The sequence below is a fragment of the Ictalurus punctatus genome, chromosome 18 (assembly GCF_001660625.3).
Source record: "Ictalurus punctatus breed USDA103 chromosome 18, Coco_2.0, whole genome shotgun sequence".
NCBI classification, from domain to species: Eukaryota; Metazoa; Chordata; class Actinopteri; order Siluriformes; family Ictaluridae; genus Ictalurus; species Ictalurus punctatus.
The window spans coordinates 15,389,559-15,461,647 of NC_030433.2; the positions used below are offsets into that span (position 1 = coordinate 15,389,559).

The 72,089-nt window shown below is 38.0% G+C and overlaps 7 protein-coding genes across 14 annotated transcripts in view; 2 read left to right on the top strand and 5 right to left on the bottom strand.

Annotated features, from left to right (window-relative positions):
- Positions 1–12,852: 12,852 nt before the first annotated feature.
- On the bottom strand, positions 12,853–30,657 carry nf2b (NF2, moesin-ezrin-radixin like (MERLIN) tumor suppressor b). Of its 5 annotated transcripts, none has more exons than XM_017493015.3 (17): positions 30,519–30,657; positions 28,576–28,682; positions 24,065–24,190; positions 22,565–22,687; positions 22,377–22,460; positions 21,757–21,825; positions 20,868–20,950; positions 20,245–20,320; positions 20,016–20,153; positions 19,564–19,638; positions 19,211–19,324; positions 18,924–19,046; positions 18,470–18,687; positions 18,278–18,380; positions 17,651–17,790; positions 17,318–17,471; positions 12,853–16,042 (listed from the first exon to the last, which is right to left on the bottom strand). In XM_017493015.3, the coding sequence occupies exons 2-17, from the start codon at positions 28,663–28,665 to the stop codon at positions 15,995–15,997; spliced, it is 1,764 nt and encodes a 587-aa protein (XP_017348504.2). In that variant the 5' UTR covers positions 28,666–28,682; positions 30,519–30,657; the 3' UTR covers positions 12,853–15,994. The 5 variants fall into 5 exon arrangements, with proteins under 5 accessions (XP_017348504.2, XP_053543780.1, XP_017348503.2 ...); XM_053687805.1 differs by having other exon boundaries at positions 12,853–13,045; positions 18,912–19,046; XM_017493014.3 differs by having other exon boundaries at positions 18,912–19,046.
- mettl27 (methyltransferase like 27) lies at positions 28,997–34,986 on the top strand. Of its 3 annotated transcripts, none has more exons than XM_017493016.3 (6): positions 28,997–29,982; positions 32,049–32,167; positions 32,274–32,402; positions 32,520–32,655; positions 34,113–34,205; positions 34,352–34,986. In XM_017493016.3, exons 1-6 carry the CDS (start codon positions 29,964–29,966, stop codon positions 34,555–34,557), a joined length of 702 nt encoding a protein of 233 aa, XP_017348505.1. In that variant the 5' UTR covers positions 28,997–29,963; the 3' UTR covers positions 34,558–34,986. The 3 variants fall into 3 exon arrangements, with proteins under 3 accessions (XP_017348505.1, XP_017348507.1, XP_047017634.1); XM_017493018.3 differs by having other exon boundaries at positions 28,999–29,961; XM_047161678.2 differs by lacking the exon at positions 28,997–29,982 and adding an exon at positions 30,603–30,743.
- A 6,357-nt stretch (positions 34,987–41,343) lies between these two features.
- Positions 41,344–42,681, bottom strand: cldn30 (claudin 30). The gene is given in 1 exon segment (NM_001329291.1): positions 41,344–42,681. A coding segment is annotated over 1 exon segment (930 nt). The 5' UTR covers positions 42,477–42,681; the 3' UTR covers positions 41,344–41,546.
- Positions 42,682–51,407: 8,726 nt separating this feature from the next.
- LOC108279214 (claudin-4) lies at positions 51,408–60,579 on the bottom strand. Its single transcript, XM_047161692.2, has 3 exons — positions 59,973–60,579; positions 56,021–56,044; positions 51,408–53,575 (listed from the first exon to the last, which is right to left on the bottom strand). Exons 1-3 carry the CDS (start codon positions 60,440–60,442, stop codon positions 52,936–52,938), a joined length of 1,134 nt encoding a protein of 377 aa, XP_047017648.1. The 5' UTR covers positions 60,443–60,579; the 3' UTR covers positions 51,408–52,935.
- Positions 60,580–63,074: 2,495 nt separating this feature from the next.
- On the top strand, positions 63,075–64,466 carry LOC108278486 (claudin-like protein ZF-A89). Its single transcript, NM_001329290.1, is given in 1 exon segment — positions 63,075–64,466. A coding segment is annotated over 1 exon segment (636 nt). The 5' UTR covers positions 63,075–63,117; the 3' UTR covers positions 63,754–64,466.
- A 3,638-nt stretch (positions 64,467–68,104) lies between these two features.
- Positions 68,105–69,046, bottom strand: cld4 (claudin-4). The gene is given in 1 exon segment (NM_001200921.1): positions 68,105–69,046. A coding segment is annotated over 1 exon segment (636 nt). The 5' UTR covers positions 68,997–69,046; the 3' UTR covers positions 68,105–68,360.
- A 2,129-nt stretch (positions 69,047–71,175) lies between these two features.
- Positions 71,176–72,089, bottom strand: part of cldy (claudin-like protein zf-a89) — a 12,370-nt gene continuing 11,456 nt past the window's right edge. Inside the window, exon 3 of one of the 2 annotated variants that reach the window (XM_053687617.1) lies at positions 71,176–72,089. This exon is cut by the window's right edge and continues 91 nt beyond it. In XM_053687617.1, coding sequence (XP_053543592.1) covers positions 71,530–72,089 — 560 coding nt within the window. In that variant the 3' untranslated portion in view covers positions 71,176–71,529. 2 annotated transcript variants of the gene reach the window in all.

The following is a 72,089-nucleotide window of genomic DNA, read 5'->3' on the forward strand; positions in this document are numbered from 1 at the left end:
CCCAGACAGGACTGGCTTTAAGACAAATGTTTTCTTCGTTCAAAAACATTTATCAGCTCTCAACTAAGAGCTAAGAATATTTACCACTGGATGGTTGTTATAATAATACATTTCTATGGAAAGGGACCAAAACTGCAATTGGTCAAGCCAAAAATATTTCTTATTTACTTTTTTTCTATTATCCAAATGGAGCTACAGTTCGGCACATAGACAGACTGATGTCCATATGTATCTCACAAGCACGGAGAAATAAGAAAACCTTTTTAAATTTGAGAGTGAGGCAGTCACCCAAGGGTACCATCATAAACCTGACGTTGACACTGATGGAACAGGATTTGTCCTGTTCTGGCATAACATTGATAAAAAAAAAAATTGTAAAAATAAACCTGTGATGGCTTCTGGTTAGAAAAACAGATGTCTCTGACTATTTCTGTGTGTGTTTGGGGGGGGGGGGGGGGGGGGGGGTGTTTCTGTTTCTGTCATTAGCTGTTTTCCTTGGCCGATCCATTCAGTGCCTGTTACTCGGTACACCAGTGGTTTCTTTCTTTTTCAGGACATTCCACATTGTTATATTAATACTTTGAAAGTCCTCATTCACAATTTTAAATTCTGTTGAAATACTAATGCCCTCTTTTGAGTGACAAATCTTTTTTTTTTATCTTGCTATTTTGCAGATATAAACTAATGTTGCACAGATTTGGTCACCTTTCTGGTTGATGTGCAATCATCAGGTAATGTGCTCACTGTCCCATTTAGCTCCATAGACTTATTATTGGATCTAGTGGTCAAAATGAAAATGAGCTCTAATATAGGACCGTTAGGGAAGGAACCATGCTGCCCCATGCTCATGCTCTATGAACATTTTCAGTGAAGTAGGAGTTACTGGGGACTTTTTTTATATTCTGTGGCTGCTAAGATCTATCCATCCATCCATCCATCTTCTATACCGCTTTATCCTTTTCAGGGTCACGGAAACCTGGAGCCTATCCCAGGGAGCATCGGGCACAAGGCGGGGTACACCATGGACAAGGTGCAAATCCATCGCAGGGCTGCTAAGATCTAGTTTTATAGTAAATAATCGGAATTAAATGTAATAAATTAAGGCAAAGTGGCAGTACAGATAGCATGTCTATGATGTACAGAACCTTTTCTATTATAAAATACAGCATGTTGTAAAGACAGGGAGAGGGAAAGGGGGATTATGGATTGGTTAATGTGTGTACATCATAAATACATGTGCACCATGGTGACAAAGGCTGCAAATAAGAGGGAAAAAAACCACCTCTCCCTGTTCCAATGTCCAAATGTTTTGGCTATTTTCAGGTCTTTTGTGTGGCTTTTAGATGTAGTTGTGCTGGAAATTTATCTGAAACCTGTAAACCTTTCAATGATACTAGCTCTTCTGTGTTCATCTCAAACACTGTGATGGGAAACAAGCTGCTAGACTGTACGCCAGATGTCATCGACTCTCAACTGCCTATTACATGGTTACTCAAAACATTCAATAGATAGTATCCTATAGCATCAATCAAATGTTATAGGCTCGCAACTTAATTTGTTTGAGGCTATGACATTATTATTGTCATCCTGCTCAAACCAAAATCTACAAAATCTAAAGTACAACAGATGTACTTTATTCCACAGGACAAATGCTTTCTCCAGTCACACTGTCCTCCTATCTGCCTCGGGACACATTTGGAAGCAAGGTAGGGGAAAAAAATGACTGGTAATTAACAGAAACATTCAGCTCTGACAGATGTTATGCTAATCATGAGAGATAACTAAGCCATAGCTGAACTGATTACAAGCTCCAATTATATTTCAAATGGTTGCATACGTGCTTGTAGAACAAGTCCTTGTTTTAATTCAGTATTCATGCTAGTGGTGTATTATAACAGCTGGGAACGTGTTATGATTGTGTTAGGCGAAACCTGGAGAAAACTCAACAACTTACTTTATACTGAGAAGTCAACATGAATTTAACTTTTGCTTAAAATGAGATGAATTGACTGTATGTGCACACTTTATTGCTCTCCTAATTTGTTTTTAATGGCATTGAAATTTGGCAGAACATCTTGTTTCCCAGCACTGTCACCCTTTGAAGGACTGCAGCTTACAAAGGCTGTATCAGTAAAAGCATTTATTTTTCTTCTGTATCTCCTGAGAAGGGTTTATTTTAAAGACAAAGGTGTCTAGCAGAAAGAACAGTGCGATAAAATTAACCTAGATGATATGTTTACAACATTAAGTCCAGCATACTGTTTTCTTCCTTAAATTTCTTTTTATTTTAATTAAATTCATGATACTTTACAGACTCTGTGTCTCTGGTGACTATGATAGAAACATAGAAAGAAGAGGAGGCATTTTAATTGAAAATGATTATCAATGAAGCAGAACCAGAGCTAATGAGGATTTCAGGATGGTGTTTATTAATGGCTCATCGAGTTTGTAAGAGCAAAAGGGCGTACGTTTACAAGTTAGTAAGAAACTCCATCAATCCATCTAATAGCTTTCGGAAGACAGCGTATTGAAGATGATTCATTTCTTGAGTGGCCTTTTCTACACAAAAGAACAGGTTGTACAAATAACCGGCCCCAGAAAAGGCAAAAACATCTAATCACGCAGAGCAAGTGTACATCACAGGTTACTGTATAGAAAAGTTAATTACAAAATGATATTCATGATAACTCACGTAATCATTCTTTATGACCATGGTGAGCAGAAAAGCATCTCAGCATGCAAACAGCACAGAACCTTGCAGTGGATGGGTTACAACAGCAGAAGGTCAGGTCATAGGTGTACAGGTGTTCCTATTAAGGTGGACGGTGAATGTATATTTTTAAAAAGTACACTGTGCTTTCTCTGTTTCCCTTTTGCATGTACTGTATATCAATACAAGTAAACATTTAAAGTCTGGTTATCTACCGCCAAAAGCGAAAAAAGAGAAAACTGTTTAAAGATTCCATTGTTTAAATTCTTTTGGACATTTTGACAGATTACAATCTGAATTGGTTATGATTATGTCAATTGTACTATGGTATGTATATCTATCAAAAAACTTGATTAAAGTGTGACATTCACTGTGTGAGGAAATCACACTTAGCTAGCAAGGGCTTTGAGATCTTTAGGTATACTGACTGTTTAAAAATAATAATAATAATTCACTCCCCAAATCGGTTAGATGCTTCTTTCCACCCACCATACATATTCATCATAACAATGAATATGAAGTGATGTGACCTCTGATATGGACAAAAAAGTGTTAATTGATGCCTGTGATTTCTTCAGTTAATGATTGATAAAAGTAATGAAATAGATGGCTTGTAGTAGAAATGAGATCATTAATGATGGACTGTTGGTTTCTCTCTCAAGGTGAACCCAGTCAATCCATAGGACATTACTTAAGATGTTTATCCATTTTTTATACGCTTGGTGTGAGGTATTATTTACTGGAATGCTAAACATCTTGCTCTACTTGATTACTTGATGCTAATTGAGTTGATAATTACTATGTCATTAAGGTCCACAAACATCTGCAGATATTCTCATCTGAGAAGCAACACATCACTGTGTCTAGTCACTAATGCAACTCCACTGCTTTATTAAACACCACACAATCCATGTACATTCAACAGGGAAAAAGAAACAACCATGTGTCTCACAATCCCAGCATGCTCCTTATGGACCTGCTATCTCCAGCTGCTGCCAGAGAAGACTTGTGAGCACTTCACAGTCTCTGGTTTAGACGGGTTGATCTGAGGCTGTAAGATTGCAGCAGGGAAAGACAAAATCAACAGATGTGACATGGGACCTCAGGACACGTCAGCTCAGAAACTAGGACAGAAAAATCCATACACAATTTAGCCTGGTAAGCCATGAGGAAGAAGGAGACACTTGCCTATTGTCTGAATAAAAGAAGCAAAGAAAAGGCATGACTCATTCAAAGGTGACTCATTCCTTTGCATTAATAATTAATGAGAAAATGTTCATGTCAGCAGGTGTTGTTTCATTAGTTTAAGAAACTGGTCTAGATGAAAAAAGAAAAAAATATAAAACTCTAACTTAGTATTAAACACATCACAGGCACGAATCACTGCATAAAATATATATCCAGTTGTTAAATTCACATCATTCAGCTTTTCTGTAATTCGGCTCCAGATTTGTAAAAAAAATTTTTAGATGCAATGTTACGCATACACGCTAGCATGAAGAAAATCAGTTTGGCTTACGTAAACTTCTACACACTGCTTTAATAAAAGATTGATAAATGAGGCCCAATGGCAGTTCAGTTTTAAGTTGTTGTAACACACAATGGGCATGATAGTTCATAATTAACTACTGTATTGGCGGGATTGTTTCATGCAACATAATTGAGGAATAAACAGATAATACAGAAATAAACATACAATTTAGGCTGTTAACGCAATCAAATTTAAACAGACTAACTGGAATCTGAACAATTTATGGAAGGATAACAACAGAGATTAAAAATTAACAATTGTAGTACACATTTGGCACTGTGATGACACATTCGTGCAATGTGTACCTCACTAAAATCTTGATCCTGGTTATGGCCATGGATGAGGGTAAAAAGTGGGTAATACTTTACAATAACAGTACATGAATAATCATGCACTAATACCTGAATTAACACTTACTTAAATATGAACTAATGATGAGTTAAGGCATGTACTAATCACACCCTAATGAAGAGCTAACCTTAAGTACGACATGAGTCTTATGAATTCATGACCACCTGAAGTACATGTTAGTACATGTTTGTTAGTTAAAGGATTAAATTAAATCAGTAATGCTTTATAAGAAATAATATGAATTGTATATGCATAATTTCAAAAGATTTAGATGCACTAACAATACAAAACACCAATCATTTCATCTCAAACCCGTTTTGTGCCATTCTCCATCCAATTCTCTTCAAATCCCACTGTAGTACTAGTACATACTCTGGGTGGCTCGGGCACTGCTCCTTTGCCCACAAAGGTGGAATTAATAAAGTCACATTTATTCATATAGCAGAAACGATTATCTATTAACATTTAAAACCAGTGTTCTCCAGTGTTTTAGTCTTAGATGTCACTTGGGATCAATGTAAATTGTACATTGTACTTACAAAAATTAAGGCACAAGATAGGATTAGAATCCAAACAAAGGCATAAAGCATATGTGAGACAAAGAACAGGCACAAGCAGTGAAGAGAGGGAGACTTTATAATATTTATATTATAATAATAATAATAATAATAATAATAATAATAATAATAATAAAGATATTCTGGTCAGGATTAGATGCAGCGCCTAACCCAGGAACACTCGGTGCAAGACAGAAATATACACTGGATCGGGACCCATAATTTAGTAATTCAGAGTCATCAATCCAGCATATGAGGCAGCAGCAATACTCACTGCCACCAGAATTAAATTTGTGTAATTATATAAGCATATAATAAAAATCAAACATTATGATTTATCAGATGGTTGCAATATTGCACCAGATTGCTATAAAAACAGTAAAAGTTGTACTCACTGAGCAGTTGTATGGGCCTTAAATAATTACAGTAGATAGATTATAGTTGTTTTTGCATATTTATTTAAAAGAATGCAAGGAATAAAATGTCTAGTGCATTTACATATTATAATAGTATCTGATTTCCACAAGCATGTATAACTGCCGAAATTTGTGCTGATAGGAAACAAAAAGGGCTTTGAAATTCAAATTTACATGCAAGAGTATATAAAAAGATCCAATATAAACTCCAATTGACTAAATCTTCAGAAATGGGAAATATTTATGAGCTTAATTTCTGAGCTTGTTTTATGCTTCAGAAAGAAAGTGCAGGTAAACAGATAAGATAACATAATAAAACAGGACCTTTGTTGATGACGCAGGCAGACAATTCCACAACATAATGCAGGTGCATAGTCAATATAACAGGCAGAGGTCCAGCGAATAGAAAAGAACCTGAACTAGGCATGACTAAGGCAAAACGTGAAACACAAACAAGATCAGTAATTATGGAGATTGCGTAGTACTCTGGGTCGTGTAGTTGAAGGTTTCTGGCATTGGCATGACAAAAAAACCACTGAATCTGGAGGCTTGAGTTTCTCAGGTACAATAGTTTCAAAGATTAAAAGGCATCAATATGAGTTTTTTTTTTTTTTTTTTTTTTTTGCATCTGTATCAGATTGTTTTAATAAAGCGGTTTATTTTGGACTTTCAGGGAACCAAATGCAACAACATCACCAACAATCACCACAAGAAATACACAAAATGAAGAAGTCAGGTTGGGGCTGATTTAATTCTAGCCCAGACTGTAGATTCATGCAGTGACAGTTGTGTCTGGTGATTACACAGAGCAAAACACCCCTGGGATTTACATTTAGGCTGATATTTACATTTAGGTGGATATCTTTCAGCCTAGTTCACTGACACATTTGTAACATGTTATCAACAGTGATTAGTGTCATGAAATGGACGTAATGGAGGTTAGGATGTATGCAAGTGCAGATGAGAGCTTTTAATAAAGAGAGGCAGGCAGACAAATCCAAATCATGAGACAATAGCATGGTCAAAAACAGGTAATGGGTCAGGTAATCTGCAAACAGGCATAAACTAGGCAAGGCAAGAATCGAGAACAAGAAACAAGATCAAGGAACATGAAACAAATCAAGCAACAGGGTATAAACGCTTGGTATGGTGATAACACTCATTACATTGCAAAGTCATTGTGTTCAAACAGTCTCTTTATACTGTGGTTGTGAGTGCTGTGAATTTGATGCAGGTGTACGTGATTGGAATGAATGTAAGTGTTCTGGAAATTGCAGTCCACGGCGACCATGTTTGTAGGCTGCAGTGCAGGATGGGAAATGTAGTCACTGGTTTTCTGTGATATGACAGAACCCCCCCCAAGGACACTTCCCCTCAAGCGCCAAAATACACTCCCTCCCCCGGCGGTCCTGGCCTTCTGGGCAAAATGTCTTCACAGCCCCTCAGGTTCCAATGCAGGCATTGTCCGACAAGTAGCAGGTTCCTCGAGGAGCTGAGGAGCAGACATGAGGCTGGGGCTGGTTTTCCGGAGTCATTTGGCAAGACCCAAGCTTGGGAAGTTGTGTCTTCGGCTTCAGGCGTTAGCAGAACCTGGTTAGTTGTGACGTCGGCTTCAGGCATGAGGAGAACTTGGTTGGTCATGTCTACAGACTCAGGCATGAGCATAACTTGGTCGATCATGATGTCGGTTTCAGGCATGAGGAGAACTTGGTTGGTCGTGTCAGCAGACTCAGGTGTGAGCATAACTTGGTTGTCCATGTTAGAGACCTTGGACTGGAACTTGGTGTGGGTGGTCGCCTCGTCGATCTCAGACTGGAACTTGTCGTGGAAGGTCACATCGTCAATCTCAGACTGAAACTTGGCGTGAAAGGTCACTTCATCGAACTCAGACTGGAACCCGTCTTGGGAGGCCGTCTTTTCGACCTCGGACAGGAACTTGGCTTGAGAGGCCCTCTTTTCGAGCTCAGACAGGAATTTGGCTTGGGAGGTCGTCTCTTCGACCTCGGACATGAACTTGGCTTGAGAGGTCGTGTCTTTGACCTCGGACAGGAACTTGGCTTGAGAGGTCGTCTCTTTGACCTCGGACAGGAACTTGGCTTGAGAGGTCGCCTGTATGACCTCGGACAGAAACTTGGCTTGAGAGGTTCTCTCTTCAACCTCGGACAGGAGCTGGGCTTGGGAGGCCGTCTCTTCAACCTCTGACAGGAACTTGGCTTGAGAGGTCATCTCCTCGAGCTCGGACAGGGACTTAGCTTGAGAGGCCGACTCTTAGACTTCAGACAGGAACTTGGCTTGAGAAGCCACCTATTCGACCTCAGACAGGAACTTGGCTTGGGAGGTCGTCTCTTCAACCTTGGAAAGGAACTTGGCTTGAGAGGTCATCTCTTCGACCTCAGACAGGAACTTGGCCAGGGAGGCCGTCTCTTCAACCTCAGACAGGAACTTGGCCAGGGAGGCCGTCTCTTCGACCTCAGACAGGAACTTGGCTTGGGAGGTCGTCTCTTCAACCTTGGAAAGGAACTTGGCTTGAGAGGTCATCTCTTCGACCTTGGACAAGAACTTGGCTTGAGGGGTCGTCTTCTCGATCTTGGACAGGAACTTGGTGTGGGAGGTCACCTCTTTGACCTCGGACAGGAACTTGGCATGAGAGGCTGTCTCTTCGACCTCAGACAGGAACTTGGCTTGACAGGTCATCTCGAGCTCAGATAGGAACTCGGCTTGAGAGGTTCTCTCTTTGACCTCAGACAGGAATTGGGCTTGGGAGGCCGTCTCTTCGACCTCGGACAGGAACTTGGCTTCAGAGGTCACCTGTTCGACCTCAGACAGCAACTAGGCTTGGGAGGCCGACTCTTAGACCTCAGACAGGAACTTGGTGTGAGAGGCCGTCTCTTCGATCTCGGACAGAACTTGGCTTGGGAGGCCGTCTCTTCGACCTCAGACAGGAACTTGGTTTGAGAGGTCGTCTCCTCGAGCTCGGACAGGAACTTGGCTTGAGAGGCCGACTCTTAGACTTCAGACAGGAGCTTGGCTTGAGAGCTTGTCTCCTCGAGCTCGGACAGAAACTTGGCTTGAGAGGCCGACTCTTAGACTTCGGACAGGAACTTGGCTTGAGAAGCCATCTATTCGACCTCAGACAGGAACTTGGCTAGGGACGCCGTCTCTTCAACCTCAGACAGGAACTTGGCTTGGGAGGTCGTCTCTTCAACCTTGGAAAGGAACTTGGCTTGAGAAGTCATCTCTTCGACCTCGGACAAGAACTTGGCTTGAGGGGTCGTCTTCTCGATCTTGGACAGGAACTTGGTGTGGGAGGTCACCTCTTTGACCTCGGACAGGAACTTGGCGTGAGAGGCTGTCTCTTTGACCTCAGACAGGAACTTGGCTTGAGAGGTCATCTCCTCGAGCTCAGACAGGAACTTGGCTTGAGAGGTTCTCTCTTCGACCTCAGACAGGAACTGGGCTTCAGAGGTCGCCTGTTCGACCTCAGACAGCAACTGGGCATGGGAGGTCACCTGTTCGACCTCAGACAGGAACTTGGTGTGAGAGGCCGTCTCTTCGATCTCGGACAGAACTTGGCTTGGGAGGCCGTCTCTTCGACCTCAGACAGGAACTTGGCTTTATGATGGAGCTCTGGAGATGAGACCGACTCGTGGGTCTCATGCTGGAGCGCTGGGGAGGAGGTTGCCCTGTTGACCTCCGACGGGAGTTCAGCAGGTGAGACCACCTCATGGGTGGGACAACATGAACCTTAGCCATTGCTTCTCGTTGGGCTTGGGGTCCGCTAGGCTTGCAAAATAGAACTGGTAGTCAACAAGAAAATATTCAGGGTAGCCAAAAATCCCATCATACAGATGATCATGGGAGATCTGTGACAGTCCACTGGGGTAACTGGATAAAGTCCAAAGCTGGGACGGTTTGCTTGGTTTCCCTAGCATGGCGTCTTCTCTCTCTTCCTGCTGCATCTATGGTGAGGCGAAGTATTCTCTCACGAAATGGATGTAATGGAGGTTAGGACAGATGCAAGTGCAGATAAGAGCTTTTAATAAAGAGAGGCAGGCAGACAAATCCAAATCATAAGACAAAAACAGGCAATGGGTCAGGTGATCTGCAAACAGGCATAAACAAGGCAAGGCAAGAATCGAGAACGAGAAACAAGAAACAAGATCAAGGAACATGAAACAATACGAGGAACAGGGTATAAACGCTGGTTACAGTGATAACACTCAATACTTCGCAAAGTCATTGTGTTCAAACAGTCTCTTTATACTGTGGTTGTGAGTGCTGTGAATTTGATGCAGGTGTGTGTGATTAGAATGAATGTGATTGTTCTGGGAATTACAGTCCATGGCGGCCATGTTTGTAGGCTGCAGTGCAGGATGGAAAATGTAGTCACTGGTTTGCTGTAATATGACAATTAGGAAACTGCATGTGAAATACAGTCATGGGTGTAATGAACGTGAATGAGGTGGAGATCATCCTAGTTCCTCCCAAATGCCTTAAAATTAGACAGACAAAGCACACGGTTCCAAATCAAAGATTACACCAAATGACAGAGGATAGAACTGTTTTGTGTTTTTGGTTTGAGTGAAAGGGTTAACTTGTCTGTTTACTGTGTTTGGTATTTGGAAGAAACTTGACATGAACCCAGTTGAGCATTACGGACATGAAAACACTTGTAAAAAAAAAAAAAAAAAAAAAAATTGAAATCATGAATGCAGCTACTTTTGTGGGCCTTTAAGTGTGTGTGTATGAGTGTAATAGCTTTCCCCAAAATTGTTATGATTCTATTGATTATATAATGCCTTGCTAAACCCATCTCATTTCATAGTTGAGCAATAGATGGACAATGGATTTTAGCCCTCACATCTATTATCACCACCAGCTGTTACTGTACACAACAGAAAAAACATACCTCATGGTTACCAAGCTGAAGATTCACACACCTGCAGGATTTCATACACTGTAAAAAAAAAAAAAAATGCTGTAAAAATATGGCCAATTTCCAGCAGGATTTTACTGTTCTTGTATACTTCGAACAGTATACTACCGTACAGTACATCATGCCAGCATTATAACAATATTTTTCTCTGCCGGCAATAAGTTACGGGGCGAGACACAGGAGCTCTTGGATGCATCAGCATCGAGTTATCAACATTCATCCTGCTGTCTGGAATGAAGGCCAACCAGGGACAAAAAAATGTCCAAGAAGATACAGAGACTTGTCCAAAAGAAGGTTCACACGGTCATGCTACAGGTCACCACTCAATTGAAAACTTTATACAAGGTAGTTAGTTATCCCTTCCTCTTCTCTCTCGTTATGTATCTTTGTCTCTCCGTGCTCCATTGTTATTCATCTCTCTCTCTCTGTCTCCCAGTGAACTCTGCCTGGACACTATCATGCCCACACCATCACCAGTGTTGAAAATGTGAGATATTTGATCATTTCAGCCTGCTAAAATTTTAGACAAGAACAAAAAAGTAAAAATATGTTTAAAAATGTTTCCTTGTTCTTTAATAAATGTTTAATTTCATTAGCTTTTACTTGTCTTAGTCAAGTGAAAGTCTTAGTTTTTTTGTTATATGGTTTTGAATTTAAAATACAAACTCAAGCAACAATTCTCAGTAATAACATGAACTAAAATTTGAAGTTGTTTACTGTAATACCATTAAAAACTGCGATCTGCTAAGAAGATTATAGCAGAAACATGGTAGAAATATAGGCTATTACTGCAATTCTAGCTACAGTATTCTACTATAAAGCTCACATTTTGCAGTAGAGTACTGTAAGAATACTGTAAGAAACAGTAATACACTTTTGATATAAATGACAGTAACACTGTAAAACAAAAACACTACAATGCTGGCAAATGCAGCTGCCAGGAGTTTACTATAATTTTACAGGGAAATTTCTTAAATTGTACACAAATTGAATATATAATATAGAGAGTATATATCACTTTTTGCATGAATATACTAAAGACTCTGACAGGCTGAGGTTCTTACAGCTACACTCGAGAGAACATGCAGTTTTACACCAATCCTGGTGACATTACATTGTCTCCCTTTCTATTGCAGGATAGATTTTAAAGTCCTGCTATTAGTTTGCAGTAGCACCATTGTACATTATGGATTGGCTGTCTCCATATGTTCCAGATCCTTCACCAAGATCTAGTACTGCAGGCTTGCTCAGTGTATCCAAAAAATAAAATATGCACTGACAAAATGCTGTACCAATAAAGATCAGGCAGGCAAATACAGTACATCATTTAAAAAAAAAAAAACAGCTAAAGACATATTTATAAAGTGTAACGTTATTCTTCATCTTATTCTTGTTTTGTTTTCTTAAAAACCTTCTATTGCTTCTTAATTATTTCTTCTTCTTATAACTGCTTATATTATGTCCCTAATGGGTCTCTTCATTAGAATGAGATCAACAATTAAAATAATTTATGAGCAAATAGTTTCAACCAGGATTTAAAAATAAATAAATAAATAAAATAGCTTGTTTTTATGAGATGAATTAAAATATTTTATTGCATTAAATATAGCTTTAAACATGTTCTGGTTTCTCACATTACAGATATACAACCATTTTATTTTTCAATGAACTACTTTTATAATTACTATAACTACACAAAATAGCCAATAAGCACTTCCTTTATAACATGGCTGTTCATGAAAGAATGATTCACATGTTGGAAGAAGCACCAGCCTGAACGGTGTCATCTACAAATATCCCCAGTGTTCAACAGCCAAGCGAAAGAGAGGTGTCACATTAGTGATTCTGTGTGTCCTGATTATTGTATTCTAAAAACAAAACAGTGATGTTCTCTTGTAGTTAAGGAGGAAATAAAATCCCCACATGCCGTCAGGCCGAAATGAATTGCTTAATTCTGCCATCTTTAGGTAGAAATGGGAAATATTGCTTTTGGGAATTAAAGCTTAATAAAAAGACTTAAATAATAATAATAAAAAAATAAAAATAAAAAAAAAAGAAAAAGAAAAGAAAAAACACATCCTACTGGGAATCAGCCAAATGGTTTCAAATACAGGTTGCCAGATTCATAGTTTTTACACCAAATTGGACTTAGTTTTGGAACAACGGTGTGTGGGACAAGCTAGTCCACAGGTGGAAATTTGTGGGTTAGCTTAAAAATAGTCCACAGACACCAAGACCTTGGTTGAAAAGAAGTTGTTGAGAACCTTCAGATTCCTGTGACTGGAGTTGAGAACCCACTGGCTAGAGAATGATACAACCACATACACCATAAAAAGGCATGTACAAACAACTTGTAAAAAGTCATCATTTTATTTGTGAATTAGTTTTCAATTCACTACACATAAGAGGTGTCGGGATGTGTAACAGCTCAGTGATGAAGTCTTTGTGCTGGCGAGCAGAAGGTTGCAAGTTCAAATCCAGGTACTGCCAGACTGCTGCGGTTTGGCTCTGCCCAGCTGTAGCCTTTAACTGAACTCTGCCTCACTTGTAAGTCATTTTAGATAAAAAAAAAAACAAACAAACCAAAAAACAAACAAATATCTAATTACATGTAACAAAATGTAAATAGTAAACTGTGGCAGATTCAGATTAAAGGCTATAATACTGCACTTCAGTAAAGACTTACATATGGCACTGAATCCGTATAAACATTTGAAAATGTTTTTTAAAAAAAAATAAAATAAAAAATAAAAAAGAAGAAGAAAAAAAAAAAAAAAGAAGAAAAAGAAAAAAAAACTTCCACAAAACATACAAGGCACTTGTGAGCTGCAGTTAACAAAAGGATAATGATAAATTAGCATTTGACACACGGGCAAAAATGGGCAGGTTTCATTAAAACATGAATAATTGCCTTCTGTGCATATGGTTATGTATTAAGAACAAAGGAATGTTTCTCACTAAGCACTATGACGTTATGATTATGTGCTACAAAAGTAGTGTGTTAATGGAGAATTGTCTAATTTTCAAATTCAAAGCAGCCTGAAAATCCTTTGAAAATCACTAAAGCCCAAACATTTTAATGACTGGGAATTTAGATATTCCAAATTCAAAATCATATAAATCATGCACTTTCATATGGACCAGGAAGACACACAGAAACACCACACACAAAAAAAAGAAGAATACAACTGGTATAAGCCACCAACATTCTGAAATGGAGAAAACACTTGTAAAAAATTATGACATTGGGTTTAAGTATAAATAATTTGAAATTAAGAATGGCCTGTTTGTTTTTCCAGCACAACATGAGAAATGTATAAGAAAATTTGCATCACTGACAATGGGGAAAAACCGCATAGCAAAGAAAATGTAGTGTTGTGCTGTCATTACACTTCCTTGAGATAACCATTTAATCATGAATGAGTGGTGCAGCCGATTTAAATACTAAAAACTGAAATGGTTCATTTAAATCATCTGAAAGCACACTTGAATTCGCACATCCTGGCCAATTCAGGTCATATGAACTTTACTGTTTTTTTTTTTTTTTAAATTTCATTTCACAATGTTTACCATAATGCTGTTTTAGAGGCACTACCTTGAAAACAGTGCTAAAATTGGCCTTTATAGTAGAGAGTAGTTTAGTTTTTGTCCTGTTAGTGTTTCTGTAGTTCAGTATTGCCTTTGATGCAGTCCTGAATTTCAGCCTGTATCATTCTTATAAAGTTATAAGACATAAATGCGCTATTGTTTCTATGATAACAACTTACACAAAGATTTACATGGCAAAACATGTTACATAATCGGATTTAAAAATGTGTGTAATTGTTGAAATGGCTAAGTTTGGGTGTGGAGACGTTTATTTAACGTTTACAGGAGTATCCAATGTCAGCGTTCTGTAATGGTCAGGTAAAGCTGCAGCTCTAAGTTTTCTGACATGGGAGAGTCCTCAAAACAAAGGAGTTTACACTTTACATTTGTAAAATTGTAAGTTGGAAAATTACTATGGAATAAGAGGATCCATCATTCATTCGTTGAACATCTTCCTATAACAGCACTCCTTGTTGTATTAAAAATAAATCAATAAATAAATAAAACATCCACTTCGCTGCAACACCTACTAGAACGCAAAATGAAGTGAATTATATTCTATAGAACTTTAGACTAAGGGTTTGTTTTTGTCAGACTCGTCTTATCCACAAGAACAAAAATGAAAATAAAGCCATAAAAGGAGAAGTCCAAAGATGTGTGAAAGGAAAGGACTGCAGCAGAAGCTTGGGTGTATTGCCAAATCCTTTACCATACGATGGGGAAGCCAAAAATTCCTGGAATTCAAATGTGGCCTAAGCATTTTTCTTTTGAAGTGCTTAGGTGACTATGGGAAATCATCATGAAAAAAACATCCAGAGAAGTGGTGCACCCGGAACTGGATCTTGCATATGGTTATACATTTAACATTCACAGTAATCGCCAGAACTCGTTCCTTGCGACTTCTTTTTGCTACCAAAATTAAAAATGAGACTAAAAGGGAAAAGATTTGCCGCCGTGGAAGAAATCCGCACAACACCACAGGAAGCTCTAGACCTGATGACAAAAGATGACTACAGGAAATGTTTCCAAGAATGGGAGAAACAATGGGACAAGTGTATTGCATCACAAGGAGAGTACTTTGAAGGGGATTAAAGGAGAAATGCTGTAAGTTTTACAACACTAGTTTTTTTTTTTTTTTTTTTTTTTAAAACAACAACCAATTACGGGAATTATCGGGGCACCTCTCGTAGATGAAGAAAGGTAAGAGTGCCAGGTTCCATGTCCTCTGACTGGGGTGGGTAAACCGTAAAGCAGAAACCGAGCTGCCAGAACAGTAATGCATGAGGACTGTTAGACTTGCTGTGCAGCATTACACTGGGAACATGCTTCTCAATTTCCCCCTGTATTAGTAACAAACACTACATAAACCTGACTTTAGCCATGCACGTTCAAAAGGCACTAGTGCAAGAGGTCAGCTACTTTTCAGCTGAAACACAGTAAGAAATGTGGCACCAATGAAATTTTGCTCAAATGAAAAAGGTTGATGGTGACAAGCAGTTGCACATTAGTTAAACTTAATTTAACTGAATTTAACCACTGTACAGTACCTTAGTGAAATATAAAGAAAGAAAATTCAGTATTTTTCCCCCCACAAAAACAAATTTTAGGACATTGTCTTTAAAAAAAAGAAAAAGAAAAAAAAAAAAGGATTTGCAAACATTAAATAATTGCTTGAAAGGATATCCCATTAGCTACTACAGTAAAACCGGTGTTGTTCTGTCATAGCATTTTTAGTTAGAGATACTAAACCTGTCAGTATAATTATTTAAAACCACTTTTTACCCCCAAAGCATTTTGTGCAGGAGTGTGTATAAGTGTGCTTGATATTGTACATTCCCTGATGAGTGTTGCACACTGTAGTGTTGATTTCATAACCTCCTTCCTCCTTGTCAGACTTATGTCTGGTCACACCTCCTCGAAGAAAGCCATCTGAGTCATGTAGGCTGAGTTCCTCTGCAAAACACCAGCATACAGTAAAGTTCTAAAGTTGCGAGATGAAAACTCTTTTCTTAAAAACAACCCAAACCATCAAATTTATTTGACATTCTATATATAGTTTGTTTGAGCCTAATGAGTTACGTGTTTAATAATTTTTTTAAAATCCTCTAGCTAGCCTACAAACCTGCTTGAAGTACCATGACAGAAATGCGTGTGATTAAGCTAACAAATTTATGAGACATATAATGTAAGAAAGATATCGTCCTGCCTGTTGTTGATAAACGCCAGTGGTGACGTTTTACAAAGCGAGTACGTAATCATGTTGCCGGAAATTGAGTCATCAGTGTCCCAATGTGTAATGAGCCAGGGTTCTTACCAGTGCCCGAACTCGTGTACACGATATACTGATTCACGACCTAGGGAGCTAGGAGGCAGATTAAGACACACCCAATGTCTACAAATAAATCAGACAATAAATGCACATGGAAACAATTACAAGTTACACCTTGGGTAGGAATATGATTAACTGACAATTACTTTATAGGGGTGGATAAATCACTAGCCTGGGACAAGCAGATTTCATATATGAGCTATAGGTTTCAAAATAAACAATATTTCCTGTTGACTTGTACTTCTGAAATACAAAAGCTTTTATATACACGTGTGTTTTTAAACATGATGCACCTCAATGCTAGAACTACACTGCACTACACACGTGGGCCAAGGCTCAATCTGGATGATGGTAGAATGATTTTTAGGAGGTGGATTAATTATCATGCACAGACGACAGGAAAACGAGGAAAAATATAATGCGGCACAAAGCGGTCGTATAGTGCTGCTGCTATAAATAGCAGTTACCACATGGTTAAACATATCGACAGAAAATAAAGGCTTCAGCCAGACTTGTGGTGCGAGGAGAGAACATCGCAGCTCATAGCTGAAATATTTACCAGAGATTTGCTAACTTTTTGTCACAAAGACAACTTGCTACATCAAATACGTTATCAAGAAAGCAGGTAAGGTTTCCAGGCAACCAAAACATGGCACTGGGTAGTATGGAGTTCTCGCATGTCCGGAGGGTGGTTTATTATTTGTACTCCCCTGCTTTAGATAGTATTCAGCATGCATATAAGATATACAATGCTTCAAAACTTAACGTCAGGCTGAATCAAGGAACTGTACAAAGTTATCTGCCAACATCAGTTATATAGAATCCCACTTGAATTTACTAGAGGTTACACAGAGTGCACTTTGTTGATGCTGTGTTGTGGGCTTGTGTGTGTGTCTTACGTTGCTGTGGGGGATGTAGGATGGTTCGGCATAACCCCTCAGGTTGTAAAGCCCTGCTTGCTGCTGCTGTTCCTCCAGCTTCAGAGACTCGATCTCTGACTTCAGTTCTTTCAGCTGGTCCTGCAAGTGCTTGCTCTTCTCCATGTACTCTAGCCTGGTAGGCATGCACGCACACACACAAGTTTGTATCCCACAATAAATAACAAATATAAATGATCTCATTACAATGCTTGCACCATAAGCAGGTACATGTACTCAAATAAGGAGCAGTAAATGGTCAGGTTTTCCTATGATACATTAAAATGTTGCGACGTTACAAAAGCACATTTGTACCGTTCACGTTCGATTTCCATGGATAGTCTCTTCATGTCCGAGTCTTTGAAGTCCAGTCGGTATGAGGCGGCCATGTCCGGCTGTATCTCCGTACTGTCAGGGCCGGGTGGGGGTGGAGGACTGGAATATGCAGCTATCAACTGAAAAACAGCAAGATACACAAAAAATATTTTAATTTGAATCACTGAATTTGGGTATTTACTAACAAGGAAAACCTCATACTGAATTAGGGGCTGACCTATATGAATTTAACTGACAATTCTAACAACACACTGTAACCTCTACCAGGAAAAGCACACAGAAAATGAATAAATGAATTCTTCTTCACAAATTCTGATCACAGATAATACTAACAGTCCAAAATTGGGCAGTCAGAGTGTATCAGACATAATACATAATTATGAGTTAAATTAATAGGATTGCTTCAAACAACAGATATAGCTATGGAAATAACAAAACATGATGGTGTGTACTGTTAAAGGAAAATAACCTTAATAAAGTTAAAAGCAACCTTAATATCAGCCTATTTCATTAGCCATTTGTTAGACTTTACTTTGCATATTTAGAAATAGCAGCAAAAATAAACTAAACAAAATCTAAGAAATCTAAAGCTAATGTCAGTTTTACTGGGTATGTTGTTTTGGTGATCTCTATCAGCTTCTGCTTGGCTCTGCGTTCTGCATCTTTGGCCTCGTTCAGATCCTGTTTTAGATGGTCAGCCTCCTTTGACCTGGAAAGCAAAATGAAACACTGACTTACTCTTGGGTGTTCTGCGCACACAAGCCGAATGAAAATGCAGAGAAAGTTCTGAATGCAGACCTCCTCTCTGACTGCTCCACCAGTTTTACAGCTAGCTGCTCCGCCTCCCTCATCTTCTGCTCCATTAGCCTGTGCTCCTCTTTAGTCTTGAGGGCTGTGACCTCCAGCCTCTGTCTCTCCTGCTCTGCTTCGGCTGCTTTGTGAGCCAGCAACTTTGCCTCCTCCTCAGCAATCTGGGCCTTCTCCGCCAGCAAGTCGGCCGTCTCCTCAGAGCGCAGCTATAGTAGGAGGAAGGAGGAAGATAAGACAGTCTGACAAACATGCACATACAACATCACTGAGATTCTGTACGTAGACCAGAGCTGCAAGAAAAACTATATTCCACCAGATACAAAATGTAGAAAACTGTGTAAATTAGATTTTTTTTTCTACCATTTACTCAAAGCTCTCTATACAGAAGTATCTTCTAAGTACATTGCATTGAATTACTTTCTTTACTTGCCAAGTTTCTCACCAGAGCTTCATTAGCCATACGAGCCTCATCCTGAAGCTGAAAGAGTCTACGCTCCATGTCTTCTTTAGCCCGCTCCGCATCCTCCCTCAGCTGCTTCTCCCGTGCTAGAATCTGACGTTCCATCTAGTACAAATAAGAAATCCACAAAATTAAAATGAATTTGAAAAGCTATTTGACCAAAACCAACACCAGAAAACAAGAGTTCTGGAGAGATCTGACAACTAACCACAGTGTAATAAATAAATTTAAGACTTTATATATGCGCCAATGAAATACAAGAAGCAGACCTTTTTCCTAGCCTTCTCTTCCTTGGCCTGAGCCTTCATCTGCTGCACTTCAATGGAGTCCACCTTCCTCCGCCTCATGAACAGATCATGGTTCCCAATACACAGCTGTAAGATCTTAGAAATGCAAAATAGGAAACAGTTAAGATAATATTTCTTGGAAATATAAATATAAATATATATATTTTAATTACACACACACACAAAATATATATACACATATATTATATATATATATATATATATATATATATATATATATATATATATATATATATATATATATATATATATAGATAGATAAATAGATAGTAAAATGTTCTATAAACAATATTTATACAAAACAGATAACTTACCAACTTATTCACTCTGAGCTGTGAAGAATAGAATTTAAAGACGTCCTTCTTTTTGTCCAGTGGCTTAATAGTAAACTGTTTGCACAACACAAACAAGATTTTAGAGTTCTATTGGGAAATACAGCACTGTGCATAGGCCTTAGGCACCCTATTTGTACAAACTTTGTTATAGATTTTCATTTTACATTTCGAAACATTAGTTTTCCAGCACAAAATTAAATGTTACAAAAAATGGCACAAATTGTACATAAAACAATAAACGGCACAAATTGTACCGGAGACTACTCTTTAGAAAAATTATTATTTTAATATTTTGCAGATTCTGCAAGGGGTATGTCAACTTATGAGCACAACAGTATAATGCTTAATCTGCTATGCTCTGGCACAAAAGCACTAAACCATGTAGAGATATAGTTCGGCATGTTTTTTGTGGAACCGGTCCAATCCAATACCTCTTTCTCACTGTAGGAGATGTTACGGATACCGCTCCAGGGGAAGGACTTCTGGGGATTCAGTTTGCTATTAGGGCTGTAGATATGAAGTCCCTGGGCATCGACACCAAGCAGGAGCTCCTTGTCTCTCTTATTTTGCTGAAAAAACCACAACAACTTATCCTTATATCTCTGTTTATTATAGACACATTCAACATCTAACAAAATATTAGATAAGATGATGACTTACTGTGATTGAAAAATAGCTAACGCCATACATGTCGAGATCCTGGGCTATTTTCAGATACTCCATTTCCGCTTCATCCCTGAAAAATATATGATTAGACAAATTTACCTTTTATTGTGCTTTTTGGTTTCTGCTGAATGTGAAAAAAGGCACTAGAAGTCTATTAAGACCTGCCTTTTTATTTATCTATTTTATATTTTATTATTCAGAACTTTATGGTTTACCAGTTACTAATACTACAAATAATATGTGAATGCAATGATATTTAATAGGTACAGTTTTGTAAAACCTGTTTTTTTTTTCAGATGTACTGGCTGTAAGAATACTCTCCCCTAGAAGCTCAAGCTAAACATCATTATTATTATTATTATTATTATTATTATTATTATATTATTCTGCCCTATGTATTGTAAAGGGAGATCTGAAATTCAGCCAAACAGGGAGTTAAAAAACTCATCACCATGAACAAAATATGATATTGAATATAATGAGCGTGTTTGAGTCAATCCTGAACATGTGTCTTTTCCAAACCACTGATACACTGCTGAATGATGAAGCACTGATAACTGCTCAATGAAAATGTGCAAAAACATCTACATATCACAATCATCAGGAAAAGGTTTTACCTTGCTATATTTCTGTGTTCAGCATACCAAGCTGTGATCTTCTCTTCCCACATCTCTGGTGTCATCTGATACTGCATCAGGACCTGGACAGTCACATATATAAAAACACTGAAATTAGGTTTATACCTTTGCACTGCTCAATTCTTCACTTTGATCGCTCAGAAGGTGTGGAACCATTTTTATAACAGCAGTTCTTACAGTATTCCAGCAGCAAATCATGTTTATATTAATGCCCTCATTCTAATATGTTATCGCTTCTAACAGCTCATTCAGAAGGAACTGTATGGTGGACGCTCCACGTAATTCAACTCTAACATTAAACAGATCAAAAAATGTGTTGATATTTAACAAAGAAATCAAATGTTATAATCAGATATATGGTGATGTTTTCTGGAAGGAGGTTTATTAAAAACTTTTGGAATGAGTCTCTAGTTAAAGCTCTTTATAACAATTCAGATATACAGTTTTCCAGCAAAAGAATTTCAAGAACAGTCATGCTACCTTTTTCAGTTTGTTGATAACAAGTAGCATTTAAAATATATATATCTTGTATTAAGTTCAATAGTGAGTGAGGGAGTGACTGTTTATAGCTGGTATAACATAAATGATAACAGGAACTAACATGTTTTGTACATGTTCCATGGCACTAAATGTAACTATAAACTGATAAAGAGTATGTTGCAAAGCTGGCAAAACTGCTGCTTTGGGATGTTTTTTCAATGCATAATTGATTATTTTCCTATTACATCATGCATTTTTATTATTTTATTACTTACCTGAATGTCACAAACTTTTATTTGATAATAAAAATTACACAAAAAGCAAATGTACATTTGCTCACTAATTTCTTATTTAAATAATTTCTAAATGTTCGGGAGTCAATACTTACCCTTTTAGGCAAGAGTTCATCTTGGGCCAGGAAGCCTGGCTTGTGGAAGTTTGGGTCGTAATCCCCATACTGCATAAAAAAAAAAAAGCAATGTAAACACATAGTAGCAACATTTACATACAGTCAGAAGATTTATTAGTAATTTTACGGACTCCTCGATCTAATAAATAAAAACTTTATGTCTGAATTTAAACTGGATTACCACAAGCTCTAGGGAGTACATCCAAGTGAAATTCCAATCCAATCAAAGGAAGTAGACAATCTATCTAGTGATCCGTTCATAAAACGGAAGAATAACAGCATTGCAAAGATTCATGATTGATTAGATTTATTAAAATTCATTATAAATATCCAACTTAAAGTTAAAATGCAAAAAAAAAAAAAAAGACAATTTCTCTTCTTTCTCTATGGTAACAATAAATGCTTCTCTTTGCATGTAATTGATTTGGTTCAGATTGCATGTAACATACATGGAAATAGAATTTTTAAACACATCAAACTGATGAAACTCTGAAAAATAAACACTGCCAATGAAGCTGGTTGAACAGAGAGACTGGTAGCATGACATTAAGTGTAAATAACAGTAGAACTATTTTTAACATTGCATCATAAAAACTGACCTTTGCTTGAACAGCATATGATGCCAACAGGACAGAGGCCTCTGGAGAACAAAATATCTCCTCATCTAGTATTTGTTTCTTTACCTTGGTGAGATATAGGGAATTGTGGAACATTATTGTGAGATTTATACCAATAATTTGGACATGAAAAAATACAGAATTATAACCACTGATAAACTCTCACTCACTTGTAAGAAGAAAAGGTGCTGTGTGATTTCCTGAACAAGCTCCTCCTCGACTTTTTCAGGAAAGAATTTAGCAAGAAAGTGAAATGTTATAGGAGAGTCCGTTGGTACATCTTGATCCAATACCTGGGTATAAAGAAACAGTTTAAAGGAGGAAAGTTGTGTAAGTGGTGTAATTTTTTACACCAAACTTAGAAAGTCAGAATTCAACCTGAAAACACCAATCAGCCATAACATTAAAACCACCTGCTTAATATTGTGTAGGTCTCCCTTGTGCTGCCAAAACAGCTCTGACCCGTCAAGACATGGACTCCACAAGACCTCTGAAGGTGTCCTGTAGTATCTAGCACCAAGACATTAGCAGCAGATCTTTTAAATCCTGTAAGTTGCAAAGTGGGACCTCCATGGGCCGGACTTGTTTGTCCAGCACATCCCACAGATGCTCATTCAGATTAAGATCTGGAGAATCTGGAAACCAAGTCAACACCCTGAACTCTTTGTCATGTTCCTCAAACCATTCCCGAACAATTTTTGCAGTGTGGCAGGGAGAATTATCCTGCTGAAAGAGGCCACTGCCATTAGGGAATACCATTGCCATAAAGGGATGTACTTGATCTGAAACAATGTTTAGGTAGGTCGTGCATGTCAAAAGTAACATCTACAAGAATGCCAGGACCCTAGGTTTCCCAGCAGAACATTGCTTAAAGCACCACCGCTGGCTTGCCTTCTTCCCATAGTGCATCCTAGTGCCATCTTTTTTTCAGGTAAACAACGCACATGTACCCGGCTGTCCACATGACATAAAAGAAAAAAATTATTCATCAGACCAGGCCACCTTCTTCCATTGCTTCATGGTGCAGTTTTGATGCTCATGTACCTATTATAGGTGCTTTCGGCAGTGGACAGGGGTCAGCATGGGCACTCTGACTGGTCTGCAGCTACACAGCCTCATACTCAGCAAGCTGTTATGCACTGTGTGCTCTGACACCTTTCAATCACGGCCAGCATTAACTTTGTCAGCAATTTGTGCTACAGTAGCTCTTTTCTAGGATTGGACCAGACAGGCTAGCCTTCGCTGCCCAGGCACATCAATGAGCCTTGGGGACTCATGACCCTGTCGCCAGGTCACCAGCTGTCTTTCCCTGGAAGACTTTTGGTACGTACTAACCACTGCATACTGGGAACACCCCACAAGACCTGCTGTTTTGGAGATGTTCTGCCCCAGTCGTCTGACAATTTGGCCCTTGTCAAAGTGGCTCAGATCCTTACACTTGCCCATTTTTCCTGCTTCCAACACATCAAGTTTGAGAACTAACTCTTCACTTGCTGCCTACATATCCCACCCCTTGACAGGTGCCATTGCAATGAGAAAATCCATGTTATTTACTTCACCTGTCAGTGGTTTTGATGTTATGGCTGATTGGTGTAAGTTTGTGCGAAAAAGCCTGGGGAATTAAATTGAGCATAATCATTTAAACAGAGAAAGCAAGTAACTCCACTTACCCGTTTATCAGGCTTAAGCCAAGCATGTGTGTCTTTCACAGTGTACCGGAGGCCAAAGAACCAAGTTTCCCTCAATCCAATAGTACGGCACACCAGATCAAACAAGTCTTTCCCTTTCCATTTTACCTAGTAATAATACAATATCAAGCATCACAATTACTGGAATCCAGTATTCCAGTTCATTAATTATTAAGACCTCTTTAAAGGAAAGATTGGAATGGTATATATCGTCAGCACAGATTTACGAACATAGTTCAAATATATAAATATTCGATTTCCTATATAAAATTTGAACAGTAATATTTTGCCTTTTTATTGGAGCCATGAATCTTTTTATTTCTAAATTTCCATGAACAGAACACATCTGGTTCAAGTTGATATTATTACTAAACCTGTTGTGGACCTATTGAGGTTTGGATTAAATCCATTCAAAAAAGTATTTTCAAGTATACTGTTGCACATTTTTAAAAACACTCCACAGAACCCAGAACTGGGTCAATTCAAAAGTGCCTGGGTACAGACTGGATAAATTTGAAGAGCAAACGTTTAAAACTCAGTCATTATTTACACTGGATTAGTCTTACGCTGAGAGGTTAGGTAAAATAAATACATCTGCAGTATCTTGAAATTTTAGACCTGTACTGAATCCCTCATTTCAGTATTTTTTTTTTTTTTTTTTTTTTACATGTGTGGAAATATTACGCTGTATTTTATCTTCTATAAAATGACCAATAGAAATAATCACATGGTAATATATAAATTAGCCATGCAATCTGAAGCCCAGCGTATATTTTAGTATTATAAAAATACTCCAGGAACTGGTCTCCTTTTAACATTTCCCACCAAAAACAAAAAGTCCAGGCCAAGTTTAAAATACAAAACAATGAAATGTAAGTGACTTCTAAAAGATCTTGTAAGCAAACAGATACTCCTGGGACTTTTGGGTAAATTATTGCATTTCTGGCACAAGTAAATCCTACATACATGTTATAGGCATAAGATCTACTAATGATCAAATGCAACTTGCATGGCTACAACCCCTATAGCAAGTGCTAATAATAAAAGTCAACCAAGTCATATGCATGGAATGTGGCATACCATGAACTGAATTATGATCGCTTATCATAATTACAACAGACATCCTCCAGCAACATTACTGAACAGATATACAGTATCTCACAAAAGTGAGTACACCCCTCACATTTTTGCAAATATTTGATGAAATCTTTTCATGTGACAACACTGAAGAAATGACACTTTGCTACAATATAAAGTAGTGAGTGTACAGCTTGTATAACAGTGTAAATTTGCTGTCCCCTCAAAATAACTCAACACACAGCCATTAATGTCTAAACCGCTGCAACAAAAGTGAGTACACCTCTAAATGAAAATGTCCAAATTGGGCTCAAAGTGTCAATATTTTGTGTGGCACCATTATTTTCCAGCTCTGCCTTAACCCTCCTGGGCATGGAGTTCACCAGAGCTTCACAGGTTGCCACTGCAGTCCTCTTCCACTCCTCCATGACGACATCACGGAGCTGGTGGATGTTAGAGACCTTGTGCTCCTGCACCTTCCGTTTGAGGATACCCCACAGATGCTCAATAGGGTTTAGGTCTGGAGACATGCTTGGCCAGTCCATCAACTTCACCCTCAGTTCCTTTAGCAAGGCAGTGGTCGTCTTGGAGGTGTGTTTGGGGTCGTCATCATGCTGGATTACTGCCCTGCGGCCCAGTCTCTGAAGGGAGGGGATCATGCTCTGCTTCAGTATGTCACAGTACATGTTGGCATTCATGGTTCCCTCAATGAACTGTAGCTCCCCAGTGCTGGCAGCACTCATGCAGCCCCAGACAATGACACTCCCACCACCATGCTTGACTGTAGGCAAGACACACTTGTCTTTGTACTCCTCACCTGGTTGCCGCCACACACGCTTGACACCATCTGAACCAAATAAGTTTATCTTGGTCTCATCAGAAAACAGGACATGGTTCCAGTAATCCATGTCCTTAGTCTGCTTGTCTTCATCAAACTGTTTGTGGGCTTTCTTGTGCATCATCTTTAGAAGAGGCTTCCTTCTGGGACGACAGCCATGCAGACCAATTTGATGCAGTGTGCGGCGTATGGTCTGAGCACTGACAGGCTGACCCCCCACCCCTTCAACCTCTGCAGCAATGCTGGCAGCACTCATACGTCTATTTCCCAAAGACAACCTCTGGATATGATGCTGAGCAGGTGCACTCAACTTCTTTGGTCGACCATGGCGAGGCCTGTTCTGAGTGGAACCTGTCCTGTTAAACCGCTGTATGGTCTTGGCCACCATGCTGCAGCTCAGTGTCAGGGTCTTGGCAATCTTCTTATAGCCTAGGCTAGAGCAACAATTCTTTTTTCAGATCCTCAGAGAGTTCTTTGCCATGAGGTGCCATGTTGAACTTCCAGTGACCAGTATGAGGGAGTGTGTGAGAGCGATGACACCAAATTTAACACACCTGCTCCCCAATCACACCCGAGACCCTGTAACACCGACAAGTCACATGACACCGGGGAGGGAAAATGGCTAATTGGGCCCAATTTGGACATTTTCACTTAGGGGTGTACTCACCATTGTTGCCAGCAGTTTAGACATTAATGGCTGTGTGTTGAGTTATTTTGAGGGGACAGCAAATTTACATTGTTATACAAGCTGTACACTCATTTCTTCAGTGCTGTCACATTAAAAGATATAATCAAATATTTACAAAAATGTGAGGGGTGTACTCACTTTTGTGAGATACTGTAAAGCTCTGGAAAAAAAATTAAGAGACCACTGGAAATTTTTCTTAAATCAGCATGTCTACATGTATGGCAGCCATTCCATTCCAGTGTCTGTTGAATTCCAACACAGGCACACCTCATTCTACTGAATGAGGGACCGATTAGGTGATCAACTGAACCAAATCTAATTTAACGAGGAAAAGTATAAAAACCACTGCTGTGGTCATCACTGTCCTCTTGCAATAGGCCCAACTGGATGGCAAAGACAATGCTAGTAGTACCTCAAAAGTAATTGGAATCAAAATATAATTACTGACCATGCCAAAAGAGTTGAAAAGGAAAGTTTTTAGTGAGGAAAAGAAGGGTTCAATTCTGGCTTTACTGGCAGAGAGAGAGATACAATGAGCGTCGGGTTGCTACTATCCTTAAAATTTCAAAGACCTTGTTCATAAGATCAAGGTCAAGCAGCAGACATTGGGGACAACAAAGCTACAGACTGGCAGAGGGCGAAAATGACTCTCCACTGATGGGGAAAAAGAATGGTGAACGGCAGCTGGGATGAAGTGCACAGCGAGGACGGTTCAAAACAGGCTCCTAGGGGCAGGGCTTAAGTTGTGCAAAGTTAGAAAAAAGCCTTTCATCAATAAGAAGCAAAGAACAGCCAGGCTGAGGTTTGCAAAATACCATAAGGACTGGACCGTAGAGGACAAGCGTTAGGTCATCTTCTCTGATGAGTCCAATTTTCAGCTTTGCCAAACACCTGGTCATCTAATGGTTAGAGAGAGACCTGGAGAAGCCTACAAGCCACAGTGTCTCGCACCCATTGTCACATTTGGTGGAGGATTGGTGTTGATCTGGGGGTGCTTCAGCAAGGCAGGGGGTGCTTCAGCAAGTCTGGGCAGATTTGTCATTGTGAAGGACACATGAATCAAGCCATGTACAAGGTTGTCCTGGAGGAAAACTTGCTTCTTTCTGTTGTTGTTCCCCAATGTTCCACAACTCTGAGGATTGTTTTTTCCAGCAGGACACTGCTCCATGCCACACAGCCAGCTCAATTAAGGGGTGGATGGAGAACCACCAGATCAAGACCCTGTCAAGGTCAGCCCAATCTCCCCATTGAAAACCTCTGGAATGCGATCAAGAGGAAGACGGATGGTCACAAGCCATCAAACAAAGCCGAGCTGCTTGAATTTTTGTGCCAAGAGTGGCATAAAGTCACCCAACATCAATGTGAAAGACTGGTGGAGAGCATGCCAAGACGCAGGAAAGCTGTGGCGCATTGAACATGGGTTATTCCACCAAATATTGATTTCTGAACTCTTCCTAATTTAAAACATTAGTATTGTGCTGTTTAAAAATGAATATGAACTTATTGACTTTGGATTATTCGAGGTCTGACAACCCTGCATCTTTTTTGTTCATTTGACCAGTTGACATTTTCTGCAAATAAATGCTCTAAATGACAATATATTTATTTGGAATTTGGGAGAAATGTCATCAGTAGTTCATAGAATAAAACAAAAAAAAATGAAACACATACCTATAAATAGTAAAACCACAGAAACTGAATTTTGAAGTGGTCTCTAAATTTTTTTTACAGAGCTGTATGTCTAGAAAACATAGCTTGTCTGAATAGCACTTTATATAAACCTGTAATAAACTCCTGGTTGTCATTTGATCAATAATCAAAACTATGATAATCATATTGTATCTAAATGGGGTGGTGGGGATTGTTGCATCCCTATGCAGTCTAAATTACCTCACAGCTGAACTCCATCTCTGCATCCATGGTGCTGACTTTGACTTTAAAAGTCTTGGGTTGTTTCTTTTTAAGACCCAGAATCGACATTTTGAGCTATTAATGGCCTTAAAGAAGAAATACATAAATGAGCATTTCCTAGAATAGTCAACAATGCACAATACAGTGGAGGTCATACATTTACATACCTCTTGCTGAATTTGCAAAATGTTAATAATAAAAAAAAAAAAAAAATAGGGATCACAAAAATTGCATATTGTTTTTTTTTTATTTAGTACTGCCCTGAATAAACTATTTCACATAACAGATGTTTACATATAGTCCACAAGACACAATAATAACTGAGTTTACATAAATGAAACAGTTCAAAAGTTTACATATGCTTGAGTCTTAATACCACATGTCGTTACGTAGATGATCCACAACTGTTTTTATGTTGGGAGAGAGTTGTTCATGAATCCCTTGTCCTGAGCAGTTAAACTGCCCACTGTTCTTCAGAAAAACACTCCAGTACATTCTTTGCTTTTCCGGCATCTTCTGCATATTTGACCCCTTTCCAATAGCGGCTATATGGTGTTGAGACCCATCTTTTCACACTGAGGACAACTGAGGGAATCGTACACAACTATTACAAAAGGAGCAAACATTCACTGATGCTCAAGAAGGCAACACGATACATTAAAAGCCAGGGGGGTGTAAACTTTTGAACAGGATGATTGGTGTAAATTGTGATTATTTTGTTTAATGATTTTTTCCCCATTTAGTACTGCCCTTCAGAAGCTACACAAGATATTAACCATACATATTTCCCAGCAGACAAAACAGCAATTTACACTGAACATCTTGTTCAAAGGTTTATGCCTCCTGTGTTGCCTTCTTGAGCATCAGTGAATGTTTACACCGTTTGTAATAGTCCTGTACGAGTCCCACAAATTGGCCTACATTTGAAAAGATACTCAAAATCATATAGCCAGTGCTGGAAAGGAGAAAATATACAGAAGATTCTGGAAAAGCAAAGAATGTGGAGGACCTGGAGGATTTTTAACTGCTCAAGAAACACAAGGGACTCATGAACAACTCTCTCACAACATAAAAACAGTTGATCATCCACGTAACACCACACGGTATTAAGAATCAAGCGCGTGTGCAATTTTTGGATCCCTCTTTATTATTATTTTGCAGATTCTGCAAGGTATATTTAAACTTATGTCCCCAAATTGTACACAACAATAATATTATAAGAGTAAAGGTTTCTACTTAATGAAGGTTAGTGGGAGTGTGTGTACACAACTAGTCATATCGTGTTTAATGCAAATCACATTCATACAGTTGATAACGGCTCTAGCGATATGATATACGAGTTGCATGAAGTGTAAACAGCTGCAGGTATGTGCCATGACTTACATAGTAAGTAAGCGTATGTGTGTATGGAATAATATAATGTTTCGATAACTGCTGCCAGCTTTTTGCACATGTTTCTTTTCTCTTTTTTATGCACTAGCTTCTCATGCAGTCTATTTAGTTATGTTGCTAATTTGCCAGCTAATATTCCCTTGTCTCATATTAAACTAACTTCACTGTTAAACAATAGCTGTAGCTAACTGTAACAAGCAAGTTAACTCATAACATAGAAGCTAAAAATAAATAAATGAACAAAAATGAGAGGCGGTTGCTTTTTTTTTTTTAAACTGTCTTGTTGTCCATATGTATAACAAAAAATCCTAAATCTTAACCTTAATATAATCTTAATCAGCACTTAAAATAGTGCTGTCTGGCTAGTTAGAGAATACCAACCCATACACAGCGATAACTATTTAGGAGTTATTTTATTTTTTTTGCTTTAACTATCTAGTTATGTTTAAACCGGTTAAGTTGTTTTTGTCAGAGGATTCGTTTGCAGTTTTGTTAAGAAAATGGCACAATGAGTTAAAGAAAGCGACTACCTGACTCCTTTCGTCCTCCGGTTATTGTTCCAGGCCGAATCCCCGGAGTAAAGTTTCCGATTTCTCCGCACAAAGGCGAACAACAACGCGGATAAAAGTTGCAGCTTGGACCGCAGCTAATCAACTAGCTGACTAACCTTTTCGCGCTACATGCAACCAACAGCAAATAAACTCCGAATGAACACATCTGCTACGTGGGCTAGGGTCATATCGATAAATATAAAGGTATTGTATGGCTATTTCGAATGCTGCTGCAATTGAATTATTTGGTAGAGTAGAGAAAGATTGTTATTGGCAGAAGTTTGCCCTCAGAAGCGCTCTACAGGCGAAAAGGAGAACTGCAAAACGTTAAATGTAAGGTACAATCTCCTGTAGGAGTTCACAAACTTTTGCAGCCATAGACTTCTTTCAGTCTCTAAATTTTTTTTTATGAATACAATCCAAGAATTCAATTTTAAGCACTTAAAGTGCACCTATTATGGTTTTTCAAATATTACCTTTCATGTGGTGTGTTATATAGCTGTTTGTGAACACAAAATAAAGTTTCAAAAAAATCAAAGCGCACAAGTTATTGACTCCTAAAAGAAGGAACCAATTCTGAACAACTCGACAGAAACGAGTCGTTAATAATTCCAGACTTACTTCCTGTACTAACTTACATAGGTTTGTAACAAAAAAAAAGCCCCTTCTCTGGTCTTCATTGGCTGCCTGCTGAGAGCGGTAGACCAATCACAACAGACTGGGACATCTGGCCAATCAGAGCAGAGTATGCTCTCTGAAAGGAGGAGTTTAGAATGAATCCTTTAGAACGGATCATTTAACGAGTCCTTTTTGACACGAAAAAAAGGTAATGCTGCAGTTCAAATTATGAGCACATTAAAGTGTTTTTTGACCTTGGATGCATGTAAACTAAAAGAATAGAAAAAATACAATAATAATTGTGGCATGTGCAAAAGTTCGGACACCCTTCCAGTTAAAGTCCATCCATCCATCTATTTTCTGTAGTGCTTATCCTACACAGGGTCGTGGGGGAGCCTGGAGCCTTTCCCAAGGAAATCGGGGCACAAAGCAGGGGAAACCCTAGATGGGGTGCAAACCCATCGCAGGGCACAATCGCACATGCTCACACACCCATTCACACACTACGGACAATTTAGAAATGCCAATCAGCCTACAACGCATGTCTTTGGACTGAGGGAGGAAACCCCCAAAGCACAGGGAGAACATGCAAACTCAATTCAAACTCCCAACCATGGAGACGCGAGGCAAACATGCTAACTATTAAGCCACCATCCCAGTTAATGTCTCAAAATTTAATTCACTTGTTAAGACCTTAATTAACTCACTAGGCAGATCAAGAATTGTGACTATTCATAGCAATTCCAAAGCATAATAAATTATCTGACTCTTCAAACATTCTGTTAATACTCAACAATCGTGGGCTCTTCTAAGCATTTGAATAAGCATCTGAAAATGAATCTATTCTGTATTACCTAGTGACAAATCCATTCTATTCTTGTTTCCCATAAGTAATGGCAGATACCAGGACTTTTGAGGATGTGAGGAATACAGTTCTTTCAGCCCATAAAAATACAGGGTCCGAGGAGAAGGTTACGTTCTATAACACTTGGGCTGAAAGCTATGAACAGGTAACCAATACAAAAGCAGACACTTTTAGATGCTTATTGTTATGGCTGCTCTCACCACTGAACCCAATCCAACATGTAATGAATGTGTTTGAAATTGTTTTTGAAGGATACTGCAATATTGGACTACCGTGCTCCTTTTTTAGCTGCAGAATGCATTGCTTCACACTTCACCAGTGAGAAAGAGAGAGCTATTATTCTGGATGTGGCATGTGGGACAGGGCTGGTCTCCAGACATGTAAGAGAACAATTTTCATGTTTTAATATTATTTTCATGTTATTTCTATCTTCTTTTGATTCACATGATTTACTTGTTAGGGCCTCTAAGATAGTGTGAATGATTGTCTTTCTGCAGCTGAAGAAAATGGGGTTTCGTCACTTTGTGGGAGTGGATGGAAGCGAGAAAATGTTGAATCTGGCCACAAAAACAGGCCTTTATCAGGAGCTTAAGCAGTGCATGCTGTGTCAGGATCCCTTGCCTGTTCAAGATGGTAATAAACTTTTCGTATCCAATCCTAACTGATAATGAAAATGTGAGAGACCCCAGATTTCACAGATTTTTGTTGTTGTTGTTGACTCCTAAAAGAAGGAACCAATTCTGAACAACTCGACAGAAACGAGTCGTTAATAATTCCAGACTTACTTCCTGTACTAACTTACATAGGTTTGTAACAAAAAAAGCAAAAAAATTAACATGGATTGTTAATCAGACCACCCACACTACAGCAATTTCCCATAATAAAATGCTTTCAAATGCTCAGGAATCAGGTGTTCCATCCAATAATACTGACAGACTGAACCTGTGATCTTCAGAATTTCTAATGAATAAATGTGACTTCACATCAAAACAAACATGGTGGATGACACCTTCACACAAAACAGTCATCATCCCCCTTAAACTACATGACATTGTGTCAGAAATACTGAATGTGATTTACACATTCCACACCATAGGCTAACATAACATATGTAATGAAAATACAGTGCCTTGCATAATTATTCACCCCCTTGTACTTTTATACATTTTGTAGTCTTTCAACCTGGAACTGAAAGGCACTTAATTGGGGATTTTAAGTCATGAATCTACACAAAATAGCCCATAGTATTGAAGTGGGAGGACAAATCAATATAGTTTTCAAAATTATTTACAAATAAAAAAAGAACATAAAAGTTTTGATTGCACCTCTGTTGCGGTGAAAGCCTTAAATTAGTTCTGGTGAAACCAGGTGCCATCAGATAATTACACCTAATTAGTTGAAGTCCACCTGGGTCATGTGATTTTAATAGAAATACACCTGTTCTTGGCCCCAGAGTTTGTTCGAGAACATACCGAATATGGAACAATCATGACTTTGCCTAGAGGAGGCCATTCAGAACAAATTAGTGACTGGGTAAAGAGGAGTTCAGGCAGTGATTGATTCTGGGGAAATTCTGGGGAAATTCTGGGGAAATAAAATCTGATACAAATGATATAACTGGAGATTTAATTTACTACATAACTTTTTAGAGTACTAAAGATGAAAGTGTAATTTAATTAGATTACACGTGGATCCTTTGTGCACGACTGCTGATCTTTCATATACGTCTATATAATAAAAATCTTGTATAGTTTCAATAAAATACAAAATAAAACGAGGAGCAAAAAGACTACTTGGCTCATAAAGTCATTCTGAGACCAATCCATTATTAGTCTCAGATGTATAAACAATATTTTCTCAGCGGTAATGCTGGCTATTATGCACTTCATGGTCACACTTAGTAATCCTTGATTCACTGCTATCAAAAATGTAATTAAAGAATTCATTAAAAGTAATAAATCAGATCACACGTTCTCTGAGATGTAGTCTACTCTCACTATAAGTATTTGCAGTACTTGCAGTCCATTTCTATACAGCACTGTACAGGATTAGTGTATGTTTTTCTAAGATCACTCTTTTTATCATTTCAGAGTCATATGATGTTGTAGTCATTGTGGGAGCTCTGAGTATTGGGCAGGTACCAGTGACAATCATCAAGGAGCTCTGGCAAGCCACCAAGCCAGGTACATATCCTCATCAATACCTAACGCATGCACATACACATGAAGTCCATTATATGTTCTCATTTTCAGACATGTCATGTAATGTGTGCATATGAGATGTGAAATCTGGCTGTTTCTTTTTAAACTACATTGCTTTTTTGCTACAGGTGGCTATGTGTGCATGACTACAAGAGGGAATGCTGATAATCTCGAGTACAAAGCAGAGCTGGAAGGTGTGATTCGAGCAATGAAGGAAGAAAAGAAATGGAGTCGTGTAGCTGTCACTGTAGTGGACAAGTGGGAGAAAGCGGTGTCTGAACATGAGTTTGGGTACATACCTGGAGTCGTTTATCTCTATCAGAAAGCTCATTAAATACGGACGTGGTTGTGCTAGAATAGCTGGGAGCTGGGAAACATATTATACATAAAGATATACAATACATATGCATGGCCTTTAAATAGTAGCAGTAGCCTAATAGTGATTTTATGTGTAATATTTCAGCAAGTGAATAGGACAAAAACAATGGCCAATGAAAACAGTTAAAGAGAGATCGTATTTATGATTAAAATCTCAATATAAAAAATACTATTGTTACAGTGATTCTAAAATTAGCACTCATATTTAGATACAAAGCTGAACAATTTTTTTTGTTGTTGTCTCCACAGTATAGTCTTGCTGTTAAATAATGCGTTTATCCACAGTTACTAATCACTGAATTGGGACTCAAAATAATGATTGATTAATATCATTAAAACCAAAATCATATTATGGAAATAAATAATAAACTGTATTATACCATAATACTGTTGACTTCTTTATTCTGACTAGTCATAGGGCATTTATTTTATTGCACTGTTTCAAACATGTTATTAATTCTATAGAAACGTTTCATTTCCAGAATCTTGTATGGTGTACTTAATCGAGGTAAAGTTGTTCCTTAAAATTTTCCAACACAGGAAAGTCTTCAAGACAAAGAGCTTTCTGGTTTCTCAGCAACATGAAAAGCATTTTTTGTCCTATTAACCTCAACACAGAGAGAAAACAGAGTATGGTGAGGGAATTACTTTTATAGCTGCTACTGTGTAATGTAAGTGAAAACAGGAACTAACTTGTTTCATGCACTATCCACAACAATAAATGTAACTATAAACTGATATTATAAAAGCGATAATCATATGACTTTAATTTTAAAAAAGCAAAGTTAAAAAAGTACAAATGTTTGTTATTAAGCTTTTGTAGTCTGGTTCTAAAGAGCCCACATGAAATGCTTAAAAACTTTTTTTTAAATAGATCTATATTATGGATAGGAAACATAGTTTGATTTTTAAATAGATTTACATTTATGGCATTTTGGCAGACACCCTTATCCAGAGCAACTTACATTTATCTCATTTTTATACAACTGAGCAGTTGAGGGTTAAGGGCCTTGCTCAAGGGCCCAGCAGTGGCAGCTTGGTGGGATTTGAACTCATGACCTTCCGATCAGTAGTCCAATGTCTTAACCACTGAACTACCACTGCCCTGAATGACTGTATTAATGCTTACTTATTTTTTTTTTTTTTTTTTTTTTTTTTTAAAATTAAAAATGCCAACAATAACAAACTTTTCTGATCACACTAAAAAACATTATGGAAAGATGTTTTTTTTAATGATTGTTGGAAATAATAATATGTTTTTAAAGAAACAAGAGATCCTATCGTAAAACTGTAAAACTTTACATAACTTAAAAAAAATGCATAACATTTACATTTAAGGCATTTGGCAGACAGCCTTATCCAGAGTGACTTATAGAAGTGCTTTGAAGTCGCTATCAATAAATACATCCTGATACAGGTTTACTTGGTCATGGACTAAGAAACTATGGTCAGTCTAAAAAATTCTGTTGGGGAGGTAATATGGTGAGAAAAACACACAGACAACACAAGATTTAATTATGTATTTAAAATAAAGTGCTAATTTAAGTATACTGCATGAAGAGGTAGGTCTTTAGTCATTGTTTGAAGACTGCCAGGGACTCAATTGTTTGGACATATAGGGGAAGTTCATTTCACCACCTAGGTGTCAGAACAGGGAAGAGTCTTGGTAAATGCCTTCCTTGTACCCTGAGAGATGGTGGGACTAGTCGAGCAGTGCTAGAGGATCATAGGGAACGTGGTGCAGTGCGGGGTGTAATAAGTATTTTAAGGTAGGAGGGTGATGGTCCATTTTTGGCTTTGTAGGCAAATATCAGTGTTTTAAATCTGATGTGAGCAGCTACAGGGAGCCAGTCGAGTGAGAGTAGCAATGGGGGTGGTGTGGGAGAACTTAGGAAGGTTGTAAAAAAGTTGTACAGCTGCATTCTGGAACATTTGCAGAGGTTGAATGGCGGACAGAAGCAGACCTGCCAGGAGCAAGTTGCAGTAGTCCAATCTCAAAATGACAAGGAACTGATAAAGCACCTGAGTGGCCTGTGTGGATAGAAATGAACAAATCCTGCTGATGTTGTAAAGGAGAAATTGACATGAGCAATGCCCAAAGGTGAGATCTGAGATTCTGACATGGGGATGAATCACCTGGGAGGAACAGCAGTTCAGTTCAGCTGGGATTATGTTTCAGATGATGAGTTGCCATCCATGAGGTGATGTCTGCCAGACATGCTGAGATCCGAGCAGAAACATGATTGTCTGAGGTAGGAAAGAAGAGGATGAGTTGAGTGTCATCTGCTTAGCAATGGTATGAAGTGGAAAGCATAAAAATGTCTTGTAATCAAATCAAGGCACCATAAATCCAAATCAAAACTAATTGCTTTGAGATCATATCCATTCTACCTGTATCTATTCATCAGTATTAACAAATCTTAATATCAGTCTGTTCATATTAGAAGATGGATTTCTACTTATCTCATCACTAGATGGCAGCCTTACTATACAATTAGTTCCAGTTTCTAACAAGTGCCTTTATTTGTGCTCAGGTTTATTTGAGCAACAGTATATTGTTCACTAAAGAAAAACAATCCCATGTTACATCTGCTCTATTTTTTTCTATGTAGATCTAAAGTTGGAATAGATTAATTATACTAGGATGAATATTTGAAGCTTATTTTCCTACAACAGGATGAGATAATATGTTGAGAAGCCAAACAAAGCCATTCTCTATACTTCATTAGTTAGTCCTTGTTTTCACTTGAAAATGTCAAAAACATCTTCCTAATGAATGACATATGTCATAAAAGTAGCCCAGCCTTTGATATCTGGTAAATCTTCATATTTTAAAAGTTCACATTCATCTTAAGTTTTAATAGTACAGCACCCTAGAACAGCTTAGGCAACAGCACAGAGAAGCAGTAATGCAATGAAATAATATAATTCCAAAGATACTGAAATACAAAACAAATAGCAAGTGCAATCAGTTTGAAGTTTATTTGGACATGACGAACAAGCTAATATCATCATACATCAATGTGACTCACAGCAAATGCTCTGTGCATTTTGGAATGTACACTATTACAGAACACTTCAGTGCATGCAGTGAAACTATTTGAATCTCCTTTGAATGCTCTGAGACCTCATGATATGTAAACGACTTCCGTGATACGACTTTCTGTTAAACCAGTTTGGCCTGGAACTCTCTTTCACTCCAGAGGCCCATAATAAAAAGGCAATGCAGAAGGGCGGAAACAAAGGGGGATTTTTTTCCAAACCAAATGTTAACCTCGTACACACCTGCTGGACACGGTTTTGTTAGAATTGGAATTACGATATGAAAAAAGCAACAATTTGTGCTTCTAGAAGTTTATTCAAAAGGATGTTGTCTAGATCTAAAATATGTCTATATTTGTGTATAAAGTAAAAAAAAAATTACAAAGTTTTTTTGAGTAAATAAATCTCATAAATGTAAATATTGAAAATAAATGAAAATATATGTTTTCATTCAAGAAGCATATCAAAATCACTGGAGAGGTCATTGAAGGCTGTTGATGATGATGATGATGATCCAAATGATTAAATTCTGTAAAATGAAACTTTTTCCATTAAATGTAAATCTCATAATGCATTTTACAACCTTTATAACCATTCTTTCAAATAGCCCATTGAACTATTACATAAAAACCATTCATCTTTGTGCGCCAAATCATGTTTGTACCATTAGCTATTGATCTGAATCACTAAAGCTGGCATTATCCAAGTAAAAACTGGTGTAGAAGATTGTTAGAACAATTAAATTGGTTTATAATTATTAAATGTGCGGTAGATCTTTCCAGGGATCATAGAGGCTAAAGTTGCACAATATGTCATTAGTTAGTTACTAATATTACAATACTTTTCAATGAGAGCTGAGGACTTCCCGCGACATGAGCGATGGCGAACACTGGCAACTAGATATGGGCGTGCACAGCGACATTGAAAGTTGAGAAAAGTTTAACTTTATGCAAATTTGGTGCAGTGACTACCAATGGGAGTGAAGACAGTAGAGTGCACGTGATCACTACCATTGTGCCAGTAGCCAATTAACTTAGCTTAGCTTAGGATCCTAGTGAGTTAAAAAAAAATAAAAAAAATAAATAAATATATATATATATATATATATATATATATATATATATATATATATATATATATATATATATATATATATAATAAAATAGATAATAATGAAACACAATTGGCACCCTGTCCAGGGTATACCCCGCCTTGTGCCCGATGCTCCCTGGGATAGGCTCAAGGTTCCCCTGAAAAGGATAAGTGGTATAGCAAATGGATGGATGGATGAATAATGAAACACACTTGCATTTTGTTGCAATCAAGCAAAATCCCAGTGTAGCTCATATCTTGGGTGAAGAGTCCAGCTTGTTGCTGCTTCGGCACCCGGGAATGAGGAGCACCAAGCTGGACACTTCACCCGGGAAACACAGAGGCCACGGCCGAAGAGCTGTGGTCTGGTTCCCGGTCACCATCAAATATATGTGAATGACACCACCGTCGCCACCAGCTTGCTCAGTTGGGATAAATTCGCACTTTTAATATCTATATACTGTGTTGATATTTCTGTAAAGCTGCTTTGAGACAATGTCTATTGTAAAAAGCGCTATACAAATAAAATTGAATTGAATTGAATTGAACCTTGATGGTGACTCTCATTAATTGAGATAGGAGCTACACCAGGGATTTTGCTCAATCGCAACAAAAAGTTCATTATTATTATTTTGTTTTAAACGTGCTAAGGCCATAAGCTAAGCTAACTGGCGCTTGCTCTTTTGCCACAGATAGATGGCCGCAATGGCAAAGAGCATACACTGCTTCTCCTTCATCTCATAGGATATGAGGCATATATATATATATATATATATATATATATATATATATATATATATATATATATATATATATATATACTGGAGAGTTTTATATACAAACTCTCACCTTCTAGAATGCTTAATTTTAGCAGCAAGATAACTGATTTGTTGTCAAAAGTGGAATGTTAGTTGCGCCACCCATGTTACTATGGCAACCAGTATTAGAAATGCCCATAGATATACTTAGAGGCTGCAATGGCCACTTTGGCCCGGTGCTGGGATAGGTCAATGGGTCCACCAATGATCCGTACAAGACTGCCCTATAATCAAATATAAGTAAACAGGGGAGCTGTGGTTTTTCTGGATAAAAAGCACAATAAGTTTACATTTCTCAAATCATTTCAATGGTTTATGATCTACATGGAGTACAATACAAAAAATAGTTCTGTCTCCAGTTACTTATCTCGATAGTTAGACGTGGAAAATTATTCATTGTCATAAGGAATTATGAAAACTCATGCTTGTCAAGCATAGATTTGGCTGATTCTTCTCAATTAATAAATGCTGAGACATCCCTAATGTAATATAATTTAATGTTCATGAAATGTGCATAAAGTTTTTTCATTGTGGAAATGGATTTTTCTGTCTTCATTTTTTAGCTTTTCTTGCGCTCCAGGTCAGAATTCTGTTAACAAAACTTGTAAATTTTTAAATACTGAAAAACATCAAAATAGCCCATCTTTAAGTACTAATAATTGACCATCATTGTACCAAAATGGAACAAAATCGGCAAATACAAACGAAATAGTGAGACACTGGCAGTCAGTCTGCTTTCTATGTTTTATTAGCAATAAAAGGATACAGGTATACTCCAAAACAGACAATTACAAAGTCTAATAGCAGTAATAAAATCGTTGTATGTGTGAATGCACCTTTACTGATAAGAGAGGTCAGAGGAAAATGATCAGATTGGTTCAAGCTGCCAGGAAGGATATAGTAACTCATACAAACACTCTTTACAACCACAATGGGCACAGGCTCATTAGAAAAACAATTTTTCTAGTCTTCAACTGTCCAGTCTGGATGAGTCTGTACCCATGATAACCTCAGATTCTTGTTCTTGACTGGCAGGAGTGGAATCCAATGTTTTTTTTTTGTTTTTTGCATTGTTTTATGTATAATCTAGAGACTGTTATTTGTGAAATTCCCAGGAGATCAGCAGTTTCTGAAATACTCAAGCCAGCCCATCTACCACCAACAACCATGCCATGGTCACTGAGATCATACTTTTTCCACATTTTGAAGTTTGATGTGAACATTACCTGAAGCTGTTGACCTGCATGATTTTTTTTTGCATTGTGCTACTGCCACATGATTGTCTGATTAGATAAGAGGTGTACAGGTGTTTCTAATGTAGTGGACGGTAAGAGTACATATACATATACAGTGGGGGTCAGGGAATCTTTTTTTCCATTTAAAATAAACAGAAGGCTTTAGAATTTTGAAAAATTTAAAACAAAGCAAGTAAATGTTCAATGTCTTAAATTCAAGATTCTGCACAATTTCTAAATCTCTATTTAAATGTAAGCATATTTATGATACCGACCATATGAACTGCTTTGTACAAAAGGTTAGATTTTCCTTATGCCTCATTTCTTCTATTGAAGCTTGTGTTGATGACACAAGATGACAATCTTATGTAAAATGGACCATAAGGTTCTGCACAAGCTTGTGGAGTCCAGTTCGGGTGCACGCTATGTACACACATTAAAGCGAAAAGGGGACAGACCAAATAATCACTCAAGTTGAATATTGCTGTATTAAATTAGAAAAAAAATCTAAATAGAATATGTATCTGTCTGTCTGTCTGTCTGTCTGTCTATCTATCTATCTATCTATCTATAACAAGATAAATCAGTACACCCTGAGGTACCAGTGAAGACTTTTGAAGCATCATCTATGGTACAAATCAATACACTATGCTTTATCAGAATGTCCAATTTTGTGATTATTCCTTCATTAAAATCCTTTTTTGATTCTGAATATGTATGTGATGCATCATATGATGCTGTTGTGGGGACTTTCCAGATCAGATGTAGGTCTTCTCAGGACATGAGGAAGCGACTTCACTTTCAGAAGAGCCCAGGCTGTGGTCAGAGCCTAGGTGATTCAGCTGGGACTTTGTAGACGGCCCATCACTTCGCTCAGGCTCGATCATGGGCTCTTCCGATTTTGTAGTCGATGTCTTGCTCTTCTTGGATCCTTCAGAGGTTGTTTTGTGCTGTTGCTGCTGCTGATGATTGACTGAAGCACCATCAGACCTCACCAGTATCTTTCTATTCTGGCTTGGGCTGTGGAGCCGGATGTGCCGTGAACTTCTGATGCTAGATCCAGCTCCAGATGAACGTACAAACCTGTAGTTGACTAAAGGACTGTCATCTTCTGCCTTCTGCGAACAGGATGTGCTACAGAGCATACCACCACCCAGTAAGAGAAGGATGGATGCGCCCCAGCCAATGTAGATAGCTGCACCAATCTCTCTGCGCTGGGCGTCAATTATCTGTGGGTTGTAAAAGATCTGGATCACAGCAACCGCAGCCCATGTGACAGGAATCAGACAGAGCAGGGCACTAATGATCAGTGTCACGCCAGCAGCAGTGGCAACTCTATCTTTTGCAGCTCCACTACTGTAGTCCAGAAAGCGAGTATATTTTCCTCCGATGAAGGCCAGTATAATTCCCAGTGAGCCAGTCAGAAGCGATGCTACGGTGAGCACCTGAGCTGCCTTCAGATCAGAGTTGAGAACCAGCATGGAGTCATAAGGGTCACATTGCATCTGACCTGTACTTTGTACCACACAGTTCATCCAGATGCCTTCCCATATGATCTCAGAGGTAACAATGGTTGCACCCATGAAGCTAGTCACGCGCCACATTGGTATGATGCAGGAGAGAAGGACGCCCACCCAGCCAAGCAGGGCAAGAATACTGCCCAACAAATGTATCCCCTGTGAAGCCATTTCTCTCTGGATCACTGGATTCAAACTAATTGATCTGCACTTTGTTTTATCTTCTGTTTGAAAATACAGCTAACTAAAAACTTGATTTTAAATCCTCGTTTTTATAGCAATTCTTTTTCTACTTCACTATTTCTCTGACTTTCCTGTCACTCAGAAACTCTCTCTCAGACAACTTTCCGGTTACCAGCAAAGTATGCACATGAGTACTAGGTCACGCACTTAAACCAAACTAAAGCAGATGAGAATAAGAGTGGAGGTGTGTGCTCCTGAGCAGACCATCCCTTCATGATTCTAAACTTACATACTACTAGCCAAACCAGATTCTCTGTTCATTCAACGACAATAGTCACAACAGTATTCATTTGAGCCACCTGTAAACACAAATCCAGCCTTTTTTTTTTGTTTGTCCTGAACCTGTTTTGGTCATGTTTCAGGAAGCAAAACCTGACCAAACCATATAAGTGAGCAGGAAAAGCAGTTTACACTCAATGTCCTGGAGAATTACATTTCTCTCAGATTTTATATTTTGGTTAGAAACACTGCCTTGCGCACACACACACACCTCTTACCTTCTTACCATGTGAAGAGTCTTTCATGTGTGGATTCATTGCTACCACATTAAAGAGGATGAGTTCATCTTTACACTGCCCATGGTTAACTAATACAGAACAAATTGTGCAATGCCAGTTGGCACATTAATAATTGCTTAATTTCAACATTCGTGCCCTCATATTCAAAATGTGAAAGACAGTAGCTTGAGGTCGAAATGGGGACCCTGTGAAGCAGCAACCCTACCTGCTACCCTAGTGTGTTGAGGGAGGAGGGAGCAAGAATTATTCCACCTCCAATTATCTCACTCTTATAAGAATATTTATCTTTGTTCATTTCCCTAGTCTTGCTTTTGTCCTGTATTTCTTTGAATACAACTTCCTTATGCCTAATATTTGTCACTGTGCTTTGCTCTTCATGTACCTACAGCAAGGATATCTATGCAGTGAAAAGTTATACTTTGGGAAAAAACAGTCTTGTCTAATCATTTTCTGTTGACTCATTTGCATGTTTAGTCATCATCATCATCATCATCATCATCATCCATGTTTTCAATGTTCAGTATTCTGACTAGAAAACTGGCTTGGGCATTTGCTTAATTTTTCATTCATCCATGCTCAGACTGGGATTTGGACTATAGGTTTCTGTAGGGTAACATGCAGCAGTTACACGGTAACATTTACTCTTCTTTAACTTTGTAACTATAAGTCAAAATCCATGTATATTAGCGTAAACATCCCCCAGACGCTGGTAAAGCTATCTGGCCAGACCAGGTAGACTGACGTTGTTGAGGGTGGAAGCACACTATAGTGACAGACTCACTATTAGAAGGACTTGGACCCTTACTTAATGTGTTGAAATCTTGGTGTTGCTTCAAAGCGGTATACATACACATAGTTACGAACTACTCTTGGACTACTGGTACTTGAGACTCAATAAGATGTCACAATTGCAAATATTTGGTTTAGTTTTTACATCCATCTACATACTAACATGTAGGATGACAAATTAAAGGAAAACTTTTCCTTTAGTCCGTCTTACACAACTGCAGGCCGATCCAATGAAATCTCTCGGAGAAGTTCATTAAAGTACAAGGCCTGGAAATGGCAAAAACAGAGCAAAAATTTAAGAAAAAAATCTAAATGGCTGACTTCCTGTTGCGTTTAGGGCATGGGTTCAAAAGACTTTTTTTGTACATATTGGCAGGTTACATATGTTTACTGAATTTCGTACTTGTAGGTGAAACGTAGTGCGAGGCGCACAGTGTTGAAATTTTGTAGGTGGTGCTATTGAGCCATTTTGACACACTTTTTGAAGAATCTTTGAAGAAGAAGAAACAGAGCAGATCCAATAGGCCCTTGCACCAGAAGTGCCCTAATAAATGGAGCAGATACAATAGGGCCATACACCTCCGGTGCTCAGCCCCTAATATTTCTCCAGTTTCAAAATTATTCAACTGCTTCATGGCAAGCATCTTTAGTATTTAGTAGAGCACCCTTTTGCTGTTATGACCTATTGCAAACAAGACGCACAGCCAGACACCAGCTTCCTGAGGAATCTTAGCCAATTCCTCATGACCAATAGCCTCCAGTTCAGTCATATTCTAGGATTTCCTGATACTAAAATGAATCCATCTCACCCTCCACATGCTGCAGTTTTCCAATGCCAGAGGATGCAAAGCAGCCCCAGAGCATCACTGAGCCACCACCATGCTTGACTGTGGACAGAGTGTTTTTTCTTTATTCATCTTTCTCCAGATATACCGCTGATCCATAATGCTGAAAAGTTCCAGTTTTGTTTCAACGCTTCACAGAGCAGAATCCCAAAACTTCTGTGGCTTATTTATATGATTTTGAGCCGACTTTTCTTGTGCTTTTGGGTCAGTAGTGGTGTATGTCTTGGAGTTCTGGCATGGAAACCTCCTACGTTTAGTATGCGCCTTACTAAGCTCACTGAAACCTCAGTGCCTATTGCCTCCAAGTCTCGCTGCAGGTCTTTTGCAGTCACTCGAAGGCTTTTCACAAAATGCCTTCTCAGAAATCTGGTTGCAGCTATTGATAGGTTCCTTTTTCTGCCCCGTCTATGTATTTCATGAATTTTCTGTCCCTAGCCAGTTCAGGTATTTCATGTGTTCCTGCTCAAGCATATCTGGTGCAATTAATGAAGCCCTTGATTACTTGAGTCAGGTGTGCTTGAGACAACACCTGTGTTACATATTTGTGCTGTTGTGAGGGGTTCTATTCAGGGGGTTGAATCATTTTGAAACTGGAAAAATCATAATAAGGTGCATTTTCAGTTGAATTTGGGGAAACCACTTGAAGCATTTGTTGTGCTGAACTATTTACATTGCTTTTGTTCGATTTTTTCATTGCAAACAGCTGAAAGTCTGTACATTTTGACAATAAACCTGATTTGCAATTGGGGTTGAATAATTTTGATTACAACTGTATGTCCTGGATTGATATTTCTGTAATGCTGCTTTGGGAAAATATCCATTGTTAAAATCACTATACAAATAAAACTGAATTGAATTGAATTGCTGATAAGAGAGGTCAGAGGAGAATAGTCAGACTAGTTCAAGCTGACAGGAAGGTTACAGTAACTGAAATAGCTACTCTTTACAACCCCGGTGAGCAGAAAAACAATCTCACCACATGTTGCACCTTGAGCAGAAGACTAGATTAGGTTCTACTCCTGCAAGGAACAGGAATCTCAGGCTACAGTGGGCACAGGTTCACCAAAACTGTACATTTGAAGAGTGGAAAAACATTGGCTAGTCCTTTTCTAGTCTTCAACTGTCCATTATGCATACTTTTCTGTTTTTCGCTGAAAGGAGTAGAACCCGAGTCAGTCATCAGTGAGGCCCATAGAGAAGAATATAATTAACCAGGATTGTCAGGTTTGTTTCAGCAAAATGTCCAGCCCAAGTAAAAATCACACAAAAGACCTGGAACTAGGCAGAAACAAATCAGGAATTGTAAAAAGGAAACATTTACACACACTGTATGCACTTACACTTTGTTTGAAGAAACTGATTAGATTTCAAATGTTTTACTATTAAACAAGCCCTGGGTTCCAAATCAATGGAACATAGGCTTATGTCTGTGAAACATCAACATTTTTTAAAGCTGGTGGTGACTAAAAAGAATTAATTAATAATTCATTGCAAGTTGTGAATGACGCCTTTATGAAGATTAGCTACTTTGGCAACACCAACTTCACCTCTTCCTTATCTCTCTTGTGCATGTTGAGTATCAGTTCAGTTAAATGATTCTACCTGAAACAAAGCTGTTATTTCTTAAACTTGGCTCAAATTAAATTCAAAATAGTTACAATCATTTCCAATAACAAAAATGACCACAAATTCCCTTTTATCACCAAGGAGGGAAAATAATCTCTAAATTTCCCATTGGAGGGAATGAGATTCGGGTTTCCTGTCATCTGTATACAGGGGAATGACTTCTCCCCCACCCTTTGAAAAAAAAAAACATGTAACACACACCCAGAAGTATTTGTACAAGAGCACTTGAGTTTCATCAATTCTCTCTAGAGTGAAAATATTTGAGAACTGACAGGAGAAAAGTCATCTGCTTGTTTGTGTGATACAGTCTGTGTGCAACTGACCAGTGTTAGGCAAGATACTCATACAATGATAGTTTAAGTAATCTACTACAGATTATTAATTACTACTTCAAAACTGCAATTTGATTACATTACTGATTACTGCATGTAAAAAGTAATCAGATTACTAATTACTTTACTTTCACATTACTTTCAAAACCTATTAAACCTACAAAAATACACTACAAAAAACTTGATTTATCATTAAATTTGCCTCGGGTGTTGTCACTCAGTACGTTTACATGAACAACAGTAATCGAATATTAACCTGATTAAGACAATACTCTGAATAAGAAACTACCATGTAAACAGCGATTATTGATGACCTTAATCCGGCTAAAGTCATACTCAAAGTAAACACAAATCGAATTAAGACATGTGGACTATTCCTGTTTTAGTCGCATTATCAACGTGCATTGCAGACATGTAAACACCTTAATCACACTATTAACATCATGTGGGAGTTTTCGCCGCATTTTGTGACAGGACATTAACCATTTGACAGCAAAAAAGAGAGCGATAAAATATAAAACTTTTCTAACTAGGCTAGTTTGTTGTGGCTAGTCAAGAGGCACAACTAAGCTATCATTGTATGAGTTTAGCTGCTACAGTGCCATGCAAAGTACGTTGTCTTTCCTTATGCCCTGCTCATATCATAAGTTAATGTAAACTGGAACTCATATAGACATTTACACACCTTGTTTTCCTGCTCAGCATCAGCGGATGTTACTGTTTCAACCCTCTACTTGTTAAAAAAATAAAATAAAATCGGCAAATATTTTTCCTCATAATGATTGTGTGAGATGTAGTGTTTGGCAGAATTGAGAGCTGTCAACCAATAAGAATTTTTGACTTAAGACATTTTCCTGTAAACCTTTCTGATTGGATTCTCCTCCATTCCCTTAAGATATAAAATTAAAACACGCCATTTTCTTTTACTGGCATTCTAGTGACAAATCAATTTTGTAGTGACAAATCGCTCCAAGTGGAGAATTGTCCAGGCCAGGGTAACCCTGGCAGCCATGCAAAAACGTGATTTATTTTAAAAATGCATTTTTACTTAATATTGCTTTCTTAACAATAAATTTGTAATGCAAGTAGTGTAATTTTATTGACATCAGTAACTTTAATAAAATTTATAAATTTAAAATGTAATGCGTTACATTACTGCGTTATCAGAAAAAGTAATTAGAATACAGCAACACATCTTATACCCAACTCTGCAACTGACATACAAAGTAAAAAGCCATAATTGCTATTAACAATAAATAAAATAAAATAATAATAAAGGGAAACCACCAACATAATCTGAAAAAAAGCTGATTGTCCTATTTGTCATCATGAATGCACGACTCTGTAATGATGATGTAATGATTGTAATTTATACTGCCAAAGGTGTAATATGTGTAATATACATAAATAAAGAAGTCTGTTTCCTTCATAAACACAAATCATATAGTTTCTTACAATTACAAGGTTAATAGGATTTCTGGACATCACATCTTTTCTGTGTCAACATAAACAAATTCACATGCATGTTTGGACATAAATTATATTAAACAAAATCTGAAAACAAATTTTCCTCACCATTTTGTTGACTACATTACTGGACCATGCTATTTTTCATAATTATTCAATTTAAGTGTAATTATTTAGCTTGAAAAAGGGTTTGACAAAAAGAATTCTCAGTGTAGGATATAGCATTACGGTGAGTCTGGCCTTCAAAGACAATAATTCAGCAATTTCCAAAAGCTGCCATATAAATCAGCATGTGTATATAATACATAAAAACAGTATATATCCTTGCTTGTGAGATTCCATAAAATATTTTAAATGCAAATTATTACAATTTAATATTTTTCATTTTGTGTAAAATTCCATGTTGGTCACCAAAAAGCCCATGCTGTTGCTTGATGTTTTGTATGTGATAGAAATGACCAGCTTATAGCAACATTTCTGGTAGCACTTTAAATACCACTGATGGATTTTAGTTTAATACACTGGATAGTGCTAAGAAGTTCTTCTGCTCATTTTACCAGTCCACTAAAGTGATTACTAAAATGTCTTACACATAAACCTTGCTGCTGCTCATTGTAGATTTGGGCTGAGAGTATTTCACATGATAGGGAGTGTCATCTTTTGGTGGACATGAGCTACAGAGGAGGGCCCCACCTGCAATGAGAAGTGCAGCACATCCGAAGCCGATATACAGACAAGGTCCCAGTTCCCTCCTTTGGGCATCCATAAGGGCAGGATTGTAAAAGTCCCTGATAATAGCGTTTGTGGTCCAGCACACTGGAATGAGGACGAGAATCCCCGTGATGATGAAGATTATCCCGCTAGTGATGGCGATCTTAGCCTTAGCACTCTCATCCTGTACAAAACTGGTGCATTTGCCGCCGATGATGGTTACGATAATTCCAAAGATTCCAACAACAAGGGCGACGATTATCAAGGCTCGAGCTGCCTGCAGATGTACAGGAAGAATAAGGAGGGAATCGTAGACCTTACACTGCATCTGGCCTGTGGTTTGAACCACACAATCCATCCATAAGCCTTCCCAATACACCTGGAAAGTCACAATGTTGGCTCCAATGAAAGCAGACATCTTCCAGGCTGGTAAACCACAGATGACAATGATGCCTACAAAACCAATAAGTCCCAGAACGAGGCCCAGGATTTGAAGTTTCTGAGATACCATTTTGCCGTATGATTTAGGACGAGGATTTCATTTCTCTACCCCTCTGTGAATGTATGTAAAATCTGAGTCAGGTCTTGACTGTTTGCTTTAGTGAATAGGGAGGAGTGTGTGCTTGACATGGACTTTTGCTATTGCTGTGTGAAACCAGTTTTGTGCTTTTCCAGTCAGACTTGATTCCTGTTATGTCTATAGACAGAAAGAACAATTTCACTCATGCAAATCACCACATTCTCAAAGTTTACCTTCACAGCCTGGCTAAAGGATGCTGGTCTGGGGATGGCTGACCTGAATATTTCTAGATGTGATCACTGAAACTTATCCTTGTTCAGATGAGAAATGTGATCTACAACTTACCAACATTATTGTAGTGAAGCAGTTAAATGGATGAAATGCTACTTGAAGCAGGTTTTTGACTAATGAGAGAGCCTTGCTCCTAATGCAAAGATTTTTTAAATAACTAAATGTAAATAAGTGAATGTATAAGTGACTTGCACGATGCTCCTGCACTGGGGGGGAGTAGACTCGATTTCGCTGCTGCTCACTTCCGGTGTAAAATTTTAGCAGTGCAGAGCTTACATCGATTACAAACTGCAGCTTTGTCGTCATTCAACACAAGAGACATCTTCTTTACACTCAGCACTAAATTGATGTGTTTTCCCGCACTCTTTAGATTGACAGGATATAATCGGCCCTGATCATATATATATATATATATATATATATATATATATATATATATATATATATATATATATATAGTCACATTTGCAAGGAGGAGATACAGGATCCATGTGCAGTTAAGCAGTTTTATTAAATAAAGTCCAGCAAACCAATCCAATACTTAAGCAAGAACAAAGTCACGGTAGAGAAAAGGGTCAGGTGATCAGCAAACAGAATATCGTAGAATAACTAAAGCTGCCTGTGGTCCTAGCAGAAACATTTCTGTCCTGTCAGAATTGAAGTGTCCAATGTCCGTTACACTTTAAATTTATTAAGCTGGTGTCTGTCAGCTGGCTTTCCTGAAACATATAGATGTGTGTCATCGGCATAACAATGGCAGCTAATACAACATTTATGGTATGGTATATTTATGATATGTTAAAGTTAACTGCTTCTTTCTAGGAGTGGTTTAGAAGTAGAAATGCAAAATCTATCTTGTGTTCAATAATAATTATGTTAATGCAAGTTGATTTTCTTCAGTTTGACAAAAGTAACTTCAGTGTAGTTAGCATCTTATTCTTAGTGGCTTGTAGTGTTGCTAGCTACTTTATCAAATAAAAAAAATAAATAAAATTTAAAAAAAGTCACAAAAAAAATAATGAGTAATTTATACTGTAGCTTAACAAGTTACAATTGCAAAGTATTTTCCCCTTCACTGGCATCCATTAATAAACTGAAATATTATAGTATAATTTTTCATTTTAAATCAGTCCCTCCAAGATGTAGTGATTTTGCAATAGTAGAAATTAACACAAATGCAAGCAAATTTAGGACTATTCAGAGGAACTTGACATTTTTCAAAATTACAACAGATTTTTCACAGATTTGGGCCATAAGGCATCCTGTGACATCACCACTACATGCATTCAGCCAAAGTCAATTCAATTCAATTTCAATTCAAATAGTTTTCCATAAAAAAGCACAAAAGTTGCACTGCTAATTAAAACAAAAAGCTCAAGCAACCAACAAACAGGATATCATAGAATAACTAAAGTACAAAAACCAGGGAACAAACAAAGTCAAAAAACTAAACTCTATCTAAGCAATTACTCCACAGTGAAGCTGTGCCCAAATGAGGCTTATATAGGTGAAAGTAATGAGTGTGAAATTGAGAAAAGGTATAGACAGTCATGTGACATGGTCAGGGGAGGTGCAGTGGCTCATGGGACCTGTAGTCTTAGTCTCTTTTACAGTAAGTTCTGCATAGATATCTCCAGTGATGTGAAAAAGTATTTGCCCCATCTTGATTTCTCCTGTTTTTGTGTACATCTCATAGTAAATAGTTTTAGATCTTCAAACAAAATACAACATAAAACAAAGGCCTGAGTAAACACACAATACAGTTTTTATTCATTTATTTATTTTTTATTGAAGCAAAACCAGTTATCCAACACTTATCACCTATGTGAAAAACTAATTGCCCCCTTAGACTTGAAATCTGGTTGTGCCACCTTTAGCAGTAATAACTGCAACCAAACGCTTCCGATAATGAGAGCAGTCTTTCACTTACTTCTAGGACTAGGACTTACTCCTATGCTTTAGATAATTGTCTTGCTGCATAATTCAGTTGCACTTGTGTTTCAACTTACGGACTGAAGACCAGAAATTCTGCTTTAGGATTTTCTGGCAGAGAACAGAATTCATGTTTCCCTCAATTATTGTAAGTTGCCCAGGCCCCGAAGCAGCAAAGCATTCCCACACCATCACACTTCCACCACCATGCTTGACCGTAGGTATGATGTTCTTTTTGTGGAATTCTGTGTTTGGTTTACGCCAGATGTAACAGGACCCCTGTCTTCCAAACAGTTCCACTTTCCATTCATCAATCCACAGAACAGTCACCCAAAAGGTTTGAGGATCATCAAGGTATGTTTTGGCAAAATTCAGACAAGCCTTAATGTTCTTCTGGGTTAGCAGTGGTTTTCACCTCGCCACTCTTTCAGGGATGCCATTTTTGCCCAGTGTCTTTCTGATAGTGGATTCATGAACAGTGACATTTATTGATGCAAGAGAGGCCTTTAGTTCCTTTGATGATGTCTTTGACTCTTTTGTGACTTCCTAGAGAAGTAGTTGCTGTGCTCTTGGAGAAATTTTGGAAGGTTTGCCACTTCTGGTGGCCGTAAATGATACTATTTTTGATTTTGTGTAAAATTCTTGGTTAGTTAGCAAAAAGCCCATGATGTTGCATTATGATGTTTTACATATTATGAGCACTTTACATACCACTGATTGACTTTAGTTTCTTTCAATTTAAAGGTCAATAGAATTTCCATACAATCACATCTTTTCTCTGTCAACAAATTCACATGCATGTGTGGATACAATTAATGTTATAGAAACAATGAAAATAAATTTCCCTCACCATTTTGTTAACTACTGTACCATGCTGTGTTTCAAAATGATTACATTTTCAATTTAAGTGTAATTTTTTAGCTTGAAAAAGGGTTTGACAAAAACAATTCGCAGTGTAGGATATAGCATTACAATGAGTCTGACCTTCAGAGGCAGTGATTCAGCACTTTCCAAAAGCTGCCATATAAATGAGCATGTATATATAATACATAAAAGTAGTACATATATCCTTATTGCTTTTGAGATTTTACAACATAGCTTAAATACAAATGATTACATACAATTGCATGTTTTGCATTTTGTATAAAATTCCATGTTGGTCACCATAAACCCCATGAAGTTTCTTGACAATGTTTTGTATGCAATAGAAATGACCAGCTTATAGCAACATTTCTGGTAGCACTTTAAATACCACTGACAGATTTTAGTCTAATTCACGCTGGATAGTGCTAAGAAGTTCCTTGATTAAGTTGCCTGCTCATTTTACCAGTCCACTAAAGTGATTACTAAAATGTCTTACACATAAACCTTGCTGCTGCTCATTGTAGATTTGGGCTGAGAGTATTTCACATGATAGGGAGTGTCATCTTTTGGTGGACATGAGCTACAGAGGAGGGCCCCACCTGCAATGAGAAGTGCAGCACATCCGAAGCCGATATACAGACAAGGTCCCAGTTCCCTCCTTTGGGCATCCGTAAGGGCAGGATTGTAAAAGTCCCTGATAATAGCGTTTGTGGTCCAGCACACTGGAATGAGGACGAGAATCCCTGTGATGATGAAGAGGATCCCACTAGTGATGGCGATCTTAGCCTTAGCACTCTCATCCTGTACAAAACTGGTGCATTTGCCGCCAATGATGGTTACGATAATTCCAAAGATTCCAACAACAAGAGCAACGATTATCAAGGCTCGAGCTGCCTGCAGATGTACAGGAAGAATAAGGAGGGAATCGTAGACCTTACACTGCATCTGGCCTGTGGTTTGAACCACACAATCCATCCATAAGCCTTCCCAATACACCTGGAAAGTCACAATGTTGGCTCCAATGAAAGCAGACATCTTCCAGGCTGGTAAACCACAGATGACAATGATGCCTACAAAACCAATAAGTGCCATAACGAGGCCCAGGATTTGAAGTTTTTGGGATACCATTTTCCTTCTTGCCTTAAGAGGAGGATTAGCTTTGTCTGTCCCTCTGTATATGTATGTGATGTCTGACTCAGTTAGTGATTGACCGTACGCTTTACTGAATAGGGAGGAGTCTTTGTTTAGATATGACCATTTGCTTTTGCAGTATGAAACCAGTTTTATGTTTTTCCAGTCAAACTTGATTCCTGCTATGCCATGCAACAGCAAGAACACTTTCATTTATGCTAAGCACCGTGTTTAGAGAGTTTTTCTTCACAACGTGGCTACAGGATGCAGGCCAAAGTTGATGTACTGCAACTATTACATCATTTAATGTAGACAACTAGTTTAAACAGCTTTAAACTAGTTTAGACAGCTTAGCTACATTTTATGTTACGTGGCAGTAGCATATCAGTATCGATGTAGTGTCACAAAATGTTACACCACCTTTTCCCTTTTAACATAACTTTTCAACATTATTTATGAAACAAATCACAATCTGCAAACTGTTGTTTCGATCAGGGACCAAGTTCAGTACTCTCCAACTGATGAAAACAAGACTATCCAACATCCATGGATATTTCTGAAATGTTTATGAATGTAAAAAAAAAAATTACATGGCACACAATTCCCATTTATTTGTAACCTTTTCAACCTAGAAATTCAAATGCTGTCGATATCCACTTTAAGCATCAGTTTAAGGACACATAAAGGCGAGTAGATTATTAACTTTTTTTGCTTTTATTTTTGTCGATTACCAGCTGGTTAAGAAGGTAATCAGAAGTGATCGCATTAGGTGCTGAGTGTTTCCTGTTGAATTACCTTATACCACAGCAATTTGCCAATGATATTTTTTTTATTTATTAATGAATAAGTAGTTCCTATTATGACTTGTGTTATAGCAACTATAAACAGTTAATCCCTCACCTGACTCTCTTTTCTCTCTCTCTCTCTCAAAGATAATAACGCAAAAGAAATGTAGCTTGTCAGGTTACAGAAAAAACAGAAGATGAAAAGTCCTCTGATCTGGAGAATTGCGCATGGCAGAAAACTGGCTGACTTCTTTAGAAAGCAAGCACACTTAACACTACTTCCATAATGTTAAATAAAACATCTCATTACAGAAAGCTTCACCATATAAATCATTACACACTTCTCTTTGTTTCCTAATTCAAGTATTAGACTGCATCATGTAGCTCATCCGCCACACAAGATAATGTACTAGAACAAGCGGATTAATATATCCCTATCATTTGAATTACAGCTTCAAAATGAATCCACACCTTCAGATTGAACAGTGCTGTGTACAAGGAATAACCAGCAACGATGACAAGCATTATTATTCACATTGCAGCAAACATCTAAAAATAGCTAGCTAATTCAGTGTTATGTGTATTATTAAACAGATTTCCCATTAATGTTAACTAGCTAGCTAGATATTTACAGAAACAAGTAAACCAAGCTTAGTGAGTCAACCCACTCTGTAGGCTATCTATTGCTTTAAAAATCGTTTACTGCTCCGTAATGTTACCTATTATGTCACATCAAACTAGCGACTCCATTTCCCAGAATGCACTGCAACTACAAACATGGCCGATGACTACAACTCCCAAACTACACAGACACGTTCACCTTCCCCAGAAGACTAATTACACACACCTGTTCCCAGACAGACTCACAATTACACCACACTTTAAAAGAGACTGTTCATTTACTAAACGTTTGTGAAGTAAATGCTAAGTTGATCTATTCTGTTTGTTTGCCCGCTGTTTGTCCTTGTTGCTGATTTTGCCTTGCCCTTTGGCTTATATTGTCTTCAATAAAGTCTCTTAAATGCACTTGCATCTGTCTCAACCTCCATTACATGGCATTACCAAAATCTATTTTATGCAATAAATTAGCTACACAATAATGCCACAGTTGATTTTCCTCAAGTACACTTACACAAATCTGCTATAATCTGGATTTGTCAAGACAATTTTTTCTTTAAAATCAGCTCATTAGAAGATGCTTGCTTAACAATGGGGCAACAATTATCAAGGCTCGAGCTGCCTGCAGATGTACAGGAAGATTAAAGAGGAAAATATAGACCTAACACTGCATCTGGCCTGTGGTTTGAACCATGCAATCCGTCCATAAGCCTTCCCAATAGACCTGCAATGTTGGCTCAGATGAAATCCGACATCTTCCAGGCTGGTAAACCACAGATGATGATGACGCCCACAAAGCCAATCAATGCCAAAAAAAATTATATACAACGTGGAAAAGTAATTAGGTCCCAAAATACTATAAATAAGTTTCTATTATTCTTAGGCTATTCTGGCTGAGTGAAGGTTGCTGGTATTAGTAAAAAAAAAGTTGTTATACCTCAACCGTTGCAGCACTGAATATAGACAGTCTAGTAGCTTAACTACTAGGACTACATTTTTAGTAGGATGGAAGTAGCAGTATCTGATTAGCGCACAAATACTACCCCAATTTTCCCTTTTCACATAACCTACCTTTAACAGTATTTATGAATCAAATGAATCACAATCTGCAAACTATCATATCCATCAGGAGTATGCTAGTTCAGTAATTTGATTGATTGTAGGTGCACCTCTGCTGCATGGACATGTCTGGAGAATAACAGAATCGCACTAAAAGCTACATTATATTTCTTATATTAGAAAAATTTCTAAGATGAAAAAATCCTATCCTAACATTCCCAATAACAATATACATGAGCTTTGAACAATCACACCAAGGGCTTTCGCCACTGCACATGATGTAACTGAAAGTCCATCCAGAGTTACTAAATAATCAGAAATCTTCTAGCTACCTGTGGTCCTAGTAGAAACTTGTCAGAAATTAAGTGTCTAATGTCCTTTACACTTTATTACACTTTAAACTTTATTAAGCTGGTGTCTGTCAGCTGGCTTTTCTGAAACATATAAATGTGTGTCATCGGCATAACAATGGCAGCTAATACCACATTTTTGTTATGGTATGGTATGGTATATTTATGGTATGGTAAATTTAACTGCTTCTTTCTAGGAGTGGTTTAGACGTAGAAATGCAAAATCTATCTTGTGCTCAATAATAATTATATTAATGTCAGTTGATTTTCTTCAGTTTGACAAAGTAGCTTCAGTGTAGTTAGCATCTTATTCTTAGTGGCTTGTAGTGTCGCTAGCTACTTTATCAAATATCAAAAAAGTCACAAAAAAATCATGAGTAACTTATACTCTAGCTTAACAAGTTACAATTGCAAAGTATTTTCCCCTTCACTGGCATCCATTAATAAACTGACAAATGTTATTGTATAATTGTTAACTTTAAATCAGTCCCTCCAGGATTTCATGATTTTGCAATAGCAGAAATTAACACAAAATACAAGCAAATTTAGGACTATTCAGAGGAGCTTGAAATTTTTCAAAATTACAACAGATTTTCCACAGATTTGGGCGATAACGCATCATGTGACATCATCACAACATGCATTCAGCCAAAGCCCTCTTCGATTCGATTTCAATTCAAATTCAAGTAGTTGTCCACACAAAAGCACAAAAGCATAAAAGTTGCTTCGCCAATTTTTTCAAAACCAGCAGCATAATCAAGCATTTTTGGCCACGACAAAAAATACTCCTATATGGAATGTTAAATGTAGCCAATAGCACTGAGATGGTCATTAGTCCCTGAGCTCAGATACCATCCATCCATCCATCTTCAACCACTTACTCCTTTTCAGGGTCACGGGAAACCTGGAGCCTATCGCATCAAGCATCGGGCACAAGGCGGGGTACACCCTGGACAGGGTGCCAGTCCATCGCAGGGCACAATCACATACACACTCACACATCCATTCATACACTACAGACACTTTAGACATGCCAATCAGCCTACCATGCATGTCTTTGGACTGGGGGAGGAAACCGGAGTACCCGGAGGAAACCCCCCGCAGCACGGGGAGAACATGCAAACTCCGCACACACATGGCCCCAGTGGGAATCGTACCCTGGAGGTGTGAGGCAAACGTGCCAACCACTAAGCCACCGTGCACCCCCTGAGCTCAGATACGTTTCTAAAAAATAAACTGCTGTAATCTTTGTTTGTAAAGACTGTTAAATATACTCTTCTAGAATCCTTTTGATGGTAATTTTACTTTTCTCTTCTTGGAAACGTAATTAGGATTACCATGTCTTTTTGAAGAGGCTATCGAAACTGGGATCTCTAGAAGCCGGATTTGCAGACTCCATAGTAGTAGATAAGCCTATATATGTTTATTTGTTCATTTATTTATTAATTTTGCACTGAAGCTGTGGGGTGACTATATCTAACAATGAAACTATAAAATCTATCTTCCCCAGGATGCTTTCTATGGAATATCTACATTAAACTACATCCATTTCTTCAGTGATACCATGCACTGTAATATACAGACATAAACAAAACTTCACTGTGTAACTAAACACTGCAATCATATTTTTCCTGTGTTTCATGCTGCCCCCTAGGAATTGCTTTATTAAGCTGAAAGTTTTGAGGATGATAACGGTTCCACGTTGAGCTAAGATTCGTAAATGCTGCCTATTTAGGCCAATTACCAAATTGCATGTTTAGAAATGTGATTATACAGGTAAACAATGTCATCTGAGATTGTGAGGAATGTATTTACAGACACATAATTTAGGTAAAATAGACATCATTACTTACATTAGCCTAGTAGTTGCTGTGCAAACATTAAAATGACATTAAAATGAATGCAAAGTGACATGAATTGTGTGCCACACATAAAAGCACTTCAGTTCTGTGAGCAATTTGCTTACACTTTGCTCTTGAATCAAGGGGCAATTCATGACATACTGTTCATTTTCAACATAAACAAAAACAAGCTAAATAAATGTTCCATGACAAACCTGATTGCTTTATATAATATAGGTTACTCTTTTTGGTATCAGTATTAATATCAACCAAAAAAAAAAAAAAAAAAAAACATGAACTTGCACTCATACTCAGTCTGGGCAATGCATCCTTGATTGCATTGCTTGAGTGAGTCGTTGTCGCTTGACAATGTGAGATATATGATCAAGATCCTTGAAATTATAGTCGAGATTTTGTGGAAGTTAGCTGAAGCAAGCTTTTATGGAATGTCAATATTCGAACAAGTAATTCGTAGAGCCAATCCCTTTAAGTGTCGGAACTTTGCTAAATATTACAAAATGTTGTTAGACCTCGCTGACCCAACTTGTAATTACAGTCCACACAAATGCACATACATTTATAGAAAAAAAGTTATAATATAGAACCCCAACTGGAGAACTGGGTTCTCCGGTTGTCCCCTTGAAGCTACGTTCACATTAATCCGAATAGATCTGAAAATTTCATTTTTATTTTAAAATGCTCTCCGTCTACACTGGCATGTTCAAACATTTTCCAGAAATTGATCTTCCACACTGAAATGTCTGAAAACGCTTACATCCCTGTACTGCGCATGTGTAAAAACTTAAGAACCTCTGACCTGTGTCATTCCGTCCCCTTTAAAAAAAATTAAAAATGCAATCGGAAAGTTGTACAAAGTGACATTAATCTTTAACAACGCTATCAAATTGGATAGCAGGCACAACAACTGCGGTAAGACATTGTACACCATCTTGTTTGTTTTGAGATGAATGACTCACATGACTACTTTGCATGACTAAAATCATTGTAAAATCATTGCTTTTTGAATATCTCAGTTTTCTCAGTCCACATAACAACACGAAATTGCGTTTTCAAATTTATCCACTCGGGAGATCGTTTATTAACTGCTCTATTTTCGCTTGAAAAAGGTCAAAACGTAGAGAAAAAGATGCGCTTTCAGATTTATCTGGATTAATGTGGACATAGCCTGAGGGAACCCTTAAAGAGTGTTTCCCTAACAGAAAGGCTTCTAAGTTTAACTTTTTATAAAGAAGCCAAGAGCCCCTAATTATCCAAGAAACCATTAAAGAACCATTAAACCATTTTTTCTTAAGATACTTCAATTTAAAACTGACAGAAAGTGATTTTTTTTTTTTTTTTTTTTTGTCATTTAACATGAATTTGAAACACCTGAAATGTCTTTGCCCTGCAGTATCTCTTGACTATCCATCCAGGGTGTATTCCTCCCTTTGATTCACCACATCCCTGATGAATGAATGAAGTCTTAGTATATGTGCATTATTATATCCAGTTCCCTTTGATAGATTCCCATAAATAGCCAAAATGTTAAAAACTTTTGACTAAGGCACCAGTCAGGCCTGTGAGAAAATTTGGTTCCTTCATTTTTCATGCACATCACACACACATTTAAAATGTGTGTCTGTTCTAAAGCTCAGCAGCTGTTGGTGTATGTGCTGATGAATAGTCCTCCACCCAAAACTAGGAGGAATCCAGATATCCATCCAATATAGATGCAGGCCCCCAACTCTCCCTTGCTCGCCGCGATGACTTGAGGATTGTAGAAGCTCTGGATGATGGTATGTGCTGACCAGCTAACAGCGATCAAACACAGAATCCCTGCGATTATGTAGACCACCCCAGCTACTATACCAATCCTGGCTTTCCTATTCAGCTCGTCACGGAAGAAGTTGGTACATCTGGCCCCAACAACCATTAAGCCAATGGCGACAACGGCAGCAGCAAGGGAGAAGCAGATCAAGGCCCGAGTGGCCTGGAGATATTGAGGCAGAGCCAAAATAGAGTCAAATGCCTTGCACTGCATGTGACTAGTGCTCTGCAGCACGCAGTTCATCCATAAGCCTTCCCAGAAAATCTGCGCTGTTACAATGTTGGCTCCCACGAAGGCAGACATCTTCCACATGGGCAGAGCAGCTATGAGGATGGTGCCCAGGAAGCCCAGTAAAGCCAGGAAAACTGCCAAGAATTGCCTTCCCATCTCTGTCAAATATCTCAGCCTACTCCTTCAGTTTTTACAACAAAATCCAGGCATGAGATTTAAAAAAAATAGCATGTAGCAGTGAGAACGATTCACTTTAGAAAAGTATTCTTGTTGTGAGTGATAGATGTTTTGAAGTTTGGCTGGAAGGAAGGAAAGGGTGGAGTTTATGTTTTTCCAGACTCCAGTTTCCTGCTTGACTTGATTCTTTATTGTATGTTTGTTTCAGAGAGAAAGAGAGCAAGAGAGAGAGGGGGGAAGGAAAGAGAGAGCGAGAAGGCAAACAAGTATGTGTGCACTATAAAAAGGAGAACACAAGAGCAGCTCAGAGAGGTTGGGAATAGAGCTGAATGAAAAGACCTTTGTTCATCCCAAAGGCAGGTATCACAATTCCTCTCTTGTGTTCCTGTGACCTCAAAATGGATGATCATTAAACAAAACCCAAAGTGGACACAGCAGGTTTTTAAGAAAATTTCTGTTCACACAGACAGAGATTGTAGTATTGAAGCATTTATTTATAGCTAGGTCTCTCCTAATGCTTAGAATGACTGATATGAGAAAGCTTCTGTGCAAATTATCAGAAAAAAAACATGGCCTTTTATTTGCCAACAAACATGGCAATTTATGGTAACTGGATGTTTATATTTTCAGTCAGTTTTCACATTCATATTTTATGGATCATCAAATCTAGAATACATTAAAGGTCCATGACAAACAAAATTATGCCCGTTTGTTACCTTTTTAAACAAACTTTGACATATCCTTTCATGTGTTAAATACATATTTAATCCAGTCTTATCACTTTTAGAATTAAAATCATCCCACACATGACTTTTTTTTTTCCCCTGTATGATCTCACTGATGAAAAATATTAGAGATGAATACAGCATACACTGCTCTTATTTGTTATGCAATCTGGCATGGCAGTGCTATTCAATTCTCAATTGCTATTTGTCAGAATTTGTTGATTAATTTTCTATAACAGTAGCCTTGACAATAGTTCTGGCTGCATGGCAAATCACAGGTGTATATTAACGTGCTCATTCTAAGACATTATCATTTTTAAAGTAACACCTAATTCACATTTGAATGGCAGAGTCTCCATAATTAATGTAAATAATTTACACCAAAAATAAACTGATTTAAAAAGAGAAAATGTGATATATTGTAATATAATGTAATATATATATATATATATATATATATATATATATATATATATATATATATATATATATATATATATATATATATATATATATATATATATATATATATATATAGCTGAAAGTTGGTGATCAGCCAGCCAACTGTCACTGAGCTAATTAAAAATTACCTACCATTCTTACTTAGCTAACAAAAAAAATTATTAGTGGACTCTGATTACCAAACATTCTATGTAATTATATATTTTTGAGGGGTTAGTCAACATTTTGCCATTCAAGTGTTTTCAATGGATGTTCTGTTTGAAACTGTGTGCTAGTTTGGTGACTTCTTAGCTATTTGGCTTGTGCCAAATCTATTTAGCCGGTGTTAGAAAAGATGTATTCAAAGTTAACTTTCTACAGATTTCTTTTTTTGACCTAGTTTCACACATTAATGCTGTTAATTCCAACAACCTGTACTACACAATAACATCTTTAGGTTCCATAATGGTGTCATGTTGTGCCAAGTGAACCCTTTTTTTTTTTTTTTTTAAATAGCTGAAAATGGTGCTTTAAGGGTACTGGAAACAGAGACAGAGATGGGAGTGGTATCAAAGCACAACTAAATGGAATCAAAATGGCCACCAGTGCATCAGTCATGTGACCCTCCTACTCTTTTAAAATATTACACCATTCTTTATCATGTTTAGGGCGAGTGTAAGTGACTAAAAATGGGTATGTCACATACACATCTATAATTGAAAAGACTGAAGCTATTCATGAGATTTTATTAAAGACACTTTATTGCTGGTGTATTGCCTATATCTAAAAAAAAAAAAATTCCTTTATATTGAGGATGATGTTGGTCATTTTGGCACATTGGAACACATAAGTAAATCTTGACTTTCTGAAGTATTTCACCAGAAAAATTTTAAAAATAAAGATGTTTCACTGGATGCATTTCAATCACAGTTGCACTCAGGGGCAGAATAACAGACAGGATGTATTATTAACATCAAAGTGAAGTATGGATACTTTCTATATTTGCCATTTTATCATTTTGACACTAACCTATTCCATTTCCTTATGGCACAGGTCCTGGAGTACCCACTGTTCTGCACATTTTAACGTTTTCCCTTCTCCCAATACACCCGATTCAAACAATCAGATAAATAACAGCCATTCCTGAGTTGAACTTCGTGTGTTAGAGGAGAGAAAATTGGGTAAAGGGTACTCCATTACCAGGGTTGCGAACCTGTACGTAATGGGATTCCATGAGCATGTGTGGGATTTTTCACTGTGTCTTTAAGAGATTACTAAAAAAATAGCAAATCCTCCACTCTATGAAAGACAGTTTTGCTCACGCCGGCTTTAATTGGTAAGGGCTGAAAGCAGTCACGTGGTACAATCAGTCTAATGATTAGCACCTTAGCGTGATTACCATGAGGGGTACAAAAAGGATTCAGACACACACACCCCCCTCATCAAGCGTTTTGAGATTTTCGATTGTTCTCGAATCATTGAGAGGTGATGGCTAGTGCAGGGTTGCAGGTTTTGGGTTTGGCTCTGGCGCTCTTCGGTTTGCTTGGCGACATCATCATCTGTGCTCTGCCCATGTGGAGAGTGACGGCCTTCATCGGGCAGAACATCGTGACCGCGCAGACCTTCTGGGAGGGCCTGTGGATGAACTGTGTGATGCAAAGCACGGGACAGATGCAGTGCAAAATCTATGACTCCATGTTGGCTCTGCCTCAGGACCTGCAGGCCGCGCGCGCTCTCGTGGTCATCTCCATCCTCCTGACGCTGTTCGGTCTCCTGCTCGCGATCGCTGGGGGAAAGTGTACAAACTGCATCGAGGACGAACCGACTAAGGCGCGCGTGTCCGTGGCGGCCGGCGTGTTCTTTCTGGTGGGCGGTGTTCTGTGCCTGATTCCTGTGTGCTGGTCGGCTCACACGGTCATCATGGACTTCTATAACCCTACCCTGGCGGACGCACGGAAGCGCGAGCTCGGCGCATCGCTGTTCGTTGGCTGGGGCGCCGCCGCTTTACTGCTGGTCGGAGGCGCGCTCTTCTGCTCCCAGTGTCCTAAGACTGAATATCGAGGTTATTCAGCCAAATACACAGCGCCAAGATCAAATGCACATGGTGGTGGCAACTACGTGTAGGTCTAACGAAAGCTTAACATTGGCCTGATGGACAACTAATGTGTCTTAACTAACTTGTGTTTTTATTGGACAGTTTTACTAAATAAACATGTTTTATGCAATCTGGCTTCTCTTGGGCTGTAAAACCTAAACCCTTAAATTAGGTATTGGATTACAGTAGTGCTCTTAGTTTACTCAACTTTACTGTACTGTTGACTTGATTAGTAACTTGTTCAGTCAAAACTACCTCAGCATTAACTAAATGAACTTTAAAACTGCTTGTTCTATACAATTCTATTGTGTGAAGGACCAAAGGATTATTGTAATCTGATGCAATGAGGCTTGGAACAAAATGTTCCTTTACACTTCTGTCTGGCAGATATCCTTAGCCAGAGCGACTTCCATTTCTCTAATTCATACAACTGGACAGTTGAGGATTAAGGCCAAACAAAGGATTAAACAAACTGCTGCATTATGTGAAGATCCTAAAATGGATGGAAATAAAAGCATTAATGGGTAAAATGTAGTAAAAAAAAAAACCCCACAGATTTCAAAGAACACTAAGACTGCCCTTACACTTGAATGTCAAAATGTTGACTACTTGTTTAACCAAAAAAAAACCCAAAATGTATTTGAGACTGTCTGATAATCTGAGTCTACTAATAAAATGTTAGCTAAGCAAGAATGGTAGCTAACTAGTTTAATTAGCTCAATGACTGGATCATCTAATTACCAACTTTCAGCGTATTTCAACTTTTTAGTGTATAGTAATGGTTTCATGGATAATTATATTGATATGAACCTTGACTCAATCATGGTAATTTTTAACATGTGTCTAGTTAAGGACAGCACATTTTGTGTTGCTTTCATAATCAGTGTGTTAGTACATTTAACACTGTGTTAAACATTTCCACACAAGGATGTTAAATGTGTTTATACTTTTTTCCCTACAATTATCCTAAAATCCAATTTGTTTGTATGGCAAAATTCTATGATATCACTAACTCATGAAACAAACAATTGCATAATATTCAGGTAACATTTAATATTTAAACATTTGACTGATGTAAGAATTGGAGTTGATGCATCTTCTTGCAAATCTCCCTGCCATCTGGGAAGACAAGAGTCCCACTCCCTTCCATTTGAAAAGCTAGAATTGCACAAAAAGAGTGTGTTGGTTAGTTAAAAAATATGGACAAATTATGTTGGGCTTTAACTGAGCAATTACATTACAGAATCCCAGATTGTGTAATTTTGGAAATGTGACCTCGACTCTCCAAATGAACAAAATGGCACTGTAGCCTCACCAGGAAAATCCAGCTAACTTGCAAATATTTCTTTCCCTGCATTTAGCACCCCACTGCCAATTTTTTACATAACCTGATTAATTTGACCAACATTACATAGATGGTGGAAAGCATTACAACCTAAACCCCATCCTCTCTTTTTGTCACATTAACCTTGTTAATAACTTTTGGCTTCCACATTACTGAGATAGCCCAAGTTCTGTTTGCCACTGACTGACACAGCATTAACATTTACTGAATACATCAAGAAACATGGCTCTAACCCATCCACCTAATGCTAATTACTACTGCTTGCCTTGTCCAGAACACTTCCTTAATAAAGTTAATGTTAACCCACTCACTGTATTACATCATGGTGGACAGCTGTAATGCTAGGTTATCATTAACTTTCCAAAAGGGAATATTAATGTCCAACATTACCACAAGCTGTATGTTAAATGTTAGTAACTCAGGGTTAGAATCGCTCATCCCTATTGGTGATCACATCCAGCTAGCTGACCTGAACTCAGAGCTTCAGATAAAATGAAGACACAGAATTATAGAACAACCTCAGAAAAGACCCCCCTTAAATTGTTGAAGTCGCACTTTAGCCTATACTTAGTCCAATAATTAACAGAACTGTTTTTGGGTAAGTACATTTAGCCAGTTTATGTAAATAAATGTACTGCATTTTGTAGAGGAACATTTTGTTCTAAGCCTTATTGTAACAGATTACAATAAGTATTGTGGAAGTACGATACAATAATCCTTCTGTCCCTGCATGATATAGCTGTATTGAACAAGCAGTTTTAAAGTTCATTTAGTTAATGCTGAGGTAGTTTTGACTGAACAAGTTACTAATCAAGTCAACAGTACAGTAAAGTTGAGTAAACTAAGAGCACTACTGTAATCCAGTACCTAATTTAAGGGTTTAGGTTTTACAGCCCAAGAGAAGACAGATTGCATAAAACATGTTTATTTAGTAAAACTGTCCAATAAAAACACAAGTTAGTTAAGACACATTAGTTGTCCATCAGGCCAATGTTAAGCTTTCGTTAGACCTACACGTAGTTGCCACCACCATGTGCATTTGATCTTGGCGCTGTGTATTTGGCTGAATAACCTCGATATTCAGTCTTAGGACACTGGGAGCAGAAGAGCGCGCCTCCGACCAGCAGTAAAGCGGCGGCGCCCCAGCCAACGAACAGCGATGCGCCGAGCTCGCGCTTCCGTGCGTCCGCCAGGGTAGGGTTATAGAAGTCCATGATGACCGTGTGAGCCGACCAGCACACAGGAATCAGGCACAGAACACCGCCCACCAGAAAGAACACGCCGGCCGCCACGGACACGCGCGCCTTAGTCGGTTCGTCCTCGATGCAGTTTGTACACTTTCCCCCAGCGATCGCGAGCAGGAGACCGAACAGCGTCAGGAGGATGGAGATGACCACGAGAGCGCGCGCGGCCTGTAGGTCCTGAGGCAGAGCCAACATGGAGTCATAGATTTTGCACTGCATCTGTCCCGTGCTCTGCATCACACAGTTCATCCACAGGCCCTCCCAGAAGGTCTGCGCGGTCACGATGTTCTGCCCGATGAAGGCCGTCACTCTCCACATGGGCAGAGCACAGATGAGGATGTCGCCAAGCAAACCGAAGAGCGCCAGAGCCAAACCCAAAACCTGCAACCCTGCACTAGCCATCACCTCTCAATGATTCGAGAACAATCGAAAATCTCAAAACGCTTGATGAGGTGTGTGTGTGTGTCTGAATCCTTTTTGTACCCCACATGGTAATCACGCTAAGGTGCTAATCATTAGACTGATTGTACCACGTGACTGCTTTCAGCCCTTACCAATTAAAGCCGGCACGAGCAAAACTGTCTGAAAGCACACTTCATAGAGTGGAGGATTTGCTATTTTTGCTAGTAATCTCTTAAAGGCACAGTGAAAAATCCCACACATGCTCATGGAATCCCTAGGCAATACACAAGCAATAGAGTGTCTTTAATAAAGTCTCATGGATAGCTTCAGTCTTTTCAATTATATATGTGTATGTGACATACCCATTTTTAGTCACTTACACTCACTCTAAGTATGATAAAGAATGGTGTAATGTTTTAAAAGAATAGGAGGGTCAGTTGGCCACATGACTGATGCACTGGTGGCCATTTTGATTCTATTTAGCTGTGCACTTCCATCTCTGTCTCTGCTTCCAGTGCCCTTAAAGCACCATTTTCAGCTATTAAAGAATCAGATTTATAATAATAGGCGAGCAACATTTAATTTTCAGCACTTTGATACAGTGCATATTTGATCATTGTTAAAAGGCATATGTTGACGTAGCACAACATGACACTATTATGGAACCCAAGGATGTTATTGTGTAGTACAGGATTATATACTACTATTAAGCATTACACTCATCATTTTATTTATTCTTACAAATTACATTTTATTTATTCATACAATTTTTATTTTAAATGAATTAAAGGCATCACTGTATATTATAAGCTCCCTGGACAAAATAAATTCTGTTCTCAGTTACATTCATTGTGTGTGCAACCTACTGACATTGTAGATTGAAGCGCTGCTATTGGTGGAAGTGAATAATTGTTTGTCCAGGGAGCTTACTACAGTACAACATGCTATATAATATACACAATAAATTTTACTTTCAGTTACATTGCTGATGGCCACAACCTATTGACGTTGTAGAATGAAGTACTGGTATTGGTGGAAGTTAACTTTCTTGTCCAGGGGGCTTACTACAGTACTATTTACTATGTATACTACTCCATGCAATAACAGTAATAATTTTTTTTACCCAATGGCACCAATTCATACAATACAGGCTTACAAAATCTCCCTTGTTCATCCAAGACAATAGATTTTTAAAAATATTTTCTTTTGTATTTTACGACAGTGAGAATTAGAAATTGTGTTCATATATTTTTTTAAATGTGCGTGTAAAGGAAACATGCCTGACAAAATCATTTGCCTTCATATTTGTTATGTCTAATATGTCAAACAATGTAATATTTTCACATCAGTCTCAGTATAGGTGCTAATTAAAGACTCAAATATTACTCTGTTTCACAGACTTTTAATTACAAAATGTCAAATGAAAAAGATTTTCAATCACCGAATTTCCATGTACAGAATTTGTTCACATTCATTTATTAAAACAAGCATCCATCTCATTATTATCAAAGATCTGTACTCATGTAATAGGAAAATATATGTGGTCGCAAAAGAAAAGAAATACATGCCTTTCCAGATACATAGTTAATATGGTAGATGAATCCACTTTTGTTCAGAGTTCTCATGGAAACATTCACCGTTTTGCTCACACATAATTCATCCCTGGGGAAAAGGATCTAGCAGGTGCAAATTTGGCTGCTGTATACTGCTGGTTCTCCTTCGGAGGGCAATTCCAGCAAAGCAGCCCTCCCCCCAGCAGCAGGAGAGCCGCAGAACCCCAGCCAATATACAGGCAAGCTCCTAACTCTCGACGCTGGGCTTCTAACACCAAGGGGTTGTAGAAGTCCCTGATAAGGGTCTGGGCAGACCAACTCACAGGTATTAGCATGAGGAAGGCAGCAATAAGAAAGATCACCCCTGAGACAATGCAAGCTTTAGCTTTTGCTGATTCATCCTCCATGCAGTTAGTACACTTTCCTCCAATCACAGCCATTAGCACACCAAAGATGCCCACAATGATGGAGATGATGACCATGGCTCGGGCCGCTTGAAGGTCTTGAGGAAGGGCCAGCAGGGAGTCGTAGACCTTACACTGCATCTGTCCAGTACTCTGAACCACACAGTTCATCCATAAACCCTCCCAGATGACCTGCGCTGTGACAATGTTAGCTCCAATGAAAGCCGTCACTCTCCACATAGGCAGAGCACAGGTAATGATTGTCCCCAGCCACCCTGTCATAGACAGCATAACACCCAGGATCTGGAGGCCTTGGGATACCATTGTTCTGGATAGTCTGCAATCAGTGCTTCATGGGATAGTTCCGGAAATGTGTCTGTGTGCTGTATTAACACGCTTTTTATACCCCATACTTATAAGGTGTGGTTCTACTGCACATTCAAAGAAAAGAATAAGCAGTCATTTGATACTCTGTTCCATTCATTGTTTTGAAAGTCTATTTAGATCTACAACCTGAGTGACCCCTACCAGGCTCTAAAATACATATACTGAAGTTGACACACGAAACTATTTTTTAAATTATATTATATATAATTTATATTTAAATGATAAAATTATAATATTTTATATTATATTTTTAAATATTATTAGCCACTCATAATTTCTACATATGTATTTGCATGCAAATACATGCTCTTACAATAAAGGAATAGTTCAGCATTATTCCAACCTTATCTTCATCTACTACATTTGTAACATGTGTGAGATTACCATGGTAAAGACTTATGACAAATTTCCTGTACTGAGATAACAGCATAAAAAATGTGCATAAAATTCACTAATGATAGCAGTTAAACAGCTGTTGTTGAGTTCTATTAGATAATTTACTTGATTGATTGACTGGTTGGGTGATTGACTGTTTGATTGATTGGTTAATTCAGTGGTTTTCAAAGTGGGGGCCGCCAGGGGGCGCCCGGGGGGTCTCAACAATTTGGTGTGAAAAATAAATTCTCACTCTCAGACACACACACACACACACACACACACACACACACACACACACACACACACACAGTCTATTCCTAATATAATGTAATGTAAAGATGTAAGATGTAATTATTAATAATAAAAAAAGGCATATATATTCAGAAGTCTGTATTTTTAATGTGTTTTAAAGACATCTTGCAAAAGGGGGGCCTCAGTCAAATGTTAATCTCATTTGGGGGGCCTTGCCCTGGAAAAGTTTGGGAACCACTGGGTGGTTTGATGGGTTGTTTGGTTGGTTGACTGACTGATTGGTTGGTTGATGGATTGTTTGATTGATTGGTTGATTATTGATTGATTGTTTGATTATTGATTGATTTGTTGATTGATTGAATGATTGGTTGATCGATTGTTTGTTTGGTTGATCAAAAAGACCACTAGACTAACAATATAAAAGGTTTTGGAACTCTTGTCTATAATTTAGAGTTTTTTGTTTAAACAAGCAATGGGCTCATTTTCAAATTAATGTACTGTAAAGTAAATTTTAAATATATGTAAGTTAGACTTTTTATTTGTTTTAAATTTGTATTGAAAACATTGGAGATATTATAAAAACATTTTAACTTGTTTGTTTTATATTTCTGTTGGACTCCTTGGAATTAGTAGAGAATGATCACACACACACACACACACACACACACACACACACACACACACACACACACACACATATATATATATATATATATATATATATATATATATATATATATATATATATATATATATATATATATTAGTTGATATTAACACTGTTTATGTCCATTTACTAAAGTGTACTTGATTTACCCTCCACTCGCACCTGCCTTTAATTAAGCACTCATTTACTACTATTGGAGTTACCTTTAATGTTTTTTTTCTTCGTTAAGTACTATACTACACCTTTTTGTTTCATCTATGACACTAATAGTGATTAGACCTTAATGATACACAGGTGTAAAGAAAATTCTGTAATTCATGCTACAGTGTAATCTTTTTGTGTTGTAAAAAATATATATATATATATATATATATATATATATATATATATATATAAAGCATCAGCTAAGTCCAAGAGATTGCATCAAAGATGTGCTCTATTTTATAACACAACCAAAAATTTATACTTACTTAATTTAAAAAAAACCCCTTTAAATGGTTAGGTGTTTTGCTTATTAACCTTTATGTCAGTAATGGCCTGATAAAGAGATTAAATGCTTTTGCCTTTGGAAAGGTTTTCTCTCATATGTGCAATTATATGTTATGCAGTTACGTGTTACCTAACCTTTTTCAACCGAGCCACACCTAAACTGGATAGTCAAGGTAAGACAACTCCCTTGGGAAATGTTTTGTTCACAGGCAGTGACTTGAATTTCTGTATTAAAAAACTAAACCACATTATTCAAACTTACCCAAACACACGATTAACTTTTTTTTTTCCAGTTTAAAAGAAAAAAAAAAAACTAATCAAAAACAAATATCCATGATAGACAAGTGTTTTGATTTTATTATTTTTTCCTGTTTTGATAGCTGAGGGAACAATGATATATATACTGTACAAAATATTTATTTACAATATCATGAATTCCTTAAAATGTAGAGAATGAGGAAAAAATTAACAAGCTTAAAATATTACAATCTTATATTGTAAAAACAATCATCTAGTTAAGAAAACATTATGGCATAACATTATGCAGTAGTATCTACTGCATGCTGTTAATATGTAAAAAGAAAGAAATAAAATCCAGTAACATTAACTCTTACAATTGTCCATCAAGTCCTCATTTCAACTGCTCCATACTTGTGCAGGTAAGACAATCATTGTTTGACATTCTTAAACGTAGTCCTTGGTGGAGGGTGCAGAGGCCTGGGAGCGAGCAGGAGCACTGTATTTGGCTGTGTATGCTGGCTTGTCATTGTGTGGGCAGCTGGCACACAGCAGACCTCCTCCAATGATCAGCAGAGCAGCAGCACCCCAGCCGATGAACAACGATGCGCCCAACTCCCTCTTCTGTGCCTGGTTGACCAGTGGGTTGTAGAAGTCCCTGATGACTGTTTGGGCAGTCCAGCACACAGGAATGAGACAAAGTACCCCAGAAATGATGAAGACCACGCCCGCTGCCACAGCAACCTTCGCCTTGGAGTTCTCATCCTCCACGCAGTTGGTGCACTTTCCTCCAGCCATGGCCAGTAGGATGCCGAAGATGCCCACCACGATGGAGATGACCGTGAGAGCACGTGCAGCTTGGAGATCTGAACTCAGGGCCAGCATGGAGTCGTATACCTTGCACTGCATCTGTCCTGTGCTCTGGACTACACAGTTCATCCATATGCCTTCCCATTGGATCTGCGATGTGACAATGTTGCTTCCAATGAAAGCTGTGACCCTCCACA

Coding starts and splice junctions, on each gene's coding strand:
- mettl27 (XM_017493016.3), top strand. Junction 32,656..34,112: donor TCCCTTGCCTGTTCAAGATG/GTAATAAACTTT, acceptor TTATCATTTCAG/AGTCATATGATGTTGTAGTC. Junction 34,206..34,351: donor CTGGCAAGCCACCAAGCCAG/GTACATATCCTC, acceptor TTTTTGCTACAG/GTGGCTATGTGTGCATGACT.
- LOC108279214 (XM_047161692.2), bottom strand. CDS start 60,442: ATGGGAAGGCAATTCTTGGCAGTTTTCCTGGCTTTACTGGGCTTCCTG. Junction 56,045..59,972: donor ATCGCGGCGAGCAAGGGAGA/GTTGGGGGCCTG, acceptor TGTTAAAGGTAG/GTTATGTGAAAAGGGAAAAT. Junction 53,576..56,020: donor TGTGAAAAGGGAAAATTGGG/GTAGTATTTGTG, acceptor TAAGGCAAGAAG/GAAAATGGTATCCCAAAAAC.
- nf2b (XM_017493012.3), bottom strand. CDS start 28,665: ATGTCGATTCTGGGTCTTAAAAAGAAACAACCCAAGACTTTTAAAGTC. Junction 20,951..21,756: donor ATGAACTCTTGCCTAAAAGG/GTAAGTATTGAC, acceptor GTGACTGTCCAG/GTCCTGATGCAGTATCAGAT. Junction 17,791..18,277: donor TCACCAAAACAACATACCCA/GTAAAACTGACA, acceptor GCTGTTTTTCAG/TTGATAGCTGCATATTCCAG.